This window comes from Pinus tabuliformis, chromosome 3_2, assembly GCF_031772625.1.
Source record: "Pinus tabuliformis cultivar Carrire ecotype Pingquan chromosome 3_2, CPIR1, whole genome shotgun sequence".
NCBI lineage: Eukaryota > Viridiplantae > Streptophyta > Pinopsida > Pinales > Pinaceae > Pinus > Pinus tabuliformis.
The window spans coordinates 39,945,282-40,017,370 of record NC_142302.1 but is presented as its reverse complement, the minus strand read 5'-3'; the positions used below and the strand labels follow the sequence as shown (position 1 = coordinate 40,017,370).

The 72,089-nt window shown below is 33.6% G+C and overlaps 1 protein-coding gene across 1 annotated transcript; it reads left to right on the top strand.

Moving 5' to 3' along the window:
- The first annotated feature begins 49,192 nt into the window (after window positions 1-49,192).
- LOC149179716 (uncharacterized) lies at window positions 49,193-50,567 on the top strand. Its single transcript, XM_089418043.1, has one exon. The coding sequence runs from the start codon at window positions 49,340-49,342 to the stop codon at window positions 50,426-50,428; it is 1,089 nt and encodes a 362-aa protein (XP_089274169.1). The 5' UTR covers window positions 49,193-49,339; the 3' UTR covers window positions 50,429-50,567.
- Window positions 50,568-72,089: the final 21,522 nt, after the last annotated feature.

The following is a 72,089-nucleotide window of genomic DNA, read 5'->3' as shown; positions in this document are numbered from 1 at the left end:
GCTATGTGGGAGGATCAAAGATGAAAAGTCCCTTGCATGTACAAATGAGGGGGTATTTATAGCCAAGGGTGAAACTTGCCCTTCTGACTGTTCGACTTCCCTCATAACTGTTTGACTTCCATGAATTTTAAGATTACATGACTCTTTAGATTACAAGTGGGTCTCTTGGACTTCCACGTTATATTACATTGATTGACAATAGTATGGCCCACAATAGTGATGTGGACGACATGACTCGACATGACAGTGATGGTATGTTCATGTTGCTGTCGGTGTGCATGTCGAGCTACAATGTTGTCGAGTGATGGATGTCCTCTTGGTGTATCATAGCTTCCCCTCCACATGGTGAAGTGTGCAGAGTCCTCGATGGTCATTTTTTTCGCTTGATGTTGCTCCTTTGGTTGTACTTTGGCATGCTTGACATGTTCGTCCGTTCGCAAAAATATCTCCTCGCATGTTCACTCGTCCATCTGTCCATGCATGTCGTTCGTTCGTCCGTTCGTGAACACATCTTCACATGGTCATCCATTCATGAACACATCTCTTTGCATGCATCGTTTGTTCGTCTATTTGCGAACATGTCCTTTTGCATGTACTCTCCTTGTTCATCCCATTTGTCGTCGCATCATTTTTATTCATGTACCTATATCTGTAGTCAGTCATGGCGAGATGACATCAAATCCATAAACCTCCTAGTCTACCATGATGCATGGTCATTCACTTTGAGATGTAGGTGACCATGAGAGAGGACAAGGTTACAAAACTGCCCAAGGTAAGTTTGAAGCTGGGATGCGAGCTCTGGGCACTACTGGTGAAAATTGCGCAGAGGTCACTGGAAGATTAAGATGGAAAATTTGAATCAACAGTGACTGTCTGCGGGATCTACCTCAGTTGGAGGGAAGATCTGCACAATTTCGAGGGTGGAGCAATTTTGGCAGCAAAGGGCATTGGCAGCAAAAACTACACAATTCCTGGAGGGAGCTGGCTACAGGCTGTAGGAAGGCTTGGCAGCAAAAACTGCGCAATTCCTGGAGGGAGCTCGCAGCGGGCTGTGGGGTTTTCTGGAGACAAAAGGTACGCAAATGCTAGGAGGCTAACCTACTGGGCACCTCTGCACAGTTTCTGAGCTGAGCAGGGTGCTGGGCTCCTAATGGGCTTGCTCAGAAATCTACGCAGTTTTCTGGATGAGCAGTCGACCGGCTGTCTGGATGACTGGCTGGAAAAATTGCATAATTCTTGAGGGGAGATAGGGACGGACACTTGGTGTCTGTCCAACCTATCTGCACAATTTTCTCAGTCAGCAGAGTGGGTAAGGTTTGCATCTTCTGCGCAATTTTTGAGGGGAGTGAGTCTCGGGGTCACTGCCCGGTCAAACTCTCTAGTTGACTAGCAGGAGGGTTGATTGATCAGCCTGTGGGCAGTGCAAATTGAAATGGCTTGTTGGAAAATTTTGTGTTGTTCTAGGTGAAAGTATGAAATTCGATTGCAGGGTGAAGGTCTGGTTGTTAGTGGGTGTTCTAGTCATCAGAATTTCAGCAAAGTGACTAAGTGTGTGAGCAAGCGAATTTTTGCATACACGACTTTTGCGAACACACACTCACATAACTCGATGACAAGATGCCTCAAACCATCAAGATAACATATGCTCAACATGACTGACCAACACTATGAGGTAAAAGCGTGACGCTTGTGATGGATCGTTGAATGACTACGACGACGTTTGCGCGACAGTGCATACAACTTTGTGTGTGAGTGCGACAGATGTTTACATAGCAAACACGACATGTACACACGAAGCGAAGACCTTGTGCACGACCAGAACACAGTTGCAAGCGTGACATAGAAATCAATATTCGAAATATGAAAATTGGTAAAAACAAGTGAAAAAGAAGCAAGACATGTAGAAGAAACACACGAGATGACTTTTCATGTTTGCGCACATGCATGTTACTAAGGATAGGATGATATGACAATGACAACCATTCCTACAAACTCGAATAAGAGGTGTACATCAAAAGATGTTCTTTACTTACCATATTTATCCCCAAGATGATCATGCATTTGACGGAGTTTGCATGTGGTCCTGATCTTTTCCATTACTTGGTTCCTTAGTCCTTCTCCTCAACTCCTTAGAAATGATTTCAGCATGTCACCTTTTCCTGTATTCACTGAGAGGTATATCTGTGCAATTTCAGCGGATAGTGATTGTTGCTAGGATTGAGGCCCTGGGAGGCTCGTCTGCGCAGTTTCTACATGCAATACAAACAAGACAACTTGGACAACACTACGCGGTTTTTAGGCTCAGGGCACTGTTGCAGGATAGGGGTCCTAGGAGGACACCTCTGTGCAATTTCTAAGTGCAGTGCAGCTGAATTGTTCTACGCATTTCTGGAGAGCAGTGTTGGCTAGGGCCTCTGCGAGCTGCGAGATTTTAGCAGGCAAGGGAGGTTGGTGTCTCTGCGCACTGCAGGGTTTTAGTAGGCAAGGGAGGAAGCTTGATGGTTGCAAAAACAAAGCACATAGTTCTGGGAAGCTGGATGAGCCTACGTTGCTTGGGAAAATGGCTAAGTGTGAGATTAGTGAAACATATGCAAACATTGATAGGACTCGATTGTGATTGCACACGGACACTTTGTGACACAACGTAGATCATCCAGAATACATAAAACATACTTTGCTTGATGCAAAAACCTTCGTGACGTGAGTACGTGATGTGAGTGTGAAACATGTCTATGTGATGACAACCACTTATACGCATACAATTCCCTTGAAGTAAGACAACATTTCCTTTGTATGACAAACAACAACCCCTATGCCCAAATACGACACATGATGCATGAAGATGAGAACACATACAATTCTTAAGATCAAGGAGGGGAGCTTGAAATCATCAGCTCACCAACAAGCAACCAAGGATAATCGATCGCAGGATCCGAAGTAGGCTCCAAAATTTGCATGTGAGCCAAAATTTTAGAAGGTGGTTGTAGTTTCTACAACACTAACTAACTATACTCATCTGATACTAAATGTAATCCTTTGATTTTGAAAATATAATATAACTCTCTCTTACTTACTGAAAAATAAATAAATAAATAAATAAAATCTTAATATCTTAAATTTAATGAGTAACTTTTGTTTTGCACATTCATTCATAAAGTTCAAAAAAATTCAATCTATATTCTTAATAATTCAAACCACATCAATATAGTTTAAACCTAAAACTTAAGAAGTCATATCCACACTAATTCAAACCACACCAATATAGCTTAAACCTAGAGCTTAAGAAGTCATATCCACACTAATTCCAAAAGCATAACAAATTCTCCATTTACCATAACTAATTCATGCTTCCTAAGTCAACCAATTAAACTAAACAATGATATGCATATAATTGTGTTAACAAGGTTTATGAAAAACATTAATAACTAAACTAATTCATGCTTCCTAAGTCAACCAATTAAACTAAACAATGATATGCATATGATTGTGTTAACAAGCTTTATGAAAAACATTAATAACTAAACTTATTGTTCATTACTGTAACATAGGAACTCATAAAAAGATAGCCTAATTTATTTTTAACAAACTACAAAAACGATGGAAAAAAATTGTAACGGATGCTAATTAAGAAAACATGATACTATATATATCAAAAGGTTTTTAATTTAATGACCACTTAAATCAACCAAAGTTTCAAACTAATACTTAATCTTCAAAACTTATATCAATGCATTTATTCTTCTCCACAAAGAACACCAATATCACCCATTCAACTAGCACCAATTCAACTAAGTGGTATATGAAAAATCAATTACTTTTCTTTGACAATGATTTGCTTGCAATATTTATTTTACTCACTCAATAATATAATTAAGCAAAAATTAAAAAAAAAATTATATACACAAAAAAATCATCCAACATTTTTTTCCACTTTAAAATATTAATTTTTTTATTTCTTAGAAATAAAAATACAAATATGCAGATACATAATTGCATAATTGGTATGAATTTGTTTACTGTGCTATAATTTAAGGCTGAACATTTTAGTAGCTTGCAAATTACACATGATAGTTTTATTCATAGGTCTAAAATGTATCCAAAGTAAAAGAAACTTGAATGGACTGATACAACAAGAAAGATAAATTTTGTTATAACTAATAGATTCTTGATACTGAAATCAACAGGACATTGGTACTTGAGTTAATTGGAACAACAAGAAATGAAAATTCTTTTCTAAACCAACAAACAAACACCTGATACTGAAAACTATTTTGACTGTTCAGGATCAGGATGATCCCAAGTTGGCCTGAAGGTTTTGCTTCTAAATTGCTGAAATTTCCAGCTTTGGCCCATTGCTAGGGCACTATGAGTGAGATCATATTTGTTATGGGAATAGAGTGGGAGTCTTGAATTTTGTTACCTATCCAATCTTCATATATAATAGTGCATGGTTCTAAATCTAGAGCTCTTTTAGTGAGACTATCTATTGTATATTTGTATTCTAAATATATGCTAGAATCTAGTGTCTAAAAAATGATTTTTTTAGTTCTTCAATTTTTTGTTTCCACATTGCTAGATTTAATACTTCAAGGTGGGCCTCTTCTCGTAGCGAGTCAATAACACATTTTGAATCATCAAGAATGAGTATATGTTTTATGTTTTTTTAATTTGGATAGCATCATGAGCGCCCAAACAACAATCAATTTTTCTTTGGTATTTGTTCTAGTGCCAAGACCAATTTCAAATTACATTGATCTATTATCTATCATCCTAATCAGCCCCCCTCCAGAAACCTTCTCTTGAGTTGCTCCATCAAAGAAGCTTTGTTGAATGGAAGGATAGTGAGCTTTCTCTAAAATTTTATTTTCTAGAGAGGAAGGTATTCCCTGAAATGGGTGATGATCTTTAAGACCTAAAGCAAAATACATAGCCAAACATCTCTGAAGATAGCCTTATTTCTTAGCAACCAAATTCCCTAGGCAATAAATATAGGAAGAGTACAAAGATGATTAAATTTATTTTCCCATATGTAAATTGTTTCCGCAACAGAGGACTGCTTCAAATCTTCTTTGATGCATAAAATTCGTAGAATAGATAACTAGATTTCCTAGGCAACTGAATAGTTTATCAAAAGGTGGTCAAAAATCTCATCCTGCTGTTTGCAAAGGCCACAACTGCTAAGGCCCTAAAAGCCCCTTTTTTGGAGGTTTTCCTCGGACAATATTTTGTTAAAGAGAACCATCAACATAAAGCATCTTAATTTATTTGGTATATGTTATTTTCAGATACTTTTGTACCACCATTTGATATGATTTATGAGTAAGCTATCTTTTCATAGATCGATCTAACTAGCGAAATCCCAGCTACAAACCAAAGAGTCCCTATAATTGTTTAATCTCACTCTATTGAGATTAATTGCTTTGATGAAGAAATCACATTCTTCCACCTAATGAACCAAACAGATCTAAGTGTACTAAAAACTATCCAATAATTTAATAAACCAAACAGATCAAGTCTACTAAAAACTATCCAATAATTTTATAAAATCTGTAAAAATATTTTTTATTTTTTTTAATGTCATACCAACAGAGGAATCTTTTTCTTGCCAATGAAAAAATCATCCAACTTAGACCCACTGCTTTGTTTGGGCAGCGGTTTCCACATGAAGATGTCAACTTAGAAATGGAAGGAATTACCATTAACACTTGTAAGTACAAAACATTTAGCAAGAGAGAATCAATACTAAAATAGCAAAAGATAATTATATATTTTTTCAAAAGAGGTTGTGAATTGCATTTGCAAAGTGATTTTTTTTCACAACGTAAATCGGCTTTAATTAATTATAAATAATTAAAAATAAAATAAAGAATGATTTTCCTATTATTAAATTACAATCAATAAATTATAGAATTATAATAAAAAACATTTCATTTTGTATACTAAATGCATAAAGGTAATAATAAAATAAAGATGATTTTGCTATTATTAAACTACCATCAATAAATTATAATAAATGCATAAAGGTATTTTGTAAATTCTCGCTGTTTTGGTGTTAATGGAGAGGGCAAGATAATGTTTATGGGTTATATATGTCATAAGGTCATCAATATAATTATCATATCACATCATTGATATCACCATCATCATATCACATGATTGATTTTATTTTATTTAATAGCCAATTATTTTTATAAAGAATTTAATTTAGATTTTATTATTTAGAAGATAAGTGTTGAATTAATTTGACTGTGGGAAGGTGTTGAGAAGAAAAATTGTTTTTTATGTTTTGTTTGTGTTATTATATAAACAAAAATAATAAAAATAATTATAGGTTAAAATAAAAATAAAATTATGATACAAGGCATTGACTTATGGTATTTATGTGAAATATAGTTTATTTAAAGATGGGAAAACCAGTGTAAATCTATTTTAATTGTGGATCTACAAAGATCAAATCTTTGTTCACTCCAAAAGAGGTTTGTATCTCAAGAGATTTGATCCCTCTCCATGCTTGGTATATATCTAGATTGGTATGAATATTATTAATAATCACTTTTACCTTATAAAAAAAAGTCAATTCTATTTTAAATAAAAAATAAAGTTAAATGATATCAATTAATTAATTTAGCAACTAAAAACAATTAATTTATTAATAATCATAATAAATAAATTTAAATGCTTAAACTTTTCATAAAATATTGTAAGTTATTAGATAGAAAACTATAAAATCTTTTTTTAAGATGGGAAAACCTATCATAACTTAGTTGTCAGAGCAGTGAGGACAACCATCTCTAGCTGTTATCTCCAAATGCAGGCTGACTCATCACCGTTATTCAAGGAAAACCACACCACCTGGAATAACCCGTTGGTGGTCCATAAGGGGCAGACTTTCACTCCTGCCAGATGCCTTTGGGTCTTGGGTCGTTAACCTGTTTCCTTACATCTGAGGAAGACAAGCTCTTAGCCAAGCATAAGCAGTTTTAGGGCATACTCCAAGTAATATTCATCTCAACCTCATTATTTAGCAATAATTTGTTCAATTACCATGAGTAATAGTGCTCAATTACTATTTCCATTCACAAATCATTTCATCATAAAACATCCATAAAAGTATAAAGGTATTATTTATTAACTTCATCTCAACCTCATTCATTTAACAAGAGTTTATTTAATTCTCATTACTTTGAGTACCCTCATGGGGTGCAATCCTAGAGAATGTTTTTATACCATTGTTTGGAAAACATGTAGCATTAAGGCTTGATTTGGTTATGGTGTGGCATTGGTTTTATATAAATACTTAGGGGAATCAATCATGTCAACTTGCTATACATGCATGGCATATGGTAGAGGGTGGCCACAATATGTCGTGAGGCTAGGTGGTGGTGAGGGTATAACTTTACCCTGCTAATTTTGGTGCTCTCTAGTTAAGTTTTTATGGTGTCATCTGGCTAAGTTTTTATGGTGTTTCAATGCTCTTGTGTTGTATTGGAATATTTTTTGGAGCCAGGGTCGAGGCGTTCAGTTCTGGTTTGTGATTTTAAACATATTATTGGTAGTGGGGATTGTTTGGAGTATGGGTGGAGGTGTTCAGTTCCGGTTTGTGATTACAATCATACTCATGCTAACATTGGGAAAATATTCTTTGTTCTTTTCCTACACTCCTTAACGTTGGGAAAATGTTCTTTGTTCTTTTCCTACACTCTTCAGCAAGCAGTCTTGTGTTCAAATTTGTGGTTGTCCTTTCGAATTTAGCCCTCCAAGACCACAAATTCACAAGTATTTCTTACTCCTGCCCTGTTCTGGTTAGTGGATGTTGGTATCCTAGGAATTTCTCAATTTGGTTGTAGTCTGGTTTGCTATCCTTTGTTTCAGTGGATTTTATATCGCACTTGGGCTCTCTATTCCTTTCTTGGTTCTAATCCCTTTTGTTTAGTTTTGTGGAGGAATTATAGTTTCTTCAATTTATCTAGAATTTCTCAAGCTTTGTGTCATATTAGTGTTGTTTTGTCTCAATCCCAATGTTCTTTGTTTATTGGAGGGGATTCACAAGATTATTTTGTCTCGGACCCAATTGTCTTTGTTTGTTGGGAGTCTATCTTTGTGGCACCTGGTGGGGTTTTTTTGTCTGATCCTGCTTCACTTTATTTCAAGTTGTTGGCGATTGGGGGATGATTGTCTTTTGTTCCTCATGGGTCTTCTGAGTTCGGTTGTTAAGCCTTTGGAGTGTTCAACGGGTGTTGGATTTCGTTTTGTTTATGGTCTTTTTCCTCTTGTTCCAATCGTTATGCCCCCACGACAATGCATGACTAGTCGTAGAGGTGGAGCAAGCTCTTCTAGAGTCTATCACCGTCGTCTATTAGCTTGGGAGTCTGTTGCATCATATTTTGATTGTGTCCTTCTCGAAGTTCTCAGGAAATTTGACAGTTGGAAGAGAAGGAATTTACCGATCGTCCCTATTTCTTTGACTCATAAGTGGGAGGCAATGACTTTAAATGGATTCTAGACCCCGGGAATTTAAGAAAAAGAAGACTGCATTTCTCGTATTCGCTCTTTGTGCATCAGTTAATGGATACCCTCCTCATATAATGTTGAGGGATAGACAAGTTGATAATTACAAGTTGTCTGTTGGTCAAGAGGATATCAAGCGCATGATCAGAAATATTCGTTTTTGTTTGGATGATATTGATGCACGTTTACACCGTGTGGAAAGCTACATTGTTTCTCACTTTGAATCTGGAGGGCGTATTAATCCTCCGGTTGATCCTCATGGTCCTTCACAACAAAACAATGTTGATTTCACTGTGCTTTCTTTAGACTAAGAGATCATATTTGCAATTTGATTTTTTTTGGGTTATATGGATTCCCATCTCCATCTTTTCAATTTCTTTTGAGGTTTTCTTCATGGTGGAATCTAATAGTCTTCCACGGTGTTCATGGTTGGTGGACTTTTATATGTTTTGGCCACTGGTGGGTTGTTATCAGCTCAGGTTATTCCTTATTCATGTCTCTTGGAAGGTGTAATCTCTCTCTGGGCCTTTACCTGGTTATGTTTCTTTTTGCAAGGGTGGCACATTGTTTCGGTTGGTCATGGTGTGTTTGAGCACAGTGTGCATTTGAATACGATGAAGATTCTTTTTACATAGATGGTATGTTGTCTCTATGCTCCATCATTTGTCTTCAACACAACGTTATTTATTATTATTATTATCATCGATGGGCTTTATTGTCAAATTATAAAAACTATCTTTCATTAGTTATTGTGATTAAAGTTTTAGTTTCCACATGTGTAATACAAATCTGAATTAATGGTACTAAAATGTGCGTTAGAAAACAAAATCTAAACTATGCCATTTTGATTTGTTGCATCGTATATAAACCCTTTTTTATTAATAAAAATCATTCACATTAACCTAAAAAAATCTTTACTTTTAAGTAATAGTGCTCAATTTCTATTTCCATTCACTTGACAACAAGACATACAAGTATCATGGTATTATTTATTATTTTTATGACAAAAAAATAAATTTTTTTTGGTTGTTTATTTTAATTATTTTATTTATATATATATATATATATAATTACTTTGATAATAATAATAAAAAATCTTAATGAATATAAATTTTTATTTAATTATTTATAATATTATTGAGCCTAGAGGAAATGTGTAGTTGTAATGTAAAAAATAAATATTTTAAAATATTTTTCAATTTATAAGAAATAAAAGATTTATAAACATTTACATGTTAGTTTATTTAAATAATAACAAAATGTTAAAAGTAATAGAGTTATGGAAAGATGTCGTAGTGTCCCTAAAAAGTTAAAAGTAATAAATATAATAAAATTCAATTTATTATATTTTATAAATTAAAATAATGGTTCTATAACTATATTTAAATTTAATTAATAAGCGCATAAAAACTTTAATGCTTACAATAAACTTACAATATAACAATATTTTTAACTATGGATATTCACACCCACTTTACCATAGATATTATTAACTTGTAAATAGACTTTGTTACAATACCATGAGTCATCAATACCACATGCCCAAAAACCATCTCTCATTTCACAATCAAAATATTTTATAAATATTTTATTTGAATTTAATTTTATAACATTTTTTTAATTAAATCTAAAAACAAAAATATTATAATTACTTTTAAGATATATCTAAACCCCCTATCACATTAAAATATATAAGATATAAATAGTAGCTATAAATTAAGATCTATTTTATCATATAAGTTAAAATAATAATTTTGTAACCATATTTAAATTTCATTAATAAGTACATAAAAATTTAATACTTTCAATATAACAAGATTTTTAACCATGGATATTCACCCCCACTTTACCATATATATTATTAAGTTGTGAATATGCTTACAGTGCCATGGCCAAATACCATGGTTTATCAATACCACATGCCCAAAAATCATCTCTCATTTCACAATGTCATGTTATGTTATGTTATCTCAATATTTGACTCGGTCAAATTATATATATACACATTTTGATTCAATGAAATTAGATGAAAATATAAATTAAATTGAGAAAATAAAATTATTAATTATTAATAATTAAACCAGCGTAGATCGATCTTAAATCCTGATCTATCAAGCTCTGAGAGAGATCAAATCTCTCGAGGTGCAAAGCTTTCCTCAACTATTGCACTCAAAAAGGAGGTTTGCACCTCCAAATATTTGTTCTCTCCACTTTGATATATCAAAGTTAAGATGGATGTAGGCTAGTACATTTCAAATGTGATATGCAAATTTATTTTTAATATATATATTTATTTTTATTTTAAATTAAATAATAATATTTTTAAATATTTAATAAAATATATATTTGAAAGTTAATTATAAGGAGGTCATATACTCCAATCTCGAAAAATTAAAATTCTCTTTGTCTTAACTAGTGTTAGGAAGAAAATGAACATTGCTAAAATTAGAACTAGTTCTCATGAGTTTAATAGTGAAACTCAACATTGGTTAATTCCCAAAACTCTATAGAATGAAAGAGTTTGTCACCCCTAGGATTCTAAGAAGATTGAAGATGAAAAACACTCTCTTAAATTGTCGATCTTATACTCACATTCGATCTAATTTTCAAATTTAAGAAGAACAAAGTCCTTGTAATTATAGAAACAATTTTAATGGCAACGATTACAAACTTAAAATTCGTAATGATCATGCTTGTTTTCCAAATTGAGTCTATATCTATATTGTTTCTAAATTAACCACTTGAAGAGAAAATAATGCTGAAAGGCAATTCTAGGATTGACAACAAAGCATTTAAATTCAATTAGGAAATTGATCTCACATGATTTACTCGTTCATAGCAAATCATGTGAATGATCTTTATCTACACATAATCCATTAAAACGCATATACTCTCTCACCTGTTGCAACCCTTTCCCACGATTGTTTGATGTCAAAACTGATTTCCTGAAACCCTTGTGTGCGAGCATAATAGATTTGACCTGTACTTTGACTAATCAGATCCTTGAGCCTTTTTTTTCAGAAGGAAAATCTAAATGTATTATATTAAGGTGATATAAAGATCTACAAAAACGGCGAGAAGCCTCAGGCAGATATGTAGGATAGATCGAGAAATACAGTGGAGGCGATGCCTCATGCAGGAATTTGAGCCAAGCCAGGATATGAGAAACATAAGAGATCGAGAACAAAATATAGGCAGCCGTAACTGCTGTACCAGATGCGAAAGCAGAGGAAGATCGTGCCTCATAGAAGGCAGAAAACAGAACTGTCGGGCATGTAGCAGAGAAGATGCAAATACATAGGAATATAAAAATAGATAAGGCAGTATAAAGAAAAGTAGCAGATGAGAATACACCGAATAGTGCCCATCCTAGGACGGATCAGGCAGAGACCCCCGAATAATAGGAAGAATGGAAGAAAGAGGAAGGGGGCAGTCCTGAAAGATGCGCTGGCATCGCCATTTCCAGATGTTAGGATCTCTTAAGTAAGCACAATAGGTGGGTGTCCATATCTTTGACATTTGGCATCAATTCACATCTTTTGTTTGTCTTAACAATATCTAGAACCAGTCTAACCATGGACTGAGCCGCATAAATTATTATAAGCTATGAAAATTGCACAATTCGGTAGCTATAGTGATATTTCAGTTAATTTCATGAAGAAAATCTAGATTATGAGCTACAATGGTTTGATACCTTTGGTTATGGCTGAAGATGACCTAAATGACGTGTAAATATATCAAAAACAAGTATGGAATGGATAGAAAGAGGAAAAAAGATGTCAAATTAAAGACAATTCTAGGATCCAATCCATCTTTTCAATGTTTAAATGGTTATAAATAACTCGCATTTAAGATACTCGTTCACATCTTCAATTAAAAAAAAATTAACCATATCTTAAAGAACAAAAATATGATAAAATATTAAATAAAAACCATAAAAAGTTAAAAACTAGGTAAAAATAAAATTATTAATCTAAATAATTTAAAAATATATAGTCTTCATTAAAAGAAATTTACTGATTAAAGAAAATAATGTTGAAAGACAGTTCTAGGATTGACAACAGAGCATTTAGATTCGATTAGGAAATTAATCATTACTCGAATTAAATAAGTGTACTTTATAATTTTGTTGGGAGTTCAAAATCACTTCCTCTAATATGTGAAAGCTCAAAATTCGTGTGAGATATCATTCTCACGATTCTTTTGTCAAAGTAAGTTGATTAGAAAAATCCATTCACGAGATACTCATGGGATTTGATGTAGAAAAATAGACATAGGGTTTTGGTACACGTACATCTTTCTTTTCTTCTTTTTTCTATATGCAGGTTTTGAAATTTATTGTTTCTTCCTTTTCAAAGATATTCTTTATTTTAAAGGATAATTTTCGAATCTTCTTTATTTCAAAGAAGATCGGGATATAGTATGATGTTTACATGAAGATTGTTATTGTAAAGTTCAGTAATATTAAGAAATAATTGAAATGGATTAATTGTAACGTATGAATTAAGCTATGTTGTATAATATTGATAAGTTAAGGAGATGTTTGAAAGAGGTAGGTTATGTTAGGTTAGGTCAGTAAGATTCTAAATGGAATAGTTATCATCATTTTTATTCATATTATTTTTATTAGGAAGTCTTTATGATTTTGATAAAAAAATTTATTTTTAATGATTTTAATTGAGTATAGGTATGATTATTAATATTGGTGAAATAAATGTTATGATACTCAAATCTAAAATAATTATTTGTGTTAATGTGATGTATTTGGAGATCCATGGGGTTAGCTCCATTGGCAATTGTTTCTTGTTCGTGGGTGGCAGTGCAATTGGTAAAAAGCATGTTGGCGAGCCCTTGTGTATCCAAGTGATCAGAGGTTCAATCCCCCTTGACATGTCGCATTAACCAAACTTTAAAGAAATGGATGTGATGTATTTGGAGGAATTGAATTCATACAAATATCTCAAAATTCATCTTCATCACAAGCTTAACTAGAATTATAACATTGAGAAATTTAGGAGAAAAGGATGATGTAAAGCTTATTATGGTCTTCAAAACCACTGTAAGTCAATGGACCCTTACCATTGGGATAAGAAGAAATTCCTCTTTGAGACTCTCATCACTCTTATTAGCTTATATGGTTGTGAAGTTTGGGGCTCAATGTTTCTAGAGAAGTCTAGAAAAAGATAGAGTAAATTCAAAACCATTTTATGACTTATTATTTTAAAACTAAATACAATATGTCATATCTTATCCTCCTCATAGAGGCAAGTCCTTCCCCTCCATTGAGAGCAAGGTTATGACTAGGTACCTAATATACAAGAATGAGATAAACAACATGGAAGACAAGAAACTTCCTAAGCTTGTTTCATACTCCACGAAAAACCACTTAAGTTGAGTTGGCATAAAGATACCAAATCTTCGCTAAATAATTAATGAATCAAGGACAAAGATGCTTTGCAAAATAAAAATAATATCAAAATTGATATTTATCAAAACTTGTAGCACAATAATAAATTAGAGGATTAGATAAAATTAATATATTATATGGAGGTGCCATTCCTATCTCAAAGATCAAAAGTATCTTTATATTTAACTTGGGTAAAAAAAGAAAATCAGCATTCCCAAAATAAGAGCAAACTCTCTTGAGCTCCATAATGGACAAGGCACTGACAATTCCTAAAACATTATTAGAATTTTTAATCTTTGTGCATTAAGAGGGTTGAAAATAAGAAGCACTTTCTCTTAAATGTTATGTACACACCCATATCAAATTTCAATTTCAAAATATTTATTACCATATTGATCTTCCCAGCGTTTTAGCTAACTAAAACTATAAAAAAATTGAAATGTTTTTTTTATTTAAATTTTTAAAATTTTTAAATATAAAAATTAAAAATTAAAACAAACTAAATAAATTTTTAACTTCTTTTAAAATCCAAAAATCCATAGTTATCACAATAAATATTAATAACAATTTTCATCATTATCAATATTAATTAAGACGAGCCTAGCTCCAATCTCTTTTCACTCTAAAAAAGAGGTTTGCATCTCAAGAGATTTGATCCCTCTTGGCCCTGGGCAGATTCAGAGTTATGATGGATCTAGCTAATTCAATTTCCCCTTTTAAATAGGGTATACTCCACATGAATACAATAGGTCATTTTTATTTTTATTTTATTTTTATAGGGTTATTTTTATTTTATTTTGACCATCAATTTTTTTACTATATTAGACTTTACTTTTATTTTTATTTTGATTGAGTTAAAATGTTTACATTACGTTACAATAATTTTACCATACTAAATTAGAAAAAACTTTCAAAACAGTAATACTAAAAAAAGATATATATAATAATAATACTTAAAAATAAAAATAAATAAACAATGATATGAAGTGAATTCTTATTCCAAATAAAATATATTATATTATTTCAAATTCACGTTTTAAGATATTTTAAAAACTATGTAAATGAATGTCCCAATTGTCCAAGTGAAAAATATTATATTCTTTAGAATTCACGTTTAAAGATATTTTAAAAAACTATGTAAATGAATGTCATGCGAGTACCTTTACGTAAATAGATTTTATTTTATAAAATTTGTAAGATTTTAATCTTAACATATTTTTAAAAGCTGTGTAAATGAAGTTCATGGAGTAGTTTTGGCTGAAGAGACCTTATTCATGTGGATTAATGGAATTTTTTTTAAATAAAGAGTAGTTTAACTTTTTATAAAATATTGTTAGGGAATTTTAAGAAATTCAATCAAATTTGAATTTGAGATACATGATTCTTCCATTAATAACAATTTGAAACTTATGATTTTTCTATTTAATGAAATTTATAATTTTTTAATTAATAATTTAAATTTATTTATTGAAATTTACTTATATATAATAACAGTTTTATTTGAGTAAATTTTATTTTTATAAAATAATAAAAATATATTTTAATAAATATAATTTTTATTTAAAATTAGTATAGATTTAGTTTAATTTTGGATCTATCAAGTTTTGAGAGATCAATTCTTTTAAGATGCAAATTTTGTTTTGAGTATAAAATTTGACGAAATTTAACTCTTGATCTATTAAGCTCCAGAGGGATTAATTCTCTTAAGATGCAAACTTCTTTTTGAATATAAACTTGAGGAAATGTTTGCACCTCAAGAGATTTGATTCCTCTCATCACTTGATAGATTCTTGGTTAAGATGGATCTATGTTGGTTCTTAATAATAATATTTATATTATATAAATTTCACATCTCTATATATAAAAGTATTCTCATTTTTAATTTTACCATCCTAGGTCCATCTTAACTTCAACGCAAAGAGGGATCAAATATCATGGTGCAAACCTCTTTTGGAGCGAAATGAGATTTGATCCCTCTTGAAACTTGGTAGATCTAGAGTTAAGGTGGATCTAAGTTGGTATTATATAAATTTCACATCTCTATATATAAAAGTATTCTCATTTTTAATTTATTAAGACCTTGATTTAATATCTATGGAATATCCACAAAATATTTTTATTAGTAGTGAGGATAGAGGCTTTAGATATATCTCAAAAGTATAACCTTTTTTCTTTTATATTGAATTAATAAATGTAATAAAATAAAATATTTTGATTTTGAAATGAATTATGATATTGGCCCCTAGTATTGTGGCAAACCATATTTACATGTTAATAATATCCACTTTAAACATTTATTGTAAGTATTAAGCATTTATGTGCATATTAATTAAAGTTAAATGTAGTTACAAACTATAGTTTAGCAATCGATTTGTCTGTTGATCATCATTAATTTAACATTAACCAATGCATCTTATAATGTTTAACTTTGAAAAATAAATATTTTTTTTTAATATTATTAAAAAACTATTTTTCAAACATTTGATTAAACCATAACTAGAAGGCCTTATCGTAGCTTTTGCATAAGGCATAGTCTAACTTATAGAACTGACATTTTTCAACTGAATTCACCAAAATCCAACAATACAATTTCAAGATTTTTTGTTGTTTAAAATATATTTTTGAATGCATAAATGGATTCAACACCCTAAAAACCCCTAGGGCACTCGGATTATGCAGATTAAACAATTTAAACTCAAGTTTTTAAAAATCACTATCAGATTTTGATTAAAATTAACCAGAAAAAATGTAGTGAAAAAGGTCATTTTATCTATAAGTTAGACTACACCTTTGCATAATATACTGCCATATAGTTATAGATAATTGCATCACATATTTTATGCCATAATCTATGGATATGGTTCCAACATTCATGCATGATTTTAGATATTTGTGTAGTGATTTTTTAATCCAAAAATAAAATCCTTGAAAATAACTCATACTCATGTAAATAGCATATTTACCATCAATTACTTCCCACCATAATTTAAGTAAGTCTGCATAAAAATAGAAAGAAATAAAATGTAAATAACTAGTAATTGCACTAGATGTTGCAAAGGAAACACCGTACGGCATAAGTAAGGCATAAATTAGAGAAGAATTGTTGCATATAAGAAATCATTGAAGATAAAAATTAGTAAACAAAATTTCATTCAAAGCTAGAAGATAAAGAGAAATCACTAACATGGTGAAAACAAGAAGTGATCATAGAAACCCTAAAATAACCTTGGATGAGAAGTCAGTAAAGTTAGTTACTTTGATCTAATTTTTACTTTGTGATTCATTTCCAACTTACTGATCACTCGAGGCAAGAAGAGGGAAAATATGGAATCTAAAAAAGCCCAATCATATAGTCATTTTAGATTGTCTTTGCATGCTTAATAAGACAAATTTTGGACACAAGAAATAATATTTTCATATGCTGGATTATTCAGAATTTTGGACAAGAGGAATGACTTTGGACATAAAGGAAAAATATTGTTGAAGAGTTGATAAAAATAAGATGATGACTTCACATTCCATGGCAAAGGTGGAATCTTTCCTTTGTCTTCATGTCTACAATGTTTCATTTGCCTTCAAGGTGAAGGTAAGAGTTTCTCAAAGATAACATGATTGCCTTCACATTCCATGGTGAAGGTAGGATCTTTCCTTCGTCTTCATGTCTACAAGGTTGCATTTACCTTAAAGGCAAAGGAGTTGCTAAAAGATAAAATGACCACCTTCACATTCAATGGTAATGGTAGGATGTTTCCTTTTCCTTCATGTTTACAAGGTTTCACTTGCCTTTAATGTGAATGAAAGACATGGTAATTATATATTTAGTTTCACTAATTCAATTACACTATAGTTTGTTCATAAAAGACTTTATTAAACCAAAGGTTAGTATGAACCATTATGAATTTTCATAAAGTTTTGCATTTAAGCTCATCTTATTTCATCTATGCATATAAAGAATAAAGCTAACCAAAAGTCTAATTTCATCCTCTTTTTTATTCACATACAAAGAATAAATCTAAATAAGAAGTCTTAAGAGAAAGAACTGGTGAGGCTGAAACCAAGTATGATAAAATTAAGATCTCTCTATTTCATCTTTTTGGTGAAAAGGATAACTCCAAAGTTCACAAGCTTGTCAACATTGGGATTGTTGTATTAGAAGAAATGGAAGCGCATATGAAAGGCCACCATCTAGAATATGGTCGCAAAGAGTTGCAATAGGGGAAGTAGAGTATTCATCCAGATATGGGTATTCTTATGAGTGGATTCCAAATTGACAAGACATATGTCGATGTTTGGCTTAAAGGGGATCATAATAAAGCATATGGAGCATTCAATAATGATATTTAGACAATCCTGGAACAACATGGGAAGGATCACATTGGCAATAATGGATTGGTTTTGGGTGCAATAAAATTGTTTGTGGAACAAGGCTACTCATAGCATCAATTCCTATACTACAATGACATGAATGCCGATGTCCCTTTCCTGCACTAGAAATCAATGAAGAAGTGACCAACTCTGACGACATCCACAACATTCATAATAAAGTGTCAACGTAGATACAATAGATATAAATATTGTTGATGATGTCAATCATTATTGGAAATACTAGTGATCTTAAATATATTTATTCCATGTCATGCTTTGTATCTTGTTTTATTTAATTCAACTTGAGAGTGCAATTAAGTTATGCAAAATTTGCTCATACTACTTAGAAATGGGTAGACCAATGCATAAGCATTGAAATTGTTATCCATTAATAGGTTGGATTTCAACCAGCCATGTGCATAGTGATACCCATTTCGGAAGAAAGTTTTGATAAGTATGACAAGGTCAAGTTGAACAAAGATTCATTCATGATTCTTGATACCACCCTTCAGTGTAGGTGGTTTTGAACCTAAAAATGATAGCTAGTTAATAAATTGAAACAAAAATAAACAGAATAGGGTGTTCAAAGTACACACTAAATCTAACCATTTTTCATCCATCTTTGGCTAAACAGAGATACATTATATAAAAATGAGTGAAACAAATCCCTCCTAAAACTCTACAGCATAAACAACCCTACATTTACTCAATAACCTACAGACAAACTACAACAACACTGTACATGTGCACTGCATTCATTTGATGTGTTGTCTACTATTACAAAAAACCTTAAATTGTTGATTAAATTCCCCCAAATATTCAACTATATTTTCTGCAACTTTGACACCTACTTAATCAAATATTTTTCAACTGAGAGCTAGTACATTAAACCTGTTTTGCAAAACTCGAACTTGATTCTTGGTAATGATTTTGTCAATGCATCTTCCATCATTTATGTTGTACAATACACCATCTATAATTTTTTCTTATCAATTTATTCACAAATCAAGTGGTACTATATCCCTATATACTTAACATTTCCATGATACTTTGAATGGTCTGTCATGGTTATACATTTGTTTTTGTCACTCTACAATATTATTGGTTCAGCTTGAATGAGCCTAATGTCCTGCAATAATCTTCTCCACCATTTTAATTCCTTTGAAGTTTGACATGTTGCTATGTACTATGCTTCTACAGTGGAAAGAGAAATTGTCAATTTTTTTCTTGCTTCCCCATGAAATTGTGCCTCCACTAAGGATAAAATAGTAACATGAAGTTGATCTCTTATTATCAATGTCCACTATTCAAAACTTACAATAACGCTGTAGGTTATTAGTATATAATTGATTTGGTGGGTTGCATTTTCACAACCAAGCTTATGTATAGTTGCTATGTATTTATGTAAACCTTGTAGAGGTGTTGTGTATCTGCATGGTATACCTGTAGACATTTGAGAAGAAGGTGAGTTGGAGAGTGCCTCGAGTTACCAAGATTGGGGTGAGCAAAATCATAATTGGGTCATTCATGAACTGCAATGTTGAAAATTGGCATGTGAGCTGCAACCATGAAGAAATAAAACCAATTGAGCCAAATAAAACCAAAACAACCACCCTTTTATTATGTATTTAAATAATCAAGCATATATTTTTTCCCAAGAAGTGGTAGAGTCTATTATAATTTAGATACTAGAAGGATTTTATTATTTATTTTTTCTTGTTATTTTTACATTTTAAGTTATTAATGTTAAGATAGATTTATTTTAATTTTAAATCTACTAAGTATTAGAAAGAATTTTCTCAGGATGTTTTTTTAGTGTTAAATTTAAAGATATGTTTACATTTCTAGAGATTTGATTCATCTAGGCTCTCAAAAGGTTTGGAGTTAAGATAGATATATGATGGTTTTGAGCAACCCATATATATATATATATATATATATATATATATATATATATATTCTCTTGTTGAACTTAAGTGGGGAGGTTATTATTAAACCCTCTCAACCAAGTGGGACACACTCAATTAACATTTTTCTTAACCATTTTCATTATTATTTTTCCAAAATTAAAACATATTTATGAAAAAATAACAATGAAAATGGTTAAGAAAAATAGCATACAATTTGAAGAGGGTTAGTTTAATGATGAAACATTATTTAAAAAGGGGAATTTTTTATATATATATATATATATATATATATATATATAATGAAATAGAGAAAAATGAAAACAAAGTAAAAAATGAAATGCATAAAAAAAATACAAAGTTCATAAATTACTTAAATTTATATACATTTTTTGTTGATACTTTTTAATTTTGATGGTTTAAAAAAAATAAAAATTCTAATTTGGTCAAAATTGATAACATCTTTGAAATTGTGAAAATTCTTAATTATAGCTATAATTAATTTAAAGATACAATTTAACAAATATTACTAACAAACAAACTGTAAATGATAATCCAATTTATTTCATAATACTTTTATATGTTTATCATCATCCATAAGGCAATTAAAAATAATTAGATTAAAAATAATTAAATTATATTATAATAAGGATGCAACATTGTAAGTTATATTATAACTGCCATGCAATCCGCTAAATCATAATACAAGTTATATTTATCATAATTAATTAAAAATATTTAAATTATATTAATAATAATCATCATCTATTTTTATAGAAATATCTTCTTACTCACACTGAGGGAGGGATGCACTTAATTTATGGAGATATACATATGATACTTCTGGATCTACATATGATAGTGTGATTTGTGGCAGTTTGTGACGAGAAAAATAAAATCGTGAGGCTTGAAAGGAGGGATATGGTCATGCGTACAGAGGAACTAGTACTCGTCTTGAGTGGGCCGAGAATTCAAGAGCCTACTAACACATGTGGAGGATTTCTCGAAGAGGCAATGTTCCACGGATTGTTGCAGACCAAAAGTTGAAAGTGGTTTATGGAGCCTTTACAAATGTAAAGATTCAATCGAGTGAAGCTCTTCAGATCAGGTTGTTAGGGAGATTGAGAAGTTCGACATCATGATGGACAAGAGAACATGCAAGAACAAAGGATTTACCTTTGTGACTTTCAAATCGCTCGCTGGTGTTCTGGCTGCTATCAAGGAGCTGAGCAAGAAAATTGACGAAGGGATGCCAGCCCCCGATCCTCAACAAATCATTGCCAGGAAGATCTACATGGGTGGGTTGTCGAAGGACGTCGACTTCGATGATTAGTAAGACTATATTCACAAATAGAAGCTTTAGCATATAGAAGCCAATGTTGACTAGCCCAGGCCGGGTTTGAAAACCAAATTATAATAGATTTTCCACTATAAATAATAAATTAAAAACCCCTGACCGGGATGCGGGTTGTCGTCAGACAGGCTAGGCTAGGTGCCGATATGTGCAGTACTCAGACCATAATAACTGCTGCCTTCCACATGCTCGAGACAGGAGGTGCGGTGTCCTTCGAAATGAATGCATGGCTGGTAAGTGGGCAAGGTGGTGGGGAAGGGAATAAGGTAGGGTGTTGGAGTAGGCAAGGCCATTCAACGTGCAGGGCTGGTGAGAAAGGTTGTGGAGAAGGGGGCAATACCGAGCTGCGGAAGGTCGACGAAAAGAAGGGAACCTTGGTCGCGGACGGAAGCCTGAATCTGGGGCTCTGCCGAACAGGTCATGGCTCGAGCAGCTAGAGTACGTGAGCACGGCAAGAGAGGCCCGCCCCCCCAGACAAAAAAGGGGCCGAGCACTTCGGAAGCTCACAGGGATCGTAAATATGTTGAGCACCTCATCACAGAGGCAGTAGCGACATACCGAGATGGGACAGGTGCTGGCATTCAGAAGTTGATGGAAGATTGGGAAGAAGAGATAAAGCAAGAAAGCGAGACTGAGGAAGATATGGACAATTGGAAGACACTTGTCCCATATTGAGGGAATACTCAAGGGAGAATCACACAATTTAAATAAACACTTTACTTGTATTACTTAATGAAGAGTCTAATTGGTAAGGTGATGGAGAAAATCTTTGGTGGGGATGGTGGTGATAGTCCAGGGACTGTCGAATTACAAGAAAGACATGGAGAAAATTATTTTCCAGCTACACAAACAGGACGTCAGGATGGACAGGATTGATCGCCACATCCCTTGCATTCTGGAGTTGTATGGAATGCTAGGGGCTACTGCTGAAGGCCCTGCTCTCGTCGCATCTGCCTATGAGGAGAAAAAGGACTAGATTTCCCCATGCATAATTTTGGTTTATGCGGTTATCTTTTAATTTTCTTGTTGCATATGTTAGTTTTTACAGTTATGTAGTATCTGGACATGAGATAGAGACTTATCTAGCCTGGCTAGAAAGACTAAAACAATTATGTTTTTGGATGGCTTATAATGCTGACCGGTGGCCAACAGACTTGGTTTCCCCTCGGGGCAAGTTGAGACCATTCGGTTAATTTGTGTGGTGTAAACTTGCTTATTATATAATAGAAAATGGAATGGACCTACTAAGCTTAACAAACAAAAAAATAGTAAACTTTAATCATAATTTAAAATCCTTTTTAACACAATTAAACCTTGAGTATCATCATTTAATGAGTTATACAGAGACTGGATCCCGGAATGCAATCTCTATCTCAAACAGACCATGAAACATGAAACCCACCTCTCTTCTTCAGTGGCAAAATATTTTAAGAGAATTGGAATGCGAGGCAAGTGCTATAGAGAATTGACAAGTGAAATACTATCACTAGAACCTTGTAGCGTTTGCCTCCATTGAAGGTCTTGCCAAGATCATAGGTTGTTAATATAGCCAGGGATGCACCCAAGCTATGGTCAGTGATTGTTACACTGAGTTCTTCACCCTCGTACAATTGCACTAGCCTTTGAACCTCCCTAACGACCTGATCCGAAGCGCTTCACCCAGTTGAATATTTACATCTGTAAAGGCTCAAGAAACCACTTTCGACTTTTGGTCTGCAGCAATTCGTGGAACATTTCGTCTTCGAGAAATCCTCCACAGGTGTTAGTAGGCTCTTGACATTCTCGGCCCACTCAAGACGAGTACTAGTGACTCTGTACACTGCGACGATATCCCTCCTTCCAAGCCTCGATATTTCTTTTCTCTCGTCACAAACTACCACAAATCCAATCCAGCTCTTGCCTTCGAGCTCCGAGATCGTGCCCTTGCAGGGGGTTTTGATCTTCTCCGTTCCATTGTATGAGCTTATTGGCGAGATCAAACTATGAGAAACCATAGGAGCAGAGTTTTCCTCTGCAACATGAAAAAGTATGTGAAGGGTTTTCCTCATTCAGTTGAAATTGTAAAAACGAGTTTTCCTTATTCAGTTGAAACTGTAAAAGAGGCTCTACAGTTTTCTTGGGAAATCAATTCCACTGTAAACCATTGTTCAATCATCTAACAATTGATCTGACCGTGCAAAGTGGGACATAGTGGAATTTAGGGGAGTAGTAAATATACTTATCAAGAGTCACTTCCCAATTTTCCTTGCACTTTTGTAAGAGTAAAAATATAAATGTGTAGACTTACTAGTGGTCACTACCCACCAAAGTTTATGCAAGTCCTTGTGCCTGAACAATCAATTTATTTATCCACTTCAAATCTCAATTTATTAGTTCCTTCCAAAGCAAGGCTATAGGATTTCATTTTCTTGGTGACCAATTAGTGCAGTTAAAACATATGAAGCCAACCTTCATTTATTTATTTTTCTCGACATTTAAAAAATATTGGCATACTATCTTTCTTACATTACAACTAACATGTGGGTTGTAGAGCTGAGAGACGCAATTAAAACCTTTATTATCTCTATGGAATATCCACAAAATATTTTTTTTAGTAGTGACAATAGAGGGTTTTGATATATTTTAAAAGTGTTATAAAATTAAATTAAAATAAAATATTTATAAAATATTTTGATTGTGAAATGAGTTATGGTTTTTCGGCATATGTTATTGATAAGCCATGGTATTGGTCCATGGTATCATAACAAATCCTATTTACAAGTCTTAAAGTGGGGGTGAATATCCATGGTTAAAAAAATTGTTATACTTAAGTTTTTATGTGCTTATTAATTAAATTCAAATATCGTTATAAAATCATTGTGTAAATCATTGTTTTAATTTATATGATAAATGGATCTTAATTTATAGCTACTATTTATATGTTATATATTTTAATGTGATATATATATATATATATATATATATATATATATATATACATTATGATTATCTTTTACATAAAAAAAAAGTTCGTAATTTTATTAACTAGCAATTGCACCAATGCCATAAGGCATAAATTCGAGAAGAATTGTGACATATAAAAAATCATTGAAGATAAAAATTAGTAAACAAAATGCCATTCAAAGCTAGAAGATAAAGAGAAATCACTTACATTATGCCAAATTGACAGATTCTATAACCTTTCCAACACAGATTAAATCTCAATCTTCAAAGATGGTTTTTCAAGTTCCAATAGCAATTTTTTGATAGATTTTGAAAAAACACAAGTAGTAGATGAGATAAACTAAATAAAATAATATTAATTCATGAACAATATGATGGCTATATTTCCAAATCTAAATTTTCATCACAACCTCACAAATTTCAGGCATCATCACATATTAGATGAAAATGAGCCAGACATCAGTGCCCAATTATTTATAACTTTTAGTGTAAAATTTGCAACTTTGATGGGAAACTCTAGTGTAGCGCAGTTGATGGTGTTCAATATCTCCAATGTTTCCTCTGAGAACATCATCTTTGAAATTGTAAAGAAATTTTTTGAAATGCATTGACACCAGCAACAAACTATTTTAGTATTTTGCATTGCCCCCTCAATAGTATAGTGTTTACATCTCTTGGTGGCCAAAATTCTAATTTGTGTTATAACTTCTTGTATATATCATCGATTTATATTGACAATTGCAATAGACCATTGTAACAGTTTACATGGTGAAGAAACCTCTACATTGTTGAAGACAATGATTATTCATAAAATCCAATAAACCACCAACCACTTATTACTTGACCTTTATTTCAAATTTACCTTAACTACTCAACAAAAATTGATTAAAAAAATGAAAACCTGGAAGTAGTCTAATGAGTATGGAAATGATTGTTTATTGTCTTTTGGTAATGATTCACTGTTGCAATCGTTTGTCAATGATCGACAATCAACTCCAATTGGTGCTTCTTATTATGTGAGTCTGCTACGTGTGGTGCTTTATGTGGGGTGTTGTATGAACTATGGTTTCGTGGGGGTACATGATGTGTAACTATGGTTCCATACATACAACCTCGTTTGGTCCATCTCATTCAAGTACATATTGAAACTAGGGGTCCATCTCTATTTTTTGGTGATTAAAATGAAAAGCCGACAAGCATAAAGAAAGAGAGAACCAAGTAGGCATGAAAGTGTAGTTAACATCCCTAGGTATTAACGTAAGTAAGAGAGAGTGAGATATTTAGAAAAATGGATTAACACTTTTCATGGCAAATTTCATTAATAATAGAGCCACACTGCTATAATAGGAACGAAATGAAACCATGACAAAGGAACCAGTAAGAAATTCATTCTAGTAAAAAAAAACTCCATATCAAATTATGAATTAATGCAACTAACTCATATATCAATAACCATAGCGTTCTCTAAGTTTTCATGAGCTTCAAGATCAATTTTACCTATGAATTTTGGAAAACATAATTTGAGTTCAAGACAAACGATTAAATGAAGGAATATTCCCCAATAAAAAGAAAAACTCTACAATTATCCAAGTTTTCATATTGGATGCTAATCAAATTGGGTGCAAGTTTCCAGTGACTTCAATAACTTAGCTAAAGGAATTTTCTAAAAGGTGTTTCCTTTCCCATTAAGAGATCATCTCACCTACAAACTAAGATAGTATTTTGGAAAACAAGTGTGGATATTTCCATTTGATGTTTTCAATTAGGATAGTATGGTAGTTCTATAGTTTGGGGATTCAAAATTGCCTAACATGAGCTCCCATTGAAGCATAACCACTGCCGCATTTAAACAAAATAATAGAGAATATGTTGTGGCTACACATTGAGATGGACTGAAGTAGATACAAAAGCAGGTCAGCAATGGGAATGGTTAGTGACTTCTAAAGGAATTATCTAAGAAGTATATGAAAATTAGCTAGAAATTTGGCAGAATGCTACATGTCATTCCATTTGAAGTTCACCAGTGCCATAGTATACTAATTCTTGTGATTTGTTGTTTCTAAACTGCACATGAACTTGTATTAAAGCAAGAAAGTGGCCATGCTTAAACATAGTATTAGAGAATGTGCTTTCTGGCTATCTATTCAAATGGATTGAGAAGATACGAAAGGGTGTTGGAAATGGTAATGGCTTTGGACGAGGTCAAGTAAAAACATTAAGGTGATTTCCAAAACCCAATAGGGGATTACCTAAGTGCTCTAAAAACGAAAAAGAGATCAGCCCACTTATCTAATATTATTTTTTCCTACTAAATGGATAAGGATGCATTATGAAATAAAGGTTTCAAGTTTCATGTTCATTGAGAACCTTTCCATCCGCGCTATACATGACAAAACAAAATAAAAAGTAGTTCACAAGTTCTTTGTTGTTATTTTTGTTATCGTTGAGAAAAAAGACAAGGAAAGGAAAAAGCAGTCAAGACACCTACGCAATACACTATTTCTTAGTACTATTCCAATTGTTTCACTTTAAGAATCATTTTGAAGTGGTTTAATGGTCATGTTTCCTTTGGTTTGATAAATATTTCAATCAGGAACTACTTTTTCCTGGGAATTGCATTCAACATTTAATAGATATTTCTTCACCATGTAAACTGTTATAACGCTTTGTTACGATTGTCAATATAAATCACTAGAGTTTTCAATACAATGCTTTATTTATTTGTGCACTAAAGTTTCCCATAAAAGTTGCAGAGTTTACACCAAAAGTTATGAATAATTAGGAGTTGATGTCTGGCTCATTTTCATATAATGCATTATGATGTCTGAAACTTGTGAGGTTGTGATGTAAATTTAGATTTGGAGAGATTGTCATCATATTGTTCATGAATTAATATTATTTTATTTATTTTATCTCATCTACTTGGAGCTTGCTTTCCATTTGAATTACCACCTGCCACAGACAACGATACCTCTAGAGTAGCAACCCGGTCCAAAATGAGGAGGATTTCCTCCTTTATATCATACAGGGTGTCCTCTGTTTCCACATGGTATGTGAGCATATTTTCCTCCATGAACATTTGATAAGAACTTCTCTGTCATTCCACCATATCCTCAAGCTTGTTGATTCATGCTAGAAACACTTGGGAAACGTTAACCATCCTCTCAATCACTTCTGCAAGTTCCCAAAAATCTTGAGAGTTTTCCATCCTAAAATGAAAACGAGAACTAGCTAAATGACTAACTTAAGACCAACTTTCCAGACCACTTAGAACTTCAAACAATTTCCAATGAGGGGGGTAAGAGGCTAAGAGAATTGATATAACGAGATGGCCCAAAGCCTGACACGAGCCACTCTACGTTGAAAAGACAATATTTTTCATTGCAGAACCACTAACACAATAGGAATCCACTTGAGGGATTATTTTATTTAGGTTATTTAAATTATTCCTTTGCAAATGGGCCTCGATATCCTTATTGCACCAGATTTTAGCATGAACTGAGCGATTCTCCATTAAGAGGAAATGACTGGAGTTATAGAGAAGAGTTTTGAGATGTGTCCACTTGTACCTCGGCATTAAACATTTGTTAACCTTGCTGCAATTTCGTGGACGAGGAGGGAGGGGAAAACTCCAGGAGGGAGGATCCCGACACCCCACCTCGTCGAGAACCTCTGACACCATAAGTTTGATATGTCAGAGAACCATAGAGTTGGAAAATAACATTTTAAGGAATTGGGACAAAGCACCTCCTTTGATTAAGGCTAATTTCTCCTTGGATCATCGAATATCCTTTCTTTTCTAATGTGTTAGCCTTTGAATTTAGATGTAAGAGGATATGAAAAAAATTACACCTTTCAACTTGGACAATGGGGAAATAATTCTTTGATTCGTGGTTGCAAAATCTTTTCTGATGGATGCCTTAGTCTTTGTAAATTGAAAAATTACCAACATTGGATCCCTGAATATATTATGATTTGTTATTTTTAGTTCCAATGCAATTTCAAGGCCTTTACATAAGGCCAAGCACTCACCAAAGTTGTTGGTTTCTCTTTTGATACCCAAAGCGAATTGATGCACTATTTTTCCATCGGGACCATAAAGGATCCCCCCCCTTCCATCCTCCCCTTAAATTCATCGAGGTGAATGACCGTTGGAGCATGGAGAGGTTGTTGATTTCTATAAATTTTCATAGTAAGTTAATCAATGATTTATTGTGTTGAGAGGTGCTCTATAGCTCAATATAGGGGAGATGTGTAGGCATAATGTAAAAATGCATGTATGTCAAAAAAATTTAAATATTAGGAAAAATATATATAGAAAAAAAAATTAAATGTCAACTTCATATGTTTTAATTAATATTCAAATTAAAACATATATAAATGTAAAATGAAAAATGTAATGTAAAATATAAAATATAAAATCTAAAATGTAAAATGCAAGGCACAAAGCTACCAATTTGATCATAAGAAATTGGTTTGTCTATAATGTAAATTTAACATACTATTGTTTCTTTAATAGGTTATTCTTTATATATTATTATTAATACAATAATAAATATTGTTGATTATTATTATTCCAATATATTATAATAATAATCATCTCTATTATAGGTATTTTTATATTAGACTTTACATATATTATTGATTACACAATGTGATAATTCTCGATCATATAAATGGGGGGAGAGAGAGGGAGGGAAGAGAAAACACATAGAGAGATAGAGGTGGAGAGAGAGGGGGAGTGAAAAGAGAGAGATGCAAAGAGAGTGAGGGAGAGAAGAGAGGAGGGAAGAGAGAGAGAAGGAGAGAAGGGGAAGAGAGAGAGAGAGAGAGATGGATGGAGAGAGAGAGGGATGGAGAGAGAGATGGAGTTTGAGGGGAAGACAGTGTGAGAGTTGAAGGGTGGAGAGAGAGAGTGATGGGGGGTAGAGATAGAGGGTGATGTGAGAGAGAGGACTTGCAAGAGATAAGGATAGAGGGAGGGAGAGGGAGATGAAGTTGGAGGGGTGAAGAGAGGGATGGGAAGAAGATAGACACAGAGAGAGAAAGGTGGAGAGAGAGAGAGAGTGGGAGTGGCAATGGAGGGATGGAGAGAGAGAGAGAGGGAGAGAGGAGAGTGAGAGGGAAGAGAGAGAGAAGGAGAGAGGGGGAGATATGGGTAAGAGAGAGAGAATGTGTGTATGCTTGGGGGGTAAGATAAATAGATAAAAAGAGGAGAGATAGAAGGAGAACATCTAAGGAGAACAGAATCATAATTTATTCTAAAAAGAACATCATTCACGAGCTGATATTGTTTGGCTTTTAACCTTAGAGCTCTTTTCTTGGTATGATCGAGGTTTGAAGGAGCATATCCATTATTTAGATAATAAATAATATCAGCATATAATGACTCAACATCGTTTAGGCTTACCTCGTACACTTGTAGCTCTGCAGACGGATTTTCGGACATTAACAATGCTCCGACCAACATTTTTCAAAAGCCTTGACCTTTTACAATATTTGTTGGTTTGATTTCTACATCATATTCCTGTGAGGCAGTAACCCAATTGGCCCTTTTCTCACCCACATCCTTCTGTACTAGAAGATTTCTTACAGCCGAAAACGGTACTATGATTTTGGTATGTGTTTTGAGTAAAAAAGGTCTGAAATATTTAATTGCTTTGAAAACAGCATAAGCTTGTTTCTCCACATCTGAATAATTCAACTCAGCTCCTTGTAAATTGGAATTGAAAAAAGAAATTGGGGCTTCCACCTTTTCTTGATTTGCTTGAGTGAGTATCGCAGCATATGATCTATCCGAGGCAAATGTATACAAAATAAAAGGGTCGGAAAAATTTGGAGTTGCTAAAGATGGAGCATTAATAATTGCTTGTTTGATCAGATTGAATGCCTCATGTTCGTCTTGCCCCCATTTAAAATTTGCGTTCTTTTTAATCATTGCTTGTAAAGAAGACACGATTCTTGAAAAATTTGGAACGAACCTCTTTACAAAGTTAATCTGGCAAAGGAAAGATTGCATGGCTTTCTTGTTGTGAGGTAGGGGTACTATGGAAATTTCCTTGATTCTGTCAGGATCAACGTGAATTCCAGATTTTGAAACTATGAATTCGAGAAGTTTTCCTTCACTTAATGCGAAAAAGGATTTTTTCGGGTTAAGTGAAATCCCATACCTTAAACAACGTTGGAAGATTTGTTTTAAATCTCTGAGATGGTTGTTTCGTTTCTTGGAATACACAGTTATATCATCCAAATAGATTACCATTGATTTATTATCTAACCCTTTGAATGCGATGTCCATGGCTCTCTGAAATGTGGAACCCGCGTTAATCAAACCAAATGGCATCTTTTGATATGCGTATGTGCCCCATTTAGTTCTAAATGTAGTTTTTAATTGATCGTCGAGATGTACCAACACTTGATTGTATCCTGAGAATCCATCCAAGAATGACATTAATTCTGAGCCCGCAACTACCTGCAATATTTGTTCCATGGGGGCAAAGGAAAATTATCCTTTTGGCAGGCCTTGTTAAGATTTCGAAAGTTAATGCAGATTCTAATATCTCCATTTTTCTTTCTAACAGGTACCATATTGGAGACCCATTTAGAATGTCTAACGGGAAAGATTATTTTGGCTTTCAATAACTTATTGAGTTCAGTTTTGATCTGGTTTTCTAAATTGGGATGGATCTTTCTCAACTTTTGTTGGACATGTTTTTCATTATCGATCATTGGGATAGTATGTTGGATGATGGAGGTGTCGTATGTTTTGAGTTCATCGTAATTCCAAGCAAAGACACTTTTGTATTGTCTCAAGAGACAGATATACGCTAATTTTTCTTCAGGGGTTAGGCCAAGGCCTAGGTTGATATTCTGCGGTTTGGCATCAGTTCCTAGATTTACTAATTCATAATTCAAAGTTGAACTTTGGAGTTTTGAATTGGTAGATATTTTGAATCGATCTTTCAAATCATAAAGGTCTTCTAACTTGACTACTGATTTAGGTATAGCATTGTTAGTACTATCCTGTTGCAATTGTTGGTCATGTTGGTCTTCATCAATTATTTGATTGGTGTAGGATCCTTCAGATGTGAAGAAATTCATGATATCAGGATCGTCGTTGAAAATCCTCCAATTGGTAATGTTATCAGGAATAGATGGTCTAAAAATTAACTCAATTGCAAATCGGTCAGGGCTAAAATCTTCTGAAGGAATGAGCTTGGAAGCTACATTGGCTAAGAGGTCTGCGCTAGCATTCTGGAGTCTGGGAATCGATGAAATATTAAATGCTATAAAGTGTTCAGTCAGATCTTGAACTAAAGATTGGTAATGCTTTAAATGACCTGATAAACAATGTATAGTATTACGTACCTGTCTGATTACAATTTCAGAATCTCCAAAAACTTGCAGGTATTTGACGTCTAATCTGATTGCTTTGTATAATCCTTGGATTAAAGCCTCGTATTCTGTGGTATTGCTGGTGCACTCAAATTTGAGTTTGCAAGTTAGCATAGTTTTATCTCCCTCTGGACTTATTAACACGCATCCTGCTCCTGCTCCTTCGTTAGACTTAGAACCATCAAAAAATAGTTTCCAAAACAAAGATTTATTTACGGGACTATCTATAAAATTAATGCATTTAGAACTATCTGTTTAAGAGAAATTTTCTACTTGAGATAAAACAGAATGTTCTAAGTAAGGTGAAGTATGAGCATTAAAATTTCCTAGGAAAGAACCTACTGAATAGTTGCCAATGATGTTAGAATTATATGCTACTGGTTCATTTTCTCCCTCGAGTTCTACTACTATGTATTTCTGATGTTTTTCCTGCTCAACTTTTATCTGATTTGGTTTACCATTGTAAGGGAGCCACATGTGGGACTAGTCAGTTGCAAAGTATCCATGAAGTTTTTCTGACCAATCTCTGCTAAGAATTAAGCCATAAAATTCCGGAATATCAACAACTAAAATGTTGATAACTTGACATACCTTTGGGTTGGATGACAACCTTAGGGTAACGTGATTTAATTCGCCAATCACTTTGACTTGCGATCGATCTAGCTGAACTATGCGCACAGTGGATTTCTGTGGTTGAACATTCAATTTTGCACATATTTATCTTGGTAAAATATTTGATGAAGCTCTAGAATCCACTAAGCAATTATGCACGTTTTTATTGAAAATTTCATAAGTAAGGAGAAATGGGGGAGTATGAGATCTTGATCTTCCTCTAATTAATGCGATATCGTTTGGATCAACCTTATTCATCGTATTAGTTGGAGGTCTTCCCACGTCATGGGAAGCTTGAGAGATTACAACGGCTGGTAAAGGTGCAACTGGTACAACATGTAATTCTTTCAAAAGTACTTTTTGTTGGTGTTTTAACTTGCTCAATTCAAAAAAAGTAATATTGGCCCTAATCTTTTTCATGTCTTCTATGATATTATACTCCATTTCATCTAAAACGATCAGCGTTTTAGATGGATTTGATGTGTCTGTTTGGACTGGGCTGGTTTGAGTCGCTTTAGGTGATGTTTGCGACTTTATCCTTAGTCATCGAGCTTGCACTCTTTGGCTTAGGTCTAGGTTGAGGAGGATCAAGTTGATTTCTACTGCGAGTACTAACTGGGAATGCCTCTTGATCCTCTTCATCTGGGAGGATGAAATCCCACATACCTTGTAATTCTACAACTTCTTCTTCATCGGTATGTTCTTCAGTAGCGATTTCCTCTTCTTCTTCTTCTAATTCAACACTTGTAATAGCGTTAGGGGGTTTGGAATCGGTTGAAGGGTTTCTTTTAAAAGGCCTGTATGGCTTTTTAGAAGAAGTTTCTGCCACTTGTTTCTTAATGTCGGCCATCTTGTTAGACATGGTCTTCAAAACTTTTTGTAATCCTTCTAAATCGAATGGATCTTTCGATTACTTTTTCTTGGGATCTTCTTTGAAAGAAACCTTCTTAGATTTTCGTTCTTCCATGGCGTTTTTCTTTTCTAGGGCCATAATACGTTTCTCTACTGCTATTGCTTCTTTCATATTTTCAACTAAGGTTGTTTTGTTAGCCCTATCAACAAAGATTGCTATGTTTGATGGTAAAGCAGTGATGTACCATTCACTTCGCACTTCTTCGCTAGGCTGTGAAGCAGTAGGAATTTTGTTTAAGATTTTATTGAAATGTAAATTGAAATCTTTGATAGGTTCTCTTGACTTGGCCCTAAGGTTAGACAAGTCGTTGATCAGTGTCGCCGTAGACCTGTCATCACCGAACTTGGTCAGGAATTATTCTTGGAAGATATCCCAACTAGTAATAGATCCAGATGGTAATGAGAAATACCATGATCTGGCTGTTCCTTGCAAAGTATAAGGAAAAAGTCGAACAACAGCATCTTCGTTGGCAACTCCATTGAGATTTATGGATAGCATAAAGTTATTTATATGTTCTTCCGCTAGCATTCCTGCCTCAGGATTAAACTTAGGCAACCATTTTTTAGGATGGGCCGGTAGCTGACTCAAGGGTGCAGGCATTAAGACTGCCCCTGGGTTATTCCATGGATATTGGGCCATCACTAAACTAGTAATAGAGGAAAGTGCAGAAGATGATCCTTGCGGTTGAGAAGATGAGGATATTACGACTCCATATGGTTGAGAAGGATTTGCAGAAGTTCCAGTGGGCTGACGGACAATGATCTGAAGTGGAGGAGTGGATGGTTGACTTCGCGGTGAAGAGGTTGAGATGGATGAAGAGGTTGAGATGGATGATGATGATGAAAGAGACCCACTATCGGACCCTTTAGGAGAATTCCTTGCTATTTTCCTTGTAAGTAGAGGTAACTCGGTTGGTTGAACACCAAACTTTTCACTCTTTAATCTGGTAAGAGGATGAGTAGGGTTATATTGCGAAGTCATGCTGCCTTGAGATTTATCACATTTTTGAGGAGATATAGAAAATCGCTGAAGTTTGTGAATCAAGGATTCAACTTCAGGAGGTTCAATAGTAGATTGTTCTGAAATGTCAGGGTTTGTAGCAGCGGCTGTTGCTCCAACGACTTCTGACTCTGGATTTAAAGATTCTAAATGCAATGGAGAAGTCGGGGGAGATGGTGAGGGAGATTTACTCTCAGAATGGTATTTAGATTTAGATTTGCTTGCCATTCACAGTTCGGGGCCCTCCTTCTAGTGCCAAATATGTTGAAGCCCCAAAAATCGGGTTTACAACAAGGGGGATACCCACCTGGTCCGGACCTTGGTTAGCAGCTCCTTTTCCGTTTGGTATAGTGGGTCCGACTAGGGATATGGGACCAGTTTCCCAATTTATGTGTGTGTATGTGTGACGGACTGATATTTCTCTTTCTAACAGTTTCTAAATGGAATACTTTTGCTCTAACTCTAATCTAATAATAAGGAAATTGTATTCTAATAAGCAGAAATATCTAAGTCTACACTAACCCGGGGTGTAATCTTTCCGTTATTCTATCTAAAATGATTTCAAATAACAACTGGTAATAAATATCATTCAACTGTTATGAGAAAAGAATTCAATAAAGATGAACCACTTCGTATAAAAAGTTAGACGAAACAATTGTGGAAAACATATCGCCTAATAAGCTACTTATACATCAAGCATAAATAAATAGCTATCACCGTACAAAAGTTCCAAAAGATAACTCAGGCATTCATGCATCAATATATAAACAACTGAACATGAATATCACTTTAACACAAAGGCAGAAATAGTTAAGAGATAGAAGTACCATTTATAACTAGTCCTACTCATGAGCTTCAAGCAATAATGATTATCTCTTCTTGCTCTAACATCCACTAAGAGTACAAAAGTGCAACATCAGTAGCAGATATCAAATGAAAATATCAATAAATCCTGTTCCATTCATTCATCAAAACCTCCTCAGAGGGTACAAAAGTGCATGTTCTGGGGATAAGTTTTTGACAAATTTCAGGACCCTTCTCTAAATGCATGAGAAGGGTTTAAATACTACTAACTAACTCTAAAAATAACTTATTACAAAAATGTAGGATGCGGTTTAAATGACCGTCCTCATTTTAGGAAAAATAAAACAAGATTAAACTAAAATTAAATCTAAAATTAAAACTACTTCTGTATCTGCTCCTTGAAATCGCATGCGTTCAGCATATGTTTGAGAAGAGTCGGTTAGTCGACTTACGATTTTAGCTGAGCTGAGAAAACATAATCGACAAGAGTTGGTGCCATCTTTTCGGTTGAATTGATGATACACTTGATAGTCATCCACTGACTATGTGGCTTTACCAAGTATGCCCAGTAATAATCCCAGTTCAACTTGGTTAACCCTTGGATTGCTTCTGCCTTTTCTTGAGCTTTCTGCCTCCAATCTGTCTCTATCATTGCTTTCTTGCAATTTTCGGGGCTTGCAGGTGACTGAGCAATTAGAAGCTTTCCTTTTCGAGAAATTTTTCTCAGCGATGCGTGATTAGCACTAGGCACTAATTGCGCATCAGAAACTGCCTCCGTTTCTTGATCCAGGTTTCCTTGATGCGTTTTTCTCCTTTTGCGCTTTTTCCTTTTAGAGGATAGAAAGTTCAAATTTTGTGAAAATAATGATTCCGTAAGCTCTTAACCCTGAGTTTTAAACTGTCTATCTCTGATATCAACATTGTCCAGTATCCACTTAACCATGTCTATATATGGGAGAATTTTGGGCCTTGCTGCTATCCGGTGCAAGAATGAACAAGCTAGCTCTGTGATGGATGCCTCAGAAGAACTATGTGAGCCTGCAGTAGCAGTAACTTCCATTACTCTGGGATTCTCCTCCTCAAGCATATTATACATGCCTTCCCACGTAGCAATACCAGCGTCTTTGTTACAGGTTGTGTCTATATACAATGGCGCCATTTCTTTTTCTTCAGAGCTCGGAGCTTTGCTTTTCTTTCCCATTTTATCCTGCATATTTCTTTGTATTGTTTTCTGTTCTCCATTCCTGCAATTCACAAGTGAAGTGAAAATAATGGTAATGCGGCGTGATGGGAAAGTTTTAAATTCCGAAGACTCATCAAATATACCACCTTACGTGTGATGATTTTTCGATAAGCACGAACCATATTCCATTAATAACTGGCACTAACTCATTTATTAGCATTAAAGTTCATAACCAGGTGTCAGTTTATGGAAAATACTTTTTTGAATAACGAGCCCGAAAGATCTGCGATGAAGCAATTTTGCGATTTGCTTCGCAATATCGCAGATCGCAACATCGCAAAATCATAACATTGCAGAGTTGATAGCTCGCTATATCACATTATCGCATTGTCGTTGTATCGCGAAATCACAATATCGCAATATCATAACATTGCAGAGTTGATAGCTCGCTATATCGCATTAGTGTATTGTCACTGTATCGTGAAATCGCAATATCGCAATATCGCAGATCGCAAGAACGTTATATATGATAATCTTCGTTAATCTGTTTTCTGCGAAATGCGATTTGCGATATGCGTCATCGCATATCGGCAATTTAAGGTGTTTCAATGTAAGTTATGCTTGATGTATGCGATGCGATATTTGTTTATTATCGCGTATCGCGATCTCGCAATGTTGGAATTCGGCTTGTAAGGTGGTATACTGTCATCTTTTTGCGATGCGATATTTCCTAAGGAAAGATTTTGTCTTACCTTATCATAGAACTTAGATTTTTTTAGGTTTTGCAAGGGGGTCTTCCTAAGTTTATGATTGTAAGTTTTATTCGAAAAGGAAATTTAAGCACTAACTTGATTTTTTAAATTTTTAACTAAGGGTCCCCACTTATTTAGTATTAGGAATAACACTAAATAAGAAGGGGGGTTGTTGCTGGCCACAACACTTCCCAAAAAAATTTCAAGAAAAGTTCTTGAAAATTAAAAGCTATCATACCCAAAGATTGTAGCAATTGGACTCCTAGTACAACATCAACACTACCATTAGAATGGAAAGCATTGAACTATTCAATACATATTCTCCCATGGATAGCTTGATATTATGGAACTTTACAGAGAAATTTATGGTTCCTCCATTTGAATCCATCACTTGACACTCTCGTGCTAGATATAGGAAAAAATTCAATTCCTTGGCTATCTTACAATGAATAAAATTATGGGTACTACCCGAATCAATCAACACTATTACCTTTTTCTTCTTGATATGTCCTTCTATCTTGAGAGTTTGAGGGGTGATAATTCCTGCTAATGCATTACAAGATATGCTCAGGTTATTTTCTTCTTTCTCTAGGGTTGGTTCCTGGTGTATATCCTCTTCTTTTGTAATTTCTTGTTCATTTTCTACCTCCTCTTCAGAATCTATGTAAGATAATTTCTTCTCAGCACACTTATGACCTTTAGTGTATTTGCTATCAAAACTATAACAAAACCTTTTTTCTCTTTTTTCTTCCAATTTTTGTGGTGTCAACCTTGTAGGTTGTGGAATTCTAGGGGCAGCAACACTTCCATCTTTATAGTTGTGAGTGGTAGGCTTCCTTGTTGCCATAATTTTGCTTTCAATTTTTCTTGCCAACCTGAATGCCTTCTCCAATGAATCAGGTTCCCAAAGGTGAACTTCATGTTGGATGTTATCCTTTAAAGTCCCTATCAACACATCAATTCTATGCCCCTCTGGAATATATTTTACCCTTCTATTAAATTTTGGAATTCCTCAATGTGCTCCACCATTGAACCCTTTTGTTTGAGATGTATCAATTGGCTAAATGAGGTGTTTCTTTTTGTATTCTCATAATGTTCTATCATTTCCTCCATAAAAATTGACCAAGTTAAAATTTGTTTATGAGAGAAAAGCCATCGATACCATACAAACTGATTGGGTTCTAAATTTAAAGTTGTAATGCGTACCTTTTGTGTGTTTTGCACATTATGGAGATTGAAATATTGCTCAATTTGTAGTATCCATGTTACGGGGTCTTTTCCATCAAACTTTCTCATATCGATCTTTGGAACATGGTGGGTCTTCAATCCAACATTATATTCTATGGAATCTTGATTAACGTTTCTTGGTTTCTCATCATGAGTTTCCTCTACTACCTTTTCACCATTAGGAAGCATTTCTTGAAGCAACTTTGCCAAACCTCCTTTCAAACCTTCCATGTCTTTCTTCAAATATTCAATGTTTACTTCAAAACCATCCATCTTAGATTCCACGTCATCAATCTTGGATTCCACCATCCATCTTAGCTTCTGTTACTTTCTTTTAGAGTGAAATTTGTTGCACTTGGTCTCATAATTTTGATATATCATGTTGCATTTCTTCCTCTTCTGAATGAGTCATGGTAGATATTTTAGGTTGCTTATGAGGAGTTTCCATTTTATTTCTTTGGGGCATCAATTAATGATAATTATGCTACACTATTCCCTTTGAATTCCTTCAAACTAATTTTTCAAACCAAACTTATGTAAAAGATTTAGAAAGACTATACACATTTTTTCGCTTTGTAGGAGCTCAATATTGAATCTGTTGTATCTTTGTAATTTCAGACTTCCAAGGTCTGAACTTTCATCTTGTGGTATCCCTCTGAGTCCTCTTTCCAATCCCCCAAGTCTGATCAATATTGGATTCTCCAAGGAAGAGTTATTCCAAATCCCCCATGATGCCCTGATTATAGACGGGTTCAGTAGAGAGAACTTGTACGAAGTACCACGTGCCACTGTTTTGACCTTTGGACCTGAAATGATACACCAAATCTGTCCTATTTCTATACCCTTTTACGAAATTTCAATATGATACTCAGAGGGAAAGTTATGACGATTTTCCCCATGTCACCTGTTTGAGATATAATTTGAGATCCTGCAAAAGACTCTAACTTCCTTGGAGCATATCTCCAAAAATATAGCGAGACAAGATCTTAAATTCATACCCGAGGTTCATCCAAATTTTGTCTCAAATGGGTTTTAATTTCAGCTTCTGAAACTTCGTAGAAACAAATTTATAGTGAAAATTCCATGATGACCTATTTGAAGCAGCAAAACCCTAGAATACAAAGCTCCATAGAGCAATTAGATCCAGATGTCTAAGGAAATTTGACAGAGTATACGATTTTGTATAATAGATTTATAACTACAAGACAATGGAAACATGAACTTTGGTAGATTGGTTTTAAAGAACAACTTCCAAGAAAAACTAAATGGTACTCCAAGGAGAAGGCAAAGGAAAATTTTCCTCACCTCATTTAACAAAGCTTTTGGGGACCAAAATCCTCACAAAATGGGGATTTGTGATCCATATTGGATCATTATATTATTTTATTTATATTGATGCTTTTAGAATGGAAAAAATGGAGGAATTAGTTTGCAAGATCATTTTAACGACAATCCCAGTTTGGAAAATTGGGGATGAAAAAATTACAGTGCCATTTTGAGGCCTTAAATGACAACTATTTGTGCTGGCAAAATTATTATGGACCAAGATTCCATATTCTACACATTGACACCTTTCCAATGGTGTAATAACCACCTCAATTAGAGTTCATGTGAGAAATTTACGTCTCTCGCAAGTCAACCTACCTAGTTGACCGGGATGTTGTAATTGGATGCCAGTCGACCCCCTCACTCACACATTTGGGGTTAGCTACATGTGGTATTTCAATAACTCTCTAGGAGGTCCAAGAATCTGATCACTAGTGCAGGGTTGGGGAATTCAAATCTTTCCCCTAGATGGCTATCGAGTTAAGTTAAATATTGGGCTGTTAGGAGCAGGGGTTCCATTCTACGCTATTGTATTTTGTTCCATAGTTGAGCATATAAATTTGGAGTGGAAATTAGAGAGAAAAAAGAGGGGGTAAATGTTATATAGAATCCTTATAAGCTGTAGGATTTAGGTAACTCTATAGAGAGTACCTTTTCCTTTGTACATGCACATTTTCCATATCAGAGAAAAGAGCACAAAACAACCTCACCTTCTAGATAGGTTTTATTCCTTAAGGGTTTTCCATGAAAAATATTTGTGTCTATTTTGGACGGTGTATGTATTTATTTATATTTTTTATATCTCTCATTTCATCTATTTCATTTATTTAAGCAAAAAATCAATCAATTAAAGATTCTGGAATGTAAGGAAAGATTTCAATAATTTTATCAAATCTATTGTGACAAATTATTCCAGTGGAATATCCATGGAATTTTACATTTCACTTAGTCCATTTTTTTGAGCTCTACTCATACTCCTACAACATATGAATAGGAGGATTCCAAGTTGTTTAACTAATGATCACATCATGGCACTATAATAACTATTTCTTTTAGTGCTTCTAAAGCCTCCCATTAATATGTTTCTTTCTTTGATGCATCTAATCCAAGGTTTTCATGCACCACTTTTATTACTTGTGGAAACCTTGGTTGAGCATAACAAAACCATGTTCAAGCCCCTATTTTGTTAGCACATTAATTTAGGTCCTTTGAACTATACAATATATCGTGGCTCATAATTGACTAGATTTTCATTTCTCTATCTAGATCTAGTTTCCCACTTGGCTATTAGGTCGAGAAAACTTTCAATCACACAACCCATAGCCCTATAATGGCCACACATTACCCTCCATGGTTGCGAGTAGTATCAAGAGTTATACCCTATTTCATCACAATTATATCATCTAATGGGGTTTATGTGGCCACCATTCCTACCTCTCTTGTATTCTCCTTTGTTTCCACCTTTGTATCCTCCCTGAACTTATCATCTAGTCCTTCTTAATTTGGTTTCCTTTACCTCAAATGATCTTCTCCCAAACCTCTTTGCTAGTGTCTACAAAACATGGAAATTATCTTTGGTGCAAGTGTTTTCCCTATATATATTATAAAGAATAGTAGTAAGGGCATAAGTATATTTTTGCAACATCAAGTAAAGGTGTGAGCGGACCATAGGTTAGGAAACTTTCATAATATTCACCTGGTTTGTTACTTTGGAAACTATTAGCTGGTGATGTCATGTTGGGAGTTGTGAGAAGGGGAATCATTCATTGTGTGGTCTTCAACTTTCACAAAATATACCATTCTTGTTCCCTTGTTGTCTTGGTGTAGTTAATTTTATGAATTTTCTCAGTTTCGTCCATTAGCTGTAATTCCAAATTACTTAGCTCATTTATAGTGTTATTTGAAGGAATAACCATAATTCTTGCTCTTATTGTACTTAGATATATGTTCATATATTTGACCTCCATTACATGCACCAAGGCATCCCATTGAGTGTTCCACTATTGTTGCATCAATGACACTTTGGTTAGGGGTAGAAATCCTTGAATGAGCTACACCTTATGTTGTGTTTCATTGTTTAGATACAAGATTCTATTGATTAAATCTAGAAGCATTGATCATACTCCTAGGCACTCTTTCCAATCCACTATTTAATCTCTTTCAACTTAGTGAAACTTTGTTCCTCCAAGTTTAGTCTTTGGAACTCAACCATGAACCTTACTTTTACACCATCCATAGTTTTATTGGTACCTAGTAGATTAGTTTGGCCAAACTACATGTACCATTGTAGATCTCTTCCACTCAAAGTGGCTTGGAAATCTACTCGTTTGGTATCTAGGCTCATAACCATTTTTTCCCTCCAAATTGACTCACAAAGGAACCAATACTACACTATGTTATTATCACCTTTCCCTAAAAACTCCAAAAGGAACACTATCAAAATTTCGATTACTCTAGCCATGGTATTTATTATATTACTCACTAAAACAAAAACTTTGTCCTAGTTGACTAACTATACTAATATTTTCCCTTAGATTGGATGCAACACTTACCACTGTACTTCCACTATTACCAATATTTTCTCCTATAATTAGTTTTCCTTTGACACTACTCATCAATATACTGCTAGAAGTTACTTTTAAACTAGAACTAGTAAAGAAATTAATGATCACCTCCAATTTTCAAAAATTTCTAAGGGGTGGTGATTGATTCATACTAGCTTTATTGTCCTAGAGTTGTACCATGATTTTCACTTTCTTGTGTTCTATTTTAAACAATATAAAAACATCATTTAGTACTTCCATCCTTCAATTACTTCCTTTCACCAACACAATCACCTATCACCTTATGCATGAGGAATGATGCTATCATGGTTTGGGGGTCAAAGGGCATGCAATTCTCATATGCTAAGAACATTTTGAGCTCCCCTTTTGAACTTCTCTTCCACCCTCGTGAACAAATAGTTCAACTATATTACAAATTAAATTAATTTCCTTCTATTGTTGTCTTCACCTAAAATTCATAAACCTTTGTAACACCACCTAAAATTCATAAACCTTTGTAACACCATGATCAAACTTCTATAATGCAACCATAATATAGATGTTCCATTGGATCTCTCTCCTCCTCTTCCAAGCTAGTCATGGATATTATTCTAATCTCTTCAACCACTCAAATAGTACCACTAGGAAATCTATCCAAAATATTTCATAGTTTTCATGCTATTCATGCATCCATTGGGATGGAAAACCCATATTGCATTGTTCTTTAAACAATTCAATTTCCTTGGACCATCAATATTTTACATAGCCTTGGGTTAGCTTGTAAGTCAAACTATTGTAACATCATACACATCAAAAAAGGGTCTAAAAAATTGGATTGTTTGTTGGCCTAATTTTAGACTAGAGTCTACATTTGATGTCCAATAAAAGGTGTCTACAATAGTCTATACATTGGCATTTTTAATCCCCATGAAGCTTGAAGGTCTCCCTTAGAGCATCATGCAATGACTAAAGACTACATAGGGCTTGCACAATATGATGATTGCGAGAAATCCCCATCCTATTGAACCTATATCCACATTAACTACTCTATCTAGGCATAGCCTTTATGAATGAAAAATGCACAAATCCAAGACCATACTCTTGTTTTTTATGATAACCTAGATTCAAGTAGATTGAGTTCATTTCACAATAGACAACAAGAAATAATAGTTAAATACATCATCACCATAAAGAAGGAACATAACAAAAATGTAAATGGGAGACTCATTCCATTAATATCTAATATGAATCAATATATTTCCTAAAGTGGCTCAAAGCCTTCTCTTAGAATGCATTACAAGGATATTTATACCTTAACCCATAACCCATTACAAAACTTGATAGGCAACAATAATTTCCCCTACATCAATGAACAACCAACCAACCAACCATGAACAACATTTTAAGGTCTAAGAATTTCCATTATATAGTTGTAATCAAGGGTGGGGAAGATACATTCAAACTCTCTAGGGTCATTAATCCTTCTATTAGTTATGGTGTGATACACTAGTCAATATTTTCTTTTGCAGAACTGAGCGTCATATTTCTTTCACCACCTCATCCTTTGATCCAAAATGGATCTAAGCAAATGAAGGGTTGCAACACTAAATTCCTACATGTATAATTTGATAATTAAAAAAGGTTAGATAAAACATAAATGACAATGCAAGTGTTAAAAATAAAGTAACTGGCTATGCAAATGTTAAAAAAAGTAAATGAGACAAACGAGGGGAAAAAAATTTAAATAAAACTAACAAATAAAATATGAGATAGAGGGGAATGGGAAATGAAATCCTAGCCTTTTGGCCTTCCCATTGCCCTAACTCTCCTATATTTTCTTGTAGATGGTCTCACAAAGGGATTTTGTTTTTGTTGGCCAAGAGAGGAAGATGCATGAGAGCCATGAGTTTCATTATAACTTGAGATTGATGAAATGAGAGTTGAGCAACCATTCAAAGGTTTTATTTTCTCTAGATTTCTAGGGTGAATTCTATATGTTAATGGCTTGCTTGATTTCACCACACAAATTTTGTGGATGAAATATGCTACTCATATTTATGTTTAATGGTTGCTTTGAATGTGTTAATGGTAATGATTAAGAATCACAAGAAGAAACTATTTTCTATGAGTTATTGGTGTTATTGGTTGTGCTTAATATGTTTCTTGTAGTTGAATTTAGAGCTAAAATGAAGAATTCCCCATTGTATTTATGTTAAAATTGCTTAGAAATTCATTTCCTATTAATACTTTATGAAAGCTAACAAGTATGCAATAACCTTCATCCACTCCTTTCCAAAATTGAGATCCATGGATGTTATTAATTGATTATTGCACTTATATAGTTGGGTATATAAATCAGATTACAAAGAACAACAAATATTGAATTTCTTGGATATTTTTGATGGTTGGACAACCCATATAAACAAAAATACCTTGATCTTGAGGCCATACACACCTCCACAACTCAATTGTAGCTCATAGAAATCACTAGAGGCCGTGAGGGATTTGTATGGGCTATATATATGCCATACATGCTCTAATAGAATTCCTTGCATTTCTTGGATGCCATGTGCATGTGTTATTGGTGTCTTCTAGGAATGTAGAGTATGGTTAGGCATTGCATTATCTTAGACAATGAGTTGATTGGTGGATTTTGCATTGATTAGTGAAATGAATAGTATCTCATCATCTAAAGAATGATCATTGAAATTACCAACCTTCCTTTTAATCACTCCTTCCTCTCTCCTATATCATTTATGGTTCAATAATATGATTTGGCATATTGTTTGGCATCTTGTAAATTGATTTAGTTCCTAATTCCCATGTATCCATCTTATATGTTTTAACTAATAACATTTCATATGTTTAAGTTAAGGGCCATCTCATAAATGTATTAAGCAATTTCTATTTCATATTTGCTTATTGAATGGCGTTCAAGTGGAATTAGATTACATGCACAAGAGAAACTTGGAAGGAACATGTTGAATGAGATAGACCATTCCATTATGGAGGCATTGTGAACCATATGCCTTTTATTGATTGAGTTTGATCCCTGGTATGTCTTTAATTGAGAATATAGAGTTATATATTGAGAGGATCATTTCCTATCTTAAAACTTGAATTGAACCCTGAGTTGAAGCCCATTCTTACTCCTTGCTACAACACCACATTGTGCTTACTATAGTTTGGCTTTAAGTTTGAAGTAATTGATTACAATGTTATTAGATTATTGATAACACATAGATTAACATACTTAAATTTGTGCATTAGTAGTGTTGGTAGGGTAATAACAACTATAGATTGCACTAATAGCTAGCCCCATTTCTTGGGTGATCTTTCCCAAAGCATGGGATATTTAGGAGAGGTCTACCATTCATCAATCAAGCTACTACATTTAATGCAAGAAAATTGGGAGAGGGATACCATTCATTCAATCAAGCCACACACAACACCAAGACAATGTGTTAGCCTTAATCACCTTAATAGATTTAGCTTAGTTGGATAGTCATGTTTAAAGGAGTTGTACCAAAGACAAAGTCTCAATAATAGAGTAATTGTAGAATTTTGGTTATTATTGATTTTATCAATTGGTTGATTGTGTGTAGGTTATACCAGAGAATATACCATCTCATCAATCCTAAATAGTCTTGCAAAGTAGTTTTTGATTTAGATCTATATCAAGTACAAAATCCTACTAGTCATTCTAAAGAGAGAGTTCTAGAATAAAGAACAAAACTTTAGTTCTGCAAGGTACTAGTATTAGTAAAGTGAGTGGTCTATAATTATAAGCCCCTCATTTATGGATCATTGAGCCGCGAGGTTCATTCTAAACCCAATATGAGGGTGATGTGTACTTCCATCCATGCTTAACTTGGAGTTGACACATGTAAGTTTTAACCCTGTATAGAAATTACCTACAAACAAATTATTCAAACAAAAAAATAAACAATGGCAAGAACAGAAAACAAATATACACATATATTTTCCCCTAGATCCCAAAACTGGGACTACTAGATTGATTTTTCATTATATTCCTTTCAATGTTACAATACATATATATGTACATGTCGAAGCATTCATAAACCCCAATCCATTAAGCCTGGATTAGAACACAACCATAGTTTCCTTGATTGGATCTACAAAATACCATGGGTAGAAAGCCATCATGCCCAAAACCATGTGCAAAACCCATGCACAAAACCATTTGTAGGTACGCCCACCATCTTTTGGTCTGCATAAAAAAATTCTCGGGGTGTTGCTCCAAACCCCGTGCAAGGGGGTTATCCCCTTGTAAACCGCTCGACAAGGGGAGCTACCCCCCTGTGACCCCCCGCTTCACTGAACACAATGTACAATGCTTGCTTATAGTCGTGGAAAGAATATAACACATACACATGTCCCTTAAAAAACACTTTAAATAAAAAAAATACTATGAGATGTAATAAAAACATAAATGATTATAAATATTTGGTTAGTTTTAATTAAAAACATTATAAAAGATCAACAATCCCATTTTGATTGTGCTCACTTAGTTTGTTGTTAATATTACAAAAGATGTGGCAAAAATATTTCACTTTCACTTTTAGAGTTATAAATAAAATATTTCGATGCTTATGTTAAATAATATAATTTTATATAACTTTACAAGAAAAAAAAAAACTTCTATTTCTCTTATAGATATTTCAATATATAACTTATATTTCAAGGTTTCTAACTATTATTTGTAGTCTCTACTTCATGTGGCATGACTCTAGGGCATGCATTAGTAGTCTTTACTCTTGTGGCATAAATCCAAGGCATGCATTAGTAGTCTCTACTCCATGTGGCATGACTCCAAGGTGTGCACGTAAAACTTCATAAGAGATCACTCCTTTTAAAAAATAGTTCTCTTATTTTTCCAATATCTTTATTTTATTTTAATTTTATTTTATAATTATTTCATAAAACATCTTCATTCACAACTTTCATATACATTATCACCTATTACCTTTTTTACCATTATACATTTTATGCTAATTTACAATTCTTCGATACTACAACCTTTGTGATTCCCTTTATGGTTCGACTTTGAATTCAACCCTCATTCTTTTATTAATTCAATTTATTTATGCGTAAATAATAATTATTCATTTTTTTTTTAAGAAATAGGTAGATTTGCTCTGCTTCAGAGATTGCTTCAGATATTTCGAGAGTATTTTCAACAGAGTGTATGTTGCTACTTTGTTTATTTTCTACTATTCGGCATACAACATTTATGCTATAATATCGCCAAAAGATCCCACGGAGTTTTACAAAACGACATTTCATAACTATTGTACATATTTAAAAAACTAGAGATTATCTACCCAATGCCTTCTATATTTCCAGAAGATTATCCTCCTGGGTCGTTTCTTCGGGGTTATCAACTGCCAAATTCTTGTCAGGCTCGAGATGCTCTTGTGCTCCCTCCCCCGTTTCCTGAAATCTGGATGGAGGCATTTCCCCGATCCCAATTACCTTCTTTAGCACTCTTACCATCGCGGTTTCCGCCTTTACCTCCATGTTGTCAACCTTCAAACGCAAATTGATCATCTTGGTGTTCAAATGCTCCACCCTCTTCTGCAATAATTCCAGACCTTTCCAGATGCTCGAGAAGTGGGTCATCACTACCACCAACTGCTCGTGAACCTCCTTTGCTACTTGTCTTCACAGCTATTTAACCACGGTCACAAAATATCCTATGAGCCGCAATCCTTGCTCCTCTGCATTGTCTCCTCTACCATTGGTGCTGGAAGAAGCCATTTTGAGCGCAATCTTCCCCTAGACACGAATAATTCTTAGTTTTAACTACTACATCCATCGTCTTATTATAATGCTCTACTCCTTATCGAATGGTGCATCTATCCTTTCAAATTGAATGATTTTCCCTAAGTGTTAGTCAAACTGCGCAAAAAACCGCCATGCCTGCAACCGCCGATTTGCAAACTGATTGAGTTGATATCACTCTTTGCATCGGGAGCATGGTAAAATAATAATTATTCATTATTATTTTACTTACCTATCTTTAATTTTGATCATCATATTATTTTATTTTAATAAATAAAATTTATGTTCTTCTTTTTATTTATTATTATTTTTAAATAGCGCATATATATATATATATAAAACTTACATTTCAAATGCTGAGTTTTTTATTTATTATTTTAAATGTTGTTCACAGACTCAACTCAGTGGTAGCTACGTCCATGGAATCAATTTTTGGGCACATCCACCCCATGGGATCACTTTAAATCTAGCTAGCTTATTTGACTAGCTTAACCCCAAGATCATCAAGGAAAACTAATCCAGACTTTCCATTAGTAGGATGCTTATAAGACAAGAGTCGACCAATTAAACTAACCTTTAAGACAAATTTATTATTTATTAATTAATTTAAAATTTTTATTAATTTTATTAAATTGTTATATATATATTAATGATAATATTACCTACATTTCAAATGTTATACTTTGTGAATGCTAACACAATTTATATAATTTTCTAATTATAATAAAACTTTAATTATACCTGAAATTTAGGAAAAAATTTCTAAACTTCAATCATAATGAAAGTTTAATTCTTATTTTTATAATTATAATTTACTCATTTTATATTTAAGAGATTTTTATTAAATTTATCTAAAATTCGATGAGAATTTGTTAAAATCATAAATATACTTGGTAAACTATGTACCATTTGAATGCCAATTTTTTTAACAAATATTAAATAAAAAAAAACACAATATAATTTAAAATTATTTCATCAAATTCTAATCAAAACTTCAACTCGGGATAAACCTCATAATAAACCTGTGATTATAAATGAAATTTATGAAAAAATCCATTTGCTAGATGGTATTCCCCAAACTATTAATATATTGCCAGAAATATCTACACCAGTCTCTAATTCTTCCCACTAATCTCGAGTAAAGGGACATTATTTCAACTTACCAATGATGTAAAAATCTGTCTATTCATTTTATATTTATAAGAATTGGCAGCGGAAGACAGATCTTCAGGAAAACGGTTGATAAAAGTATACGAGGAAAAGCCACTGCGAGTAGGCTTTACCAATCCAACAATTATGGCTGAACTGAGGGGAGAAGTTGCGGGTTCGGTTCACAGAAGGCTCCTGAGTATAGGAAGCCATGAATTGGAAAATTTGGATCAAAATTTGGCCTCTGAATGTCGCATACAATTAGAAAGAATTCGAGCAATGTTGAAATCCTCTCGGGAAGCCGAGAGAATAATTGGGTATGTTGACAGCCTTTCTATTGCGCAGAGAAAGCGGCTTGTTGGGCGTGTCACACTGCGTTTGTTGAGAAAAATTACTGGTTTCATGGAGGATATGGACGGAGGTGGGCTGTTCAATTCCAGTAGCTCTGATTCGGATAAAGAGCCTATATGCTCTAGACTATTACATTTTACTGGCAATGCCAGTGAAAACATCCCAAGAAGTTCAAATGTGAAAAGATATGACCATAAGGAGACAGTATCTGAATTGGGTTATGGAGTCTGGGGTGATACAGATTCTGCATTAATACTGCTCATACTGTACGAAGCTCAGGATCAGAAATGCCTTGAAGATGCTAAAAAATATGGGGTCGATCCACTTCTCTATAAGAATTTCGTTGCGGGTAAATTGCCCACAAATCATGATCTACCACTCAGATCCAGATTTAATTCAGAGTTGATTAGAGAATACCTCTGTGAAAACATTCTGAAAATGGGTTTCTGCTTGCCTGGATTAATGCCGGATGCCAACACTCAGCTAGCCAGTCTCCGCTCATATCTTGATATTATTTACAGATATCAGAGGCTTTTCAGAATGTTGTGTAATTCTGATGATAATAGCAATGTTAGTAATTACTTGAAGGAGAATCTATATCCTCCTGCATCTGCTGCAAGTATTTTGTGTCTCCCTTCAGTTGTTTATATTGGAACCAAAGATGAAGAAAAGCAGAGACTCTGTGCAGTCTGTGGGGAAGATTTTGAGGCAGGCACTGTAGCAAGCTACTTGCCTTGCTTCCATTTTTATCACTGGGACTGCATTCATCCATGGCTCAAGGCCACAAATACTTGCCCTATCTGTAGGTGCGAGCTTCCCACTGATGATGTCTGTTATGAAGTTACAAGACAAGTGAGTCTTTTGATGCAAAGACCCTTATGCTAGACCTGTGTTGTTAACACAACTCTGCTGTAAGGACAAGTGAGGCTTTTGATGCAAAGGCCCTTATGCTAGATCTGTGTTGTTAACACAACTCTGCTGTAACATTATATTGAATGTACAATCTTTACCGTGTTGCTTCTTATCTCTAACCATCCATACCTCTGGGTTATGATTAGTAGCATAGTAGATTGGAGCAGTCTAACTATCACACCTTTTATGTTCCTTGGGGAAATATAATTTTTGGTAATATAATGAATTTTTAGTGGTTTAAAACGTGTTTTGAATGTAAAAATGGATTCAACCCTCTAAAAAATTTTTTGGGGCACTTAATTTCTAAAGATTATATAACTGAATTTAACCAATCTAAGAATACTTTGCCAGATTTCAAGTAAAATTGATTGGAAAAGATGCCCAGAAAAGGGCAAAAACATCTAACAGTTAGACTATTGCTAGTAGATTGCACTTGAAATGGATTGGACTTGAGCTTCATCTTCCCTATCCATCAGATTGAGATTTAGATTGAGATTTTTTGTACTGACATATCGAACCATCAAGTGTGGTTCATCTTCAAGACTATTATTTTTGGCAATCAAATCAGTGCCATATTTTACTGAATTTCTCAATAATTATGAATGAGTATGCTTCTCTGTAAAATAAACATGTCTCATAAATGGTTACAGAATGATCTGCATCCATCATATAGCAATTTCTATTTTAATTTCCTCCTACGCTGGCATGGAATGAGAAAAGCAGTCCAGTCCTCATTTACCACTTTAAGCAAGATAATAATAATAACCAATGCTAAATTGTTTATATCTTATTTGTTAAATTCATTGCAATGGAGCAAAGTATGCTGCAAAGATGCAATTGGGTTTGATAAACTACTGCATGTTGGCAACCGAATTTCTTTAGAAACCACTTTGCCTTCTCCAACTTTACAACACACATAATTTATTGAAGTCTCAGTTGATATGCCATCATCTCAATGACTGGACATTATGATATTTAATAATATATCTTTGGTTTAGGCAAAGCAATGTGCATAGCATTTTCTCAGATATATCAGTTAAGATAGAGATGGCACTGGAGTAGAATTAGAGGTGGACTTCAGGATCTTTTTTGGTTAGTTGTCCTTGAGACGGCAACATGTCTGATGGAGTGTTGAGATGTTCACTGAAGTTTGATTCCATCTCTGGTAATGTAGAGAAGGAAGGTCTGAAATGGGGCAATCCATGTGATCAATACACCTGTAACAGTGGGCCTAAAAAGGATGTTCAGTACATAAAGTACCATATGTGCATCCCATGTGAACAATATCATGAGGTTCTAAACTGGATGGTGCTCTTTCAGATGTACAATAGTGTTCTGCTTTCCATATCTGACACACATGGTAATTTCATTTCTTATCAATATCATATCAAGTGCTCCATGCAACGACAGTGCTTACGTCAAAATTTCCTCTGTATGAATCACAGAATTTAAGCTACCAGTAAAGATTACCGTGAAATTGACATGATTACACCTTATTGCTTATGCATACAGACATTCAACATTAAAAGGTGCAACTACTTAAAATTTGGTGACAAAAGATATAGAGAGAAGTGGAAGTAAGTTTTCATAAATAAAAGGAAAAAGCAGAATTATTTGCAAATAATTGGGTAAATATTTTTTAAAATTATGATTATTATGTTTATTTTGTTTTAATACGGAGAAGAATCAGTTTAGATTCATCTTAAATTTGATTTGATTAAGTACTGTTCATTTAGATTGGATCATTATATTGTTTGTCATTGATCTCCATGTTTTTAGAGTTTAAAATTGGAAGAATTATGTTACAAGAGTGAATTAGGTTACAAGAGCAATTTTATAGGTGGGATCCAATTCGGAAAATTGGGGTCTAAAATATTCTGGGTCATTTTGAGGTCTTAAATCGCTGTTTTTGGGAGTAAAACTTCTTCACTTAAATGCTACATACAGTGACACTATTGTAACACTCAAAGACCTTTCTAATGGTACAAGAATCGCATCAATTTTTCCTACTAGAAGTTGACATACCTTATTTGACTACCAGGGTTCAAGAGGATGTCATGTCAACCCTCATTACTTATGGAGACTTGGAAGAAGGCTCTAGAAGGGTCAAATTTTAAACTCTAGTTGAGAGTTCAAGGAAACAAACTTGACCCATAGTTGGCTACCTGACTATGTTATAATCAAAGGTATCTTGGTCCAAGGTAAAGCAGAACAACAAGGTGTATGAGTGAGAGAGTAATATAGCAGTTAGAGTTAGAGTTTTGTAGTAGCCTATCAGGGACAGGTCTAAGTTGATTACATAGAGGGTAAAGCAAAACAACAAGGGGTAGGAGTGAGAGACTATAATAGAGGGAGTTAGAGTTTGAGTTTTGTAGTAGTCTATCAGGGCACGGGTCTAAGTTGACTACATAGAGGGTAAAGCAGAACAACAAGGGGTAGGAGTGAGAGAGTATAATAGAGGGAGTTAGAGTTAGAGTTTTGTAGTAGCCTATCAGGGCACATGTCTAAGTTGACTAGATAGAGAGTGCTTCTCTTTTGTACTTGTTTTATTTCTATTCGAGAAAAAAGAGAGTAGTGCAATCCCCTCACCTTTCAGCGTGCGTTCCTCTGTAAACATATTTTGTGTTCATTGTGGTTGGTGTTTGATTATATTCTATTTTTCTATATTTTCTGCATTTTTATCTATTACATGCATAACCAAAACACAATAATGAATAAATCTGGAATCTAAAGAAAATTAACCATCATATTATAAACTTAAGTCTATTTTTATTAAATTTATTATATGAACACTTCAGTGGAACGTCACAACAACATCACAACAATTTACAAATCAATGGAGAAGAATTACATTTCTATGTAATTTTTTTATCATTTCATTTAAAATATTGATTTTTGATAAACCTAGATTTAAAATTGATCTAGCTCCCTTTTCTTTCAATAAATATTATCATATACATGTATGTAGTTATTTAATTTAATTTAATTTTGTGTTATTTAAGATGAAATTTATTTGTATTTTCTACTTTTTAATATAATTTTTTGTTAGTTAATTCATTACAACTTCTGCCTTATTCTAGAACATCTAACTACTCTCAAAATATATCGCAGAAAAAAATTCACTTTTTTTTTTAATATTATATATTTTTTATAATACTATAATTTCTGTATCAAGCTTATGTGATCCATAATGAATTAAGCAAGCAAAGTCTTTCCGTAGAATAATATTTTTCCATAATATAGCGGTTACTGAATAATATTTGTTTTTAATATATTAATAAATTAATATCATAATTTAAATATTATTGTTCAAATATAGCCGTTACTTGAAAGTATGTCTCTACATTGCTCTCTATTTAAGCCTTTGCCATGGTTTGCCTCTTCATATAGTCCTGATAATGAACCACACTTGTTGGTTTGAAATACATCGGCCAAAAATTTCTCTTATGTGATTTCTACCAAAAAACTTTGCTTAATACTATAATTTATTTTATTTTATTTTTATTTAATAAATTTCTATAATTTCCATTATCTATAGAATCTTTTGGTAAAACCTTTTCTTTTATACACATATGTAATTTCCTTTACTATCTAGTCTTTCATCTTTGATAAATCTTCCTATTGCCCTCTTCCTATTATAAATACATAACATCTTCTTTACTATTCATTAGATATTTCTCATCACTCTTGAGTCTTCTATATCATGTTAGTGAACCATCTCTCTAGTCTCTATTAATAGCTTTCTCTTGATAACTTTCTCTAATACATATCAATAGTAAGTCTTATAACTAAATAGCCATTTTTAAAAAACCTCTTATCATGTCATGGTTGATTATTTTGTATTTTTATAAATTCCCCTCAAATGAATTTAAATCTCCCATCATATTTTGATTACTTATTTTTGTATTTCCATATCCCTCTACTCAAATAAGATCTTATATCATCCCAAATTGATCATTTTATATTTCCATAAATTCCTCCTCAAATGAAGCATTTATTGTTTTCATAAATCCCTCCATGTCCCCTCAAATGGAATTGGTTGTAATAAATTATTGGAGAACTATGTGGCCCTTTTGTAAAGTTGAGAGCCATGTATCCCTTTTGTAAAATTTATTCTTGGACAATATGTGTCCTTTTGTAAAGTTGAAAACCATGTGTCCCCCTTGTAAAGTTTGTTCCTCTAATGCCTAAGAGTTTACCAACCATCCATCTGCATAAATGATGGTGTATATATTCACTAATTACACATAAAAAATCAATGATACAATCTCTGACCACCGACCATCATTTAATAGTGACTCCACTTGCTTATTCATGATTTGATAGTGACACCACTCCTTGTCTTATTCATTAAATGAAGACTTTAAACAAGATGGCAATGAACCGTTGTCCTCTCCGAAGTATAATTTCTACATATCTTTAATGGATCTCAAAAACACTTCTGTGCTCTTCACATGGATTTCCTCTTATTAATAATTGAGGGTTTTGTGAATGTTCTATTTCCTATCAAATAATTTATTTCTTGGATTTTCTTTCAACTAAATAATTGAGTGCTTTCCTTACACAAACACTTGAGGTATTCCACATCGTCTTCTTTTATCCTCCCTTTCTAAACTTGGGCATTTTTTCACATACTCAATATGAATGAATCCTTTCGTGGTGAAAACTATGCATATTTAGGTATTTGTATTGTCCTTATTGTTTTGGGGTCATTTAGTAATCCTAAACCATGTTCATATTCTGCGTTGACCAATCTTTCTTTCTTATTTGAGAATTTAAATTATTTTAAAAATGATGCATTTAACTTTGTCCCAACCATATATGGAAACATTAAAAAAATATTATCCAATCTAATAATTTTTTTCATAAAATTATCATTTCTCCTATGGGTTTTATTATAAAATACATTCTGCATAAGAAATATGAGTGCTTTTCATAAAATTATTATTTCTCCTCTGGGTTTTATTATAAAATACATTATGCATAAGAAATATGAGTGTTTGCTAATTAATATAACTGTGTGATTAAAAGAAAAATATAATGATTGGGATTTACAGATGGAAATTGTGAATTATATTCTGATTCACGTTCTTCAAATACAAAATAATTAAAATATAATTTTATTTTAAAATAAATTTATTTAAAAATATTTAAAATATTTTTTTATTTAAAAATAAATTTATATAGAAATATTTAAAGTTAATAGTTTTATAGTTTATTTTTGTTAAGTTGTTAAATAAATATTTAATAAATTCAGATATATTTATTATTAATATTTTGTTTAAATTAATTTAAAAAATATTATATTAAATTAAATAATTGTAACTAGAATAATGATATTATACAAAATGATTATTTAAAATTTTATTAGACAAAATAACTAAGTTTTTGGTGCAACAAAGGAGAGTATACCCGGTACTATCTCTATCATTTAATTGTAAATCTAGTTTCAAAATCTCGTGAAACATAAATACTCTATTTGCTAGACTTAATGGTTCCTAAGTATTAGCTACTAAATGATATTATTTTTAATTAAATTTAATAAGTACCTCAAAAGATAAGTAATAATTTAAATACTATAAGAACCAATTAGATTTATAATTCAGTTTACTTATTTTAATATCCCAATATAATATTTTTTAATCAATCCTTGTGAATGATAATTACTGCGGCAACAGTGAAGTAATTCTTCAAATTATAAATCAAATGTTTTGTGTTCTCACAGCTATGTTACAACATAAAATCATATACTAATTAGAGCTTTGAAAATATTGTAAAATAGAATCATATTGTTTGAATGTAATAAACAATAAACTAGAAATAGAAACCAATGTTACAACATAAATTAAATAATTAAAATAGTATTTAAATGGTAAAGAATACCATTTTGCAATGGGCGCTTCCTGGTCCATCTCTTCATTGCAGAAATGCTACAATAGTAATCTAGGTTCACTCATAGTTCTTAGAATGAAATCATATGCAAATCATTTCCTTGTATTAATTTGGAGAAAACATAGTATACAATCTTAGAATGACGTTTGGAAAAATAATCTACTAATTAATACTTCACAATGTTTACAAGCCTCCTTTTATAACATTCAAGTGATTAATTATATAGCTAAAACTACGAATTATACATGAAGTTCAAACCGCTGAATATAATGTTATAGGGAAAATATAATTTCTAAGAATCATTCCTCTATTGACATTTTGACAGTTAGTTCAATAATTTGCATATTGATCTTCAATCGTGATCCTCTATCCAATCTAATCAAATCTTTGTTGATACAATGTCACTCTTCTTCCACTAAACTCTATCGTGACTTAGACATTGACCTCGTCATTTACCATCCTCCACCACATGTTCGCTTGCTTCCTTGACCCAACCATTGAACAAATATCCTTATCCAACTCATTTGTGACCTGGTGTGAATCATGGTTTGGTATGTAGATTACTACAATGATGTAAAACATGACGCTACCATGACCTAGCTACCTAATTTATATAGTCGCTACATAATTGAAGATTATAGTAGCAACTTATTAAAAATAATTAATAATCAAATTTGCTTATTCAAAGATATAAAAATGCACAAAAATAAACAATTACCTTAAAAATTCTTCCTTGATGTAATATCCTAGAGATAGTGGGTTTGGCTAGCAAAATGGGGTGAAGATAAGATATAAAACATGGTAGAATACAAGTTTGAGGGAAAAATTATTGCAAAAAGAGCGACAATAGGGTTGAAAGTGAGGGCCCAATATCTCTCCTACATGGAAGGTTTTGCATGTCCTCATGCAACGAAATTCATAATACTTCCTCTGAAATACTTTGTTTTCTTCCTTTGTAAAATTTCAAAATTGTGTTGCACCTGAATTTTAGACATGCTCAAAAGCATTAAGTAAGATGTCTAGGCTAGAGGTTTCAGATTTATTCTTTTTTTTTTGTATGTTTAGCTATATTTAAGGCTTCCTTTTCTCATTTTTGTCTCTTGGCATTTTTTGTACCACCTTTTAGCTTACTTGGCTAATACTTTCATATTTGCTTTCAATTTTTTTTCCTTTTTGCAACTTTCAACAATAGTCTTGAGATTTTCATTTTTAGTTTTATTGTACCTATCCAATGACTCAAGCTCCTTCATTTCTTCTTTTAATTGTTTAACTTGCTTAGTTTTTGCACTTTTGATGTGGATCATACAAGGTCTATTTCCTTGCAAGAATCCTCTTCAACTAGAACATCTGCATTAAAGTCTTCAATAGGCTCTACAATTGTAAAATTATCTCCAAGGTCCACTATTACGAAAGCTTTAGGTTTTGTAGTTTTGTCTTCTTCATTGTCTCTTTTTGTGCATGTATCAAATTTTAATGGATTATTTGAAGAATACTTAATTTTGAATTGCTTCACCAAACTTTTCAGGAATATGTCATTGTCTTCTATACCTAATTCCTCAAGGGATTTTTAAATTTCAATTACTCACTTTCAATGGGCATATTCATCAACTTTCTAGTTTCCTTCACTCCTTGTTGAAGGAGCTAGTCGGGTTGACTGACTAGTCGAATACGGAAAAGGTTAGTTGGCCCAGCTGACTAGCCTCAATGTAAACCTAATTGTAATATGAAAAACATATAAAAAATGATAGATTATACATTGTGGTTAATCTGACAATTAGAATCTTGTAACTGTCTTATCAGTCTAACATATATACCTGTCGATATGAATGTAACAAATGTTTCTGATATGATACAGGATACACATATGAGACTTGGTTATCTCCCCATTATTGTGTCTTGTATCTTTGCTTGCTTTATGGATGTTTACTTGTGTGTATCTACTGGTAACAATGCACATTATAACATTGGTTCTGTTGCTAGTAGAAATAAATCGAGTCCGTAATAACATGAAAGCATAGATGTTGACCCTAGATGAGATACTGTTGCCAAGATCAATAACTATTTGAAAATTATGCATGAAGGAATCAACTGTCGACCGCAGAAGGCAAAGCTAATTTCTTCACAGAAGCACATGAGAATTTTATTGAAGGAACTCCGATAGAGATTAAAAAGTTTCTTGACAACATTACTCATGAAAAAAACTTAAAACCAAATTGATGCCCGCCTACTATTTAAACTATCAAATGACGGTCAAACGATTTTACATGAGTGGCTTGAATCCATCCTAGAATATTATTGTGAAGAACAAATATTAGAAGATTGAACATCTCTGGAGCATGTAAGAACGAAATTATACGATTACCTACATAAAGGATTCTTCTGCATGATATCAAATCTATTACATAAATTCCTTCTAGGGAAGGGCACAGGCCACATCGTTGAATATTGCCCACTACTAGCAAATCTAGCTAGTACCGTCTGGAAGAAGGATCAAGTGATGTGGCAAAATTTTTTGGGTGCTTAGTGTAAAGAGACAAAAGAAGCATGGGATTATTTTTTAAGTAAATAAATATGGTCCACAAATACTCCCTCATGAACCGACACTAGTCGGTTCAGCATGGGGTAGGGGGTGGGGGGGGGGGGGGGGTAGCAGACCGTGAGGAATGAAAATGGAAATAAAAGAATCAAAGAAAAAGTTGGAGAAGTATTAGAGATGACAAAAATGGAAGAGAAGTCGTTCAACAAGAAAATAACCGACCAAATAGCGACCGACAATACAAGCAGTTGACTGACATTCAAAAATTACGAGACAACATCGACGAGAACAAATTAGAGAAGGAGAATACCAAAAGAAAATAACGAGGAATCAAGAGTGTGAGAGCGAAGATGCACGAGACTCCTCAGAAGAGTTGAGAGGCGTAGCATTGTCTGCTCAGATAGAGAATGAAGGTCTACTGATAAATCCAAGAGGACAAGTAGACCCTATGGAAATAGACAATTCTGGAACAAAAATAAGAAGTTCTCCAAGGAGATCCTTGTTGAGTCATATTTTAAGAGAATTTCTTCAGTCGAGGAATTATTCTGAAATACCTTCAGTCTGCTATACCGATGAACAAAAATGAAAATTCTATTCAGAGCCAAGTGAATAATAATAATGAGTTAGACCAAATACTTCTCCAACTATCTAACCTCATGATCATATGCCCTGCCGCAACTCGTATCTTCTGAGAAAAACAAACTCCATAATCAGTTGATGGATAGTTGCAACAGTAAATAAGTCAATTCATGTAATATATAGAAAACAAGTGTCAGACTGATGAATCCTTATATCAAATCATCATAAGAAAATAAAGTAGAGAACCAAGTTATGACGATGAAACTAACAATAATGAGCAGTTTCACTCGACTTTGTGTCAAGCGACCAAGATGGGACTAAATAATACACCCATTTATGAGGGGGACGAAGACCTGAAGAGGAATTGGTTCATTTGTGAAATGTTCTAGGTCACAAATGACATCAATGATGAAGAAAAAAATGGCACAGTTTTTCACAACATTAAGGAAACGAGCCCTGACATGGTTTATGAATTTAACAGAAAAACAAAATAAGACAAAGGATGAAATCAAGAATAGTTTCCTCACCTTCTTTAAAGTGCAATATGTTAAACATTTGGATGCAAAAAATATAAAAGAAATAAAACAAAGACCGAATGAATCTGTGCGCGAATATGATAAATGCTTCAAAGAATTATTAAGTCAGATTCCCTACACTATCGACAAAAATCTGCTAGTTCAATGGTACCTGGTTGGACTACTTCAGAAAATTCGTGGGCCACTACAAATGCGTGAAATTAAGACATGTGAAGAATCTCTTAAACTATCCCAAATAATTTAATAAGATGACAAAAACTAGTCAATCCATTAGCTAACCACCAATAAAATTAAAGATAGATTAGACCAACTGCAAAATTCTTTACTACAATTATCACTTCAAAAGAACCACTTATGGTGTAAAAATTGCCACGTCAAAGGACACACTAAAGATACATGTAAGTTCTTAGAATATTTTGACCAAGACGTTTGAGGAATACAAATTAATGTCTACCATGACATATGTCAAATTGCGTTTAACCATACTACCAAGGATTTCCAGTAAAACCTAAGAAATTCAAAACCAAAATGGTATGGAATCTGTGAAGAAAATGCACATTCCACTTAGGAATATCCATTGAATGGAAAAACCAAACCTAATTATCATGTTGTATATCATACTCAAACTACTCACCAATTATTAGAATCATCTCCATTCAATGGAAGAGGACGAGGCCGAGGAGGTTATGACAGACGATGAATTGGCTACAATGACAAAGGTTATGGTTAGGGTTGAGGACGTGGGGGATTTTATTGCTATACCTATTGGAAAGAAGGACATATTGCAACTGAATGTTCTTTTGAATGATAAAACTGGCCTACGCTTCTATAACATGTGTGGTCTAGGTGACCACTCACTGGAAGATTGTCCAAATATCATAGAAAAAGTTTTGGATAAAAGATCTGTTAATTTACTGCAAACTGTTCCAAAGCGTGAGATTCTAAAATATAAAAACCTTTGTGTAGTTACAAGGTCAGGAGCTAGAAGGGATATAAGTGACTAGACTAATCAATTGATCCAACCTATCAAGAATTCAACAAAGTATCCAAACCTGTAACAACAAAATCAAACAATGTCCCATGTAGTTGAATTCTTTACGAAAGAAAGTGAAAACCAAAAAGTATCTAACAACTTAATCTTGGAAGATTTTCTCGAGATTTTAAAGGAAGAACACTTTGTTTCCTGACTTGTTGAACTATTGAATATGTTGAAAAATTGTAACAAAAATAGAAAAAGAGGGAAAAATGTTAGACAACTTTCACATGGTAGCTAGGTAGATGATCATCACTCGCAAGTTGACCTCAAAATAAATGGATTTTTGGTTAAACAAGTAGTTGTTGGCATTATGATGCATGTGTTGTACTTGATGGCAACCCACTTGTAGCGGGAAAAGTATATGGCAACTAGATGAATCTACAAGACAAATCAAATGTGATATAATTATGGAACAAAGATGAATCTACAGGTTAGAGGTGAAAGAATGATGGAACATAATAATGGTCAAAGGATGTGACAAAATGCATGGCAGTTGTGTTTACAGATGTGACAAAATGCAGGGTAGTTCAAAGGAATCAGTTCAGAAGTAATAAATAATGGAAAATTACATTATGACAAGTAGATTAAGAGGTAACAGAGTAATGGTACAAAAGAACATGATGATGGAACAAAGGACTACATATCAGAATCAAGCGATTGAGGAAAAATAATTTTTTTAGGTATGTTAAGTTGTATATGCAGGTTCACTATACAAAAAGAGCGTATATAAGCAGGTTCACTGTACAAAAGGAGCGTATACGTATGCACACAATTTCACAAGAGGAAAAGTGCATATGGGATGGAAAATTAAGGAAATTAAGGTGAAAAAATACCAAGGGTCCATACCATGGTATTAACCCACAAGCTATGAAGTTTTAAGTTAGTATTTGTAGATCTATACGCTGGTTCGCTTTGGTAAAGGTGCTTATACACTCCCATTTGGCACTTCCAAGTAGCGTATGTAGAAGAAAAGCTTGATGTTCAGGAATGAATGATCTATCTGATCAATGCTTCTATTTTATTACTGTTTGTCAATGATGACTTCATTAGATCTGAAAGTAAAATTGATTGTATAAGGAGATTGAGTCTAGTTAATTGATTGATTGAGTAAGAAGGGTGATCCTTGCTACTATCTGTTTAGAACTCTGTAAATTGACAGTAGATCTTCAAAATTTCACTGATTGGTACAATTTTTGGTTTAGAGGTTTATGATTCAATATCTTTAGAGGTATACGCATGTTGGGCTAAAGGAAGTAGTGTATACATGTAGGTTGGCTTCATTGAAGTAGTGTATGCATTTTGACATATGATTTTTGAAGTTGCAGTTCGTTCTGGTTGTTGATGCATTGTTCTGAGTTCAGATATGTGTACTAGTTACAATGATATGTCTGTTCCAGTTGATTGGTTGAATTTTTTATTAAGTGTCAGTTGATTCAGTTTTCAGTGATTGATTGGTTCATAAATTGATGATTGGGTGATTCAGTTATGTCAGAGGTGATTGATTGATTCAGTTATGGTTGATTCAGGTATTGATGATTGGGTTTTAGTTATATCAGAGATTGGTGATTGGGTTTCGGCGATTGGTTGATGCAAATGTATTTGTTGGATGTATTGCAGTGGTGATTGATTTCGAGCTTCAATGTTATTGATGGGTCCAGTTTGAAAATTTGATGAAATGTGGCCTTCATATTATGTTATTGTGTACCAGGAGTATCTAGTATGAAAATTTATGAAACGTGGTCCCTGGAGGATACTAAGGGTTGGAGCCTTCAGTGAGGAAGTCGAAGCTTCCTGCTAGTAGTGGATGGTGATTTGATCAGGGGGTTGGAGCTCCCTTCTAGTAGCAACTGGAGAACGAGTGAAGGTTGGAGCCTTCTATAGGCCGACGCCTACGTACTGGTAAACATATCGGCTAGTACAAGAGCTAGGGGGTTGTAGATCCCTTCCAATAGAAGATGGAGAAGAAGAGAAGGTTGTAGCCTTCTGCAAGTGGGTGCCTATGTACAGGTATGATTCTGAACCAGTATAATATTGTAAACAGATTATTCTTTATATTAAAAAGAAGACATAGACAAAAAAAGCAAGTGGTTTTTCTCCTGCATTGGGTTTCCACCTTAAATCTTAAGGCTCATGTGTGTTGTTTATGTATGATGGTTTATTCTGTTATTATTGCACATGGTTATTGTTTAATAAAGTACTAATGCATTGATTAAAGATCAACATATGATGAATTAATTGAATCATAATTTCACTGGATATACGTTGGTTGCCTTAAGAACAATTACGTACACATGCGAGTCCCCTTCACTAAAGTAGCGTATATAAATTTGAGTATGAAATGGAAAAGTTATTTATTTGTAAATACTAATTCACCCCCCCTCTCAGTATTATTCCCAATAGTAGTTTTCAATTTCAGATCTCAAGTAAATATCCTGCCAAGGGGCACATGGATCAACATCGGCCGACCAAGTCTACATAGAACAACCAAGTACCTTAAATTGTCCGACCAAAGGTTCATTGAACCAATCGACACATTACGACAAGTTCAAAGGTCGATAATGGGTATCCCGATGATAGTCGACTTTGAAGTCATTGAATTAGTTGATGACATTCCCACGTATCCAACATTAGTCAGTTGTCCCTGGGGACGAAAAATGAAGGAAATTATATCACTATAAAAATATAGAATCAAATTAAAAGGAAACAAAAAAAAATTATCATTCCTTTGGATGCTTGTGAAGGCCAACCTTGAGTAGAGTCTAATGATGAAGAAGTTGTAATTATGAAAGTGTACCAAGTATTACATGATGGGCATGATAATGTGGAACAAAATGCTTCGAGTGAAACCTTAACCAGATCTCCTCTCTCAATAGGTCAGAACTTAGATACTGAACTGTACAAATGGTAAATAAAAGATTATGAATCAAAGGCAAGGGAGTGTTGGTCAATACAAGATATTCCAACATCCAGAATCTAACCTTGATATTCCATCAAGGCCATTCCATTTATATGAGAAAAGAATTGTCGAAGATCACCTTATTTACTTCTAACTGATCTAACATCTGGCTCCAGTCCTCACACTCATTTTAAATAAAGAGCATCCTCTGTTAACCATGTGGAATAGGTAACAAAATCAATTAGAGAGAAAAGATGAATGTTTTTCCTAGTACAAACTTTTACTAGTCAAACAACGAGATGGTGGGATACACACTCATCTTAACTTCACACTTGGACAATTGCAACTTCCTATTTTATTAAGAGATTTGGGGGAAAAAATTGTCCACAAAAGAAAAAATACCAATATTAAGTGCTGGGTAGGGCCCTATCCAGCACATCAAAATATGTGAGTTTGAATGGCGAAGAATCAGATACAAGGATGAACGTGCCTTGCCACATATGTTCCCAAACATACTAGCCAATCTTCCAAACAAATGGTACAAATTAGAAGAAGTGAATGGCCAATCCCTCCAATGGAAGGAGTTAAAAGAAAACTTCATTAAATACTTCGAGTTCCAACTAGAGGAAACATAACTGAAAGATGCAATCCAAAAAATCAAAGAGTTCATACTATAAAAGCCAATCGATCTCCAGAACTGAAAAAAAAAAAAAAATTTAAATTGTAATTATATAACTTCTATTACAAAACATAGGATGGCTAGGTGGTTATAAATGAAAGAAACATCTATTTTTGGCCAAAGTTTTACTTTGAATAAGAATCATCCTCATAACCATAAGAAAATTCACTCTGTATACAAAGTCAAAAAGCAAGATATAGATAAAACAGACAATCCAGAATTCCCACCAGCATACCTGGAAGTAAAAGGCAAGGAACAACGACTTGAAAAATCTAAGGCACCCAATTGGATGGACCCATAAATTAAGATAAAATAAGTTGATATATCAAATGACAACTGCCCAAAAGTTGCCTGACTAGGGGATTATTTGCTCAAAAGAATACCAAGATGTATTTTCTCGAGATTACAAATATTTTAAAGGATTAGTTAAAGAAATGGGATAAATGAATATTAATCTAATCCCAGGAGCCAAGGCAATAAACAAGAGACTGTATAAATTAGCTCACAAATATAAGCCTATTTTACAAAAATAATTTGAAGTAATGCTTGTTGTCAACATTATATACCCACTAGAAACGTTAGAATGGGCAAGCCCCATGGTCGTCCAACATAAAGAATGACTCGACAAGCCTTCGCATATGTGTTGATTATTGGATTAAATAAACTAATAGTTACTGACCCATTTCCAACCCCTTTTGCCAATGAAATCATCAACAAAGTAGTAGGGAATGAATGTTATTCCTTTATGTATGAATTTTTAGGGTACAACTAAGTACCCATAGCCTAAGAAGACAGAGAGAAAACAACATTTGTTACAGAACGAAGCTCATTCACATATAGAGTAATGTCAATTAGTTTAAAGAATGCACTAGCTATATTCTCAATAATTCTCGTTAAAGCATTCCAAGAATACATTTATAAGACTATGGTTGTTTATTTTGATGACTGTATAATCTATACACTACTAAAGGACCATATTCAGTGGTTAAGGCTAATGCTCGAATGGTGTCAAAAGATACAGTTATCCCTTAACATAAAGGAATGTATTTTTTCAACTCCCATTGGAATACTATTGGGTGATGTCATCTCTAAAGAAGGAATTAAAGTAGACATGGAAAAAATAAAGGTAATCTTATATTTGAAGCCCCTAATTAACCAAAAGAAAATTAAATTTTTTCTCGGAGATACAAGATATTATAGAATATTTATTAGACGCTAACTTGACATAACATTACCATTTGATGAACTTTTGAAAAAAGATATCTCTTTTATGTGGTCTGATGAATGTGATGAACCGTTTTAGTTATTAAAGAAGAAATTGGTCAAAGCTCCAATCCTTAAATTCCCAAACTGGTCTAAGAAGTTTCATGTTCACTTTGATGCATCAAATATAGCAGTCGGGGCAATCTTAGCATAACCCAATGAAGAAATAATAAATCACCTGAATGCTTACTATAGTCGTAAATTAAACAAAGAAGAAATAAATTACTAAAGGAAAGAGTGAGAAGCATTAGCAATGATGTTCACTCTACAGAAATTCAGGCACTACCTTTGGGAAAATCCTTTCATATTACACACAGACCATCAAGCCCTTAAATACCTTTTCAATAAACCTGTGCATCAAGGGTGGATTTTCCGATGGCTATTACTATTTCAAGAATTTCAATATGAAATTATTGTTCAATCAGGAAAAAAAAATGTCGGCTCTGACCATTTATCACGTCTAGAATCACAGGGCGAGCTAATAGAGATTGACGATGATCTTGTTGATGCACACTTATTCCAAATTGAAGCAGTTCCTGCCGAACTTGCTAAGATAGCAGAGTTTCTCCACACTGGTAAAACATCGAAAGGAATAAACGAAAAAAAGAAGAAGATCTTAGTAATTAAAGAAGCACCATACACATTAATAAATGACCAACTCTATAAGTTAGGAATTGATGAAGTACTTTTGAGGTGTGTTCTCGAACATGAAGGAGAAGCTATCATTAACGAAGCACAAAAAGGAGGATCTAGATGACACTTCCAAGGAGACACAACTTCCCAAAAAATAATGCAAGAAAGATTGTGGTGGCCAACTATATTTTGTGATTATCGCCAACAAGTCCAAAAATGTGACATATGCCAGAGGATAGGCCGACCCCTTCTGAAACATCAAATTTCATTGCATTCTATAATTCCATCCTTACCATTCAAAATATGGGGGATGAACTTTATTAGACCATTTCCTAAGAGAGCAAAGCAAACAGGTGTGAAGTACATTATCATTGCGGTTGAATATGTAACAAAATGGGCAGAAGTAGAACTGGTAGTATCATGCACCAAAGAATTTGCAGCTAAATTTATATATAAAAATATAGTGACATGTTTTGGTTGTCCTCTTTTCCTTATTAGAAATAGAGGGCACACTTTGTTAATAGTATAATTTAATTACATACAAAAAATTTCATGATCGAACACAGAAAAGCTACTGCATATCATCCCTAGGCAAATGGTGCAGTTGAATATTTCAATAAGGCTTTGCATAAAGGATTATTGAAAATATGCAACATAGATAAGCTAGACTAAGAAGATAAAATTACAACAACCTTATGGGCTTATTGCACAACTTATAGGCAAGTGACGGGGTCGATGCCGTTCAAAATTATTTTTGGACAAGAAGCAGTCGTGTCATTTCACTCTTCAAAAAATGCACAAGTTGTTTCGACCATACTCAAGTTTAATACCAAACTACAAGCACAATGATTCTGACAACTACATCAACTGGAGGAAGACCGACTATATGCATTATATCATCAAAATATTAGTAGTGATAAACAAAAATCTTGGTATGAATCGAACCTCCAACATAAACAATTTCAAGTTGGCAATTTAGTAATGCTATATGACAACCGAGTAAAAGGAAAACCAAAAAAACTTGAAGTCGCATGGATCAACCCCTTTGTTATTGAATATATTCGACCGCTAGGAGTGGTGCAACTAGAACTTTTCAAGGTCATCCTGTCAAGTCACTTGTTAATGGTGCCCGACTTAAAAAATATATTACATAAATACTAGCTAGCATAGGTTAGATATAAGCCATTAATAGCTAACAAACAAAAATGTAAATAAAGTAATTACTTAATAAATAAATAAAATTAATTATTATTACATTTGTTCTTTCTTTTGATTTTCTTTAACTTAGTATAAATCTCTAAATAACAGAAAGTATTTATAAACGTAACTGACACAACAATCGACACATTCATTAAAAAGAATTGTAGGGATATTCATATAATCAGACAAAGAAATCACCAATGGACGTGAAACTGACTTAGGTAACCTTCTAAGAGATAAACAAAGTTCAGAGCAACAACAACAATAAGATGTTCAAAAATGAAAATCTTAGAAAAAGGATCCAACTTGTACCTCAAATATATCAACCCATAGACCAGACTCCTAGAGTACTATTGCATCGATCACTAAGCATAAAAGGGAAAGACGATGACTTACTGAGAATAGTTTTCGAAATCAAGTACTGTATAACTACAACATTCTTGAGGCGACCAAGAAATGCATAAGAGAGAAAATGACAGGCCTACAAATCAAGTCAATCAAGTATGGATGTCATATTTTGACACATCCCATGCCTTGAACACATCAACACCATCAGATATTATGCAAGGGTCATTTCAAGATTCTCAAACTTTACTACCCACTCAACCAGAAAGGTGGAAAGCTGATGCCATGCATGCACAAGATGATAATTGGTAGATTACATAAAAAATTGAAGAGACGTTCTTGAGTAATGAAAGAAAATGGCAATTATGGTGTATTAAACACCACCTCTATAAAAATCAAAGAACATCCCAGATTTATTAAAATATTTCCAGAAGTTCCAAGCAAATTTCCATGTGACTTGGAGGATATCCCAGACATTCCAAGTCATGTAATCTATGATTTATAGCTGATGTATTGTTTACAAATGGAGGAATTCCGCAAGGATTTCACCATGACAAAGTGCAAGGTCAGGTCAAAAGAGGAAGAAGTAACAATTGAGCCCAGGAAAAAAGCTCGTTTCGATCTCGCTAGAAAACTTGAGATTGAAATATGTCTTCACAATATATGCTAGAATAAGGTTGAAGAACCCACTTGGGAGAAGCATTTATATGCTTATCTCAAGTGGGATAAGATAGAGAATTAATGGAACCCTCAAGCGAAATACCTGGAAAAAGTTGGAATAAGAGAAATTTGGGGGGCTCTGTTGGTCGCAAACCTTCAAGGAATGAAGGAAGAAGCCGCCAAGTATTTAGTGAGCAGATACCACAATGACAAATTGTGGCTAGATCAAACACATTCCTTCTCTGACAAGACCATCCAATTAATTACCGGGCTCCCCTACAAGGGACCTAGGGTACCAATGACGATTGATGTAAATCATTGGCTTACAGAACTCGTAAGAGGGGTTTCTGGGAAAAAATCAAGAGGTCTTGTGATCATCCAGGTGCAAGACCCTTTGGCAAGATGGATATCTACAATGTACTAAATGCCAACTCAATCCCCAAACTGTAAATAGTTCCTTCCAAAACCTTGAAGTTAACTTAACATCTCGATCTGAAATAATTTCTTGGGAACACCATGTAGTCTCACAATCTCCTTTATGAATATTTGTGCCACATCATCGATAGAATTAGTGGATTTGGCTGCCACAAAATGAGCCACTTTTATCAACTTCCCAATCACTACCATTATTGCATCATGTTGCCTAGATGTTCTAGGTAGACCTGTGATGAAATCTATAGAAATTACCTCCCATTTCCATTCTGAAATGGGAATACACTACAATAATCCTGTTGCATGCTTGTATACAACCTTTACCTGCTGGAATTCTATTCATTTGGCCATAAAATCAACCACTTTTTTCTTCAAATTTGGAAAATATTAGAACTTATTAATGATCATGAGGGTCTTTTAGTATCGTGGATGGCTTGAATAAGGCTTGACATGGAACTCTCTCATTATGAGCCTCTTCAATTCATCATTATTTGGCACATAAATTCTTCTCTTAAATTCAATGAGGTAATATTCCTCATCCCCACCATCTTGTAGCAACATTCCTCACATTTGTTGATAATTTAATCATGTTGTCCTACATTATTAACTATTTCTACTAGGTCTATTTCATAAGAGATTACAACTACCAAGTGATTCACTTGAATCCTCCTACTGAGTGCATAAACAACCCTTTTTTCCTTTCCTTTGATGTACTGAATCTGAAATTCCAACTCACTAAGTATTGTTAAGCATCTTGCCTTGCTTGTGTTAAGCTTGGTTTGCTTAAACAAATACTTGAGCCCACTATGGTCTATCAAAAGTGTAAATTTTTTTCCAAGGAGGTAATCCCTCCACATATTCAATGCATGAATGATGGAATCTATCTCTAAATCATGAGTCACATAATTTACCTCATGCTCATTCAGTTTCATTGACTCATAATATACTACTTGCCCTTCATGCATCAATACTCCACATAGCCCTTTCTTGTAGGCATCTGTGCATACCACAAAATACATGTCATGATCTGCGACCATCAACACTAGTGCATTTGTGAACAATTGCTTTAGTTTCTCAAAACTTGATGTACACTTAGCTATCCACTCAATTTTTGTTCCTTTTCTTTTCAAGGGTGTGATAGGATGCCCTATCTTAGACAATTTTTTGATAAATCTCATGTAATAGCCCGCCAATCCCATGAAAGATTCGATCTCATTTATATTCCTTGGCATTGGCCACTCCATTATAGCTTTGATATTATCTAGGTCAATTGAGATCCCTTCCTTGGAGACAATATGCCTAAAATAATGTATCTTTGACTAGAGAAAGTCAAACTTATTGAGTTTTGCATAGAGCTTGTGCTCCCTCAACAATTGTAGTACTGCATCCAAATGATTTTAATGCTCTTCCTTTGTCTTTGAATACACTAATATGTCATCGATAAATGCAATGGCAAATTTATCCAAATAAGGATGCAACACATTGTTCATTAAGAACATGAACATGGCAGGGGCATTAGTAAGCCCAAAGGGCACCACTACAAATTCATAGTGCCCATATTTGAAAGCAGTCTTATGAATGTACTCCTCCTTGATCCTTACATCCATGTTGTGATTTATTAGAGTTCTACTACACCATTATAGTCCTCATTCTATATTTATTTCTACCTTACATTGATAGTGATGTGTTGTTAATCACACACACTTTTATCTTTTTTCATGTGATTGATACATAAAAACAATCATGATCATGAACTTTACACTCATGGAGCTTCCATGGCTATCTCTACTGTGAAAAATCATCCTTGCTAGTATGCCCATGATATTTAATAATTCATATGCATCAATAATATATTAATCGATTCCAACCATTATTGGATGTTAAATAAATAAATATCAAATTTATGCCCATGATCTTGCTCTTATAGAGCTGTTGTAATGGATTATCTACAATAAACATTCCAAATTAGAACGTGGTTATTAGCAACATAGAAAATCATGAAAGGTAATGCACAGGATTGCAAAATTCACAGAGCATTTTGGATCTTAATCACAATCATGATAGTGAGACATGCCAACTATTTAATTCTCCTACTAGTTCAAATAGATCACCAAGTTAATCTACCAATTAGGCCTACAATTAAATTATTTAAATGGACTTTAAACACCTAAACAATTATTTTAGTTATTTTTTGAAAATAATCATTTCATCATGATAGAGCCCATCCAGTCTAAGTGTTGAACCTAGATGCTCTGACACTACCTATAACAACCACCACCCCACCTACCACAGTGGGATGGATTTTACTCGCTAATCCAATTTCACTTGTCATGTTAGAAGAATGGGATCATTATTACATTTTTTCCTTTTTTCTTCCTTATGACACAGACACACACACACACACACACACACACACACACACACACACACACACACACACACACATAACACCCCTGTCGCAATGCCCCGACAGTCCCCACCGGCCTCCATTAGATTTGATGGCTTATGTTAATGTTACACTAAAATTTGTCACCATGACTATTTGCAGTCAGTATGGCTCCATCAACAACCATACTGTCCTCCTTGGCAAGTCTTATACCTCTGCTCCTCATGTCAAACTCCAAAAAAGAGAGAAAGCCTTTAAAAAGTCAATATAACTTTGGTTCCGCACTTTCTCTTACTCTTACCTGCGTGTACGCACCTCAAGTACATAATACCTGCATACTTGTACACTCTGTCTGTAAAGGGGTGGGTGCGTACTCCTGTAAAGGTCAAAAGGCGCAAGTTTTACTTCAAAAAATTACTTGTGGTCGATTCTAGAGCATTCTAGAAGATGGTTTGATGTGGATTGAGCGCCTCCAGATGGTTCATGCATCCCAATGAAAGAGGAACTTATCCCATGAAGAGGGGAGCTATCCCTTTGAAAGAGGGGCTTATCCCATTGATG

Coding starts and splice junctions, on each gene's coding strand:
- LOC149179716 (XM_089418043.1), top strand. CDS start 49,340: ATGGCTGAACTGAGGGGAGAAGTTGCGGGTTCGGTTCACAGAAGGCTC.